The 72,089-nt window shown below is 37.3% G+C and overlaps 1 protein-coding gene across 1 annotated transcript; it reads left to right on the top strand.

Annotated features, from left to right (window-relative positions):
• The first annotated feature begins 39,928 nt into the window (after nt 1–39,928).
• LOC111897652 (thaumatin-like protein 1) lies at nt 39,929–41,316 on the top strand. The gene is made up of 3 exons (XM_023893612.3): nt 39,929–40,101; nt 40,192–40,864; nt 40,991–41,316. The coding sequence occupies exons 1-3, from the start codon at nt 40,050–40,052 to the stop codon at nt 41,184–41,186; spliced, it is 921 nt and encodes a 306-aa protein (XP_023749380.1). The 5' UTR covers nt 39,929–40,049; the 3' UTR covers nt 41,187–41,316.
• Nucleotides 41,317–72,089: the final 30,773 nt, after the last annotated feature.

Below are 72,089 nucleotides of genomic sequence, written 5' to 3'. Positions count from 1 at the left end.
GCTAGTGTGGTGTGTTGGTGTGTCAAAAATGATGTGCGGTCTACGTGCAACAAGAAAATATAGCAAAAGAGGACTCTACCCTAAGAGTAATCTGTAATGGTAAACATATGTTATGACTTAAATTTATTGCCCATCACTGAAACACCACAAAATTCAAGACATAATTTTCATTTTTAATTCTCAAAATATTAATCATAAAATTCAAGTCATCATATAGATTGTAAGTTATTATCAAAACAATATGAGAGTGTCCCAATATCCTCCAATCTCCATAAGCCGACAGATATGTACAATCATGCCTTTGCCTCTCTGGAATCTACAAAAGTACCTGAAACACATTTAACTTAACACGGTAAGCACGAAGCTTAGTGAGTTCCCCAAAATACCAAACACAAATGATTAGCCTCTCATGGTTGTAACTCGATAAGGACCCTCCAGTCATAGGTTTCAATGAAGACCCTCCGATCTCACAGCTCAGATTTGACCCTCCAGTCTTGTATCTCAGTGACGACCCTCCGGTCTCACAACTCAGTTTGGATCCTCTGGTCCTAACTCAATAAGGCACAAAATAATATACAACATAAATCACAGAGACAGAATGCATAATATATCACATAACACAGTATAAGCACATAAGATCCTCGGGTCAATAACTTAGGAAAGATCCTCTAGTCACACAGTATTACCACTTCGGTAAGTATAGTGAGAAGACTCACCTCACAAGGTAAAGAAGGTATATCCCGTACTCGAACTGCTGGTCAAGACTCCACCCCTCCATGGCCTCCAATGCCCACAACTAGACCAGAACCCTAAAGTCAACGAAAGTCAACAATCAACTCGTCGTGTGCAGCTCATAGACTCGTCGAGTTCCTTCGGAACTCAGTAAATCACGAAAAATTGAGTCAACTCGCCGAGTTGCTGGCCAACTCGTCGAGTCCATGCAATGTACAGAAGACCGGGGAAAAAACCTAACCACTCATCGAGTTGTCCCACCAACTTTTCGAGTTCACCTAAATCCCAAAAACGGTAAAACCCAACTCAATTTGTCGAGTTGGATGCCAAAATCGTCGAGTTCTTAAGCCATTACCCATTAAGCTCATTCTAGTCGATTCCAAAGCTCTAAACTTCATATCCAACCTCCTAGGATGAAGTTATCACGTAAAGTTGCCAACTTTACGTGCATACAAGGCCTCAAAAGGCTAAAACACTCAAAATTAAGCTCAAGAAGGGGTTTAGGGCATGGAGAAGGCCAGGGATTGATAAAGTTGATGACTTTATGACTATGGGGACCTAGAGGAGTCCGGATCAGAAACCGTGTCCTTGTGACAAGATCAAACACGAGTGTGACTCAATTATGCCCCAAAATTGTCATAAGCACTCCCAAAGGAAGATCTAAGTATTAAGAAATCAAGGTATTAACTTTATACCTTAGTTTGATCGCCAATACATAGGAGATGTCTAACATCCAGATTCCTAGGTATATTATTTTATTTATGCATTTTTGAGGTTCATTGGTCTACTCGACAAGTTGGTGTTATAACATGCCGAGTGGAAGCGGGTGTGGCCACGTGAGTTTAATGATCTACTCGATGAGTCCGAGAGTAGACTCGCCGAGTAGGCTTTGTGAGAGGAAACCCTAGATCCTCGGGTTTGGGGCCTATTTAAAGGCACTTATAGCCTCATTTGCGGCCACACCTCACTGAGAAGAAACCCTAATCGCTCCCATTGAGATTTTGAGAGAGTTTTGAGCCTTACTTGAGATTTGTGGGTGTATTTTGGTAGGGGAAAGGAGGATTCAAAGCAAGGATTGTGAAGAGGTTGTTAGATCTTTTGCTTGTTCATCCAAGAGCTTCTGTTAGAGGTATCAAGTTTGAAACTTTCTCTTTTGTTTGTGTAGGTCTCTCATTTTGGAATATTAGGGTTTCTTTCCTTTATATTTTGGGACTTTGAGGATTTGGGGTTCTCAAGGAGGCTTGAAGTTCAGATCTGGACCATGTGAGGTCCCTAGAGTCCAAAAGCCCCTGCTTTATCCGACCATAATAGTGATCTTGAGTGAAAAACCATTTTTGGGGTTTGTTTTGGTATTTTAAGCTCAAAATGCCATGCATGGACGTAAAGCCTGTGACTTTACGTGATTGATGAGCCTTAGGAGTGTAGATTCAGAGTTTGGGGAGGTCCTCTGCCTTAAAAACAATTGAATGAGAAATGAGTCTTAATGGAATCGTCGAGTCAATGAAAGACCCCAACTTTCGTATTTCTGAAAGACCCAAACTTTCATTCTATTCCAACATTATTCTTAAGTTACTTCCTCAAAACATGCTACATGCATATTTAAAAAACAATATTTTATATTGATAAAGTGATTACAAAAAATTGGATACAAATCGACTAAGCTTTATTACATTTTATATCTACCCAGGAAGACATATATTTTATATTGATAAAGTGATTACAAAAGAAGACATATAATTTCTGATTAACATTTTCGTAGATTTCAAGCTTATAGTCCTGTCTAACCTTCTACCAATACCATAGAATAGAGGTCATTCTCTTATGGAGTCATGCTCTACATGGTCAGAGGCTACATACCAGTCATATCTAACCTTTTGCCAATGCCATAGAATAGAAGTAATTTTCTTACGAGACATGTTCTACATGGCCAGAGGCTACATACCAGTGCCACCGTGAATCTAAGTCCTTTCACTGATCACTTGGTCAAAGGTATAACTTTGCTATTAAAAATAGCGAATAAATATAACACGGGAAAATAACTCAGAATAATAACACTGAAAAGCACATAGCACATATAGCACATAACATACAATTGTTCCTATATATTGAACTCACCTTAAAATAATCGGGGGTTAAAATAGTAATTTGAGCAGCATATCGGCTCTAAATATCGGTTTATTCGTTGAAAACCGAGAGAATTAGCTAAAAACCGGGCTCTAAAAAGGTAGAGCTTCAAAACCGAAAAGATAAATTTTTCGGGCTTCACGGCACTTCGGGGCGTGTTTTGTGTGTTCAAATTGACACCGAGGCTTCGGGAAATGTCAAAATAGTAAAAATATTGAAAATTGGGTGAAAAATAGCAATTTCTTAAAATTACCCGAGAAGGCTCGTAGAAGGAATACGCGGCATCAGGAGGCGAACACAGAGGGCGCAACAGCGAGGCTCGGACGCAGCAGCTGGCTCGGATGCGAGGATCGGACGCCAGACGTCCCGCATGCGAGGCGGCCAGGTGCGAGGCTTGGAAGGGTGACACGCGGCGAGGCGCGTCGGAAGGCCATTGGGCCGCGGCTTCGAACCAATCAGCGATGGACATGGGGGAGGACACGGGTTAGCTTCACATGCAAGATGACGTGGCTGACTGCTGACCATGCGAAAATTTCCGATATTATCCACCTATTTCTCGATTTTTTAGCAAAATCTTCTAAAATCCATAACTTTCGCATACGAGCTTCGTTTCCGACGTTCTTTATATGCATGCGTAGCTAACATTATGCTCTACAACTTTCGTTTGGACTTTATTGGCTAATTTTGAATTTAATTTTTATATTATTATTTTTAACAGACCGGGATAGGTAAATTCGTTAAAAATTCATAACTTCTTCATCCGACATCCGTTTTCGTCAGACTTTTTACCATTGTACTACTTTTGACGAGATCTTCAATTCTCATTTAGGTTGTGTCGGCTAAAAATCACTCGATCTAAAATTCGAGTTTTTAGCTGTCTACTGCTAAGCTGAAAATTGTAAAAATCATAACTTCCTCATACAAAGTCAGATTTTGGCGTTCTTTTTATCGAACTTCTCGGTTTAACGAATACTACGATAGTCATTTATATTGCTAATGCTAAAAAGTAGTTTATCAAAAATTCACTTTTTACGTCATTCGACGCAGTGCAGGTTTTGTCGCAGATCTTCGATTGGTCATAACTTCTTCGTTATAACTCGGATTTCGACGAGGTTTTCGCCTAAACACTTCTAACAAGATTCTATAAAATATAAAATAATAAAATTTTACTTATTTCAAATTTTATATTTTCGCTAAATTTTCATTATTTGGCTATTAATTGGAATCTCATAAGACTTCCAATATTTTATGAGTGATTCTAAACATAGTTTTACTTCATTTCTAGTAAAAACTATCTGTTAGAACTCAACTTTCAATTTTATTCACTTTTAATAATAACAATACACAATTTCAGAACATGTATGTTACAAATACCTCCTCCTTTTGAGGATTTCGTCCCAAAAATCATAACGATTAAAACAATTGGGGATACTTCATTCTTATTTTTGCCAAGTATAATTTGAGCCTCGATGGTGTTTCCACTTGAGAAGCACCAACTTTACTTCTTTATTACGTAGATTAGTTGTTCTTTCATTTAGGATCTCTTCTACTTAACTTATTATCCAGTTTCACCTCGGATAAATGGAACCGTCTCATCATAATTGCTCAAACATTTATGTAAATAACTCACATGAAACACATCATGTTTACTTGACAAATCTTCAGGCAATTCCAAGTAGTATGCGTTCTTACCAACCGTTCTTTCTTCGAAAGTAGCATAACGCCTTTTCATGAAATACCTTTAGTATTACTAAATCATCCACCCGAAATTCTACGGGTCGTCTCCTCTTTTCTGCATAGGACGTCTGTCGATCATGGGCCGCTTTCATTCTTTCTCGGAAAATTTGTATCTTGTCAAATGTCTTGAATCATTTCAGAGCCTCCAAAGATCTTCTGTCCTACGTTATGCCAACATATTTGAGTATGACATTTATGCTCATACAGTACTTTATATACCTTAAGTATATTTTCTACTATTTGGATTGCTCTTTTCTTCTGACCATTTGTCTGAGGATGATAAGTTGTACTAAGAGCAACTCGAGATCCTAATTCATGCTTCATTCTCGTCTAAAAGTGAGAAGTGAAACGAGTATCACAATCGGAAATAATCTTTAGTGGCGGACCATGTCTCGCCACAATTCTGTCCAAGTATACTTGCGCGTATTTCTCTATTGGAGTATCTTTTCATAGCACAAGAGTTCCGTGTGGTTCTTTGATAACCAATCTATGCCGAGAATAATATCAAAGTTGGGCAAGGAGATACGAATTAGGTTAGCAAGAAGATTATAACCTTCAATTCCTATGGTACTATCTCTATAGACTTTATCAGCAAGTAATGATATACTTCCGATGTCATCTATATGAAATGATTGGACAACTGCGTAACAAATAATTTGAAAAGAATGTGTGGATTTATAAGGCACGAAAGAATCTGAGGCATTGAAATCAAATAAGATGTGAGCAGATCTAGAGTTTATGAGAAAATTACTAGTCACAACATTTGAGTCTTAACTTACTTCCTTTGTGGTAATCTAAAATGTATGATATTTAAGTTTTGATTTGCCAAACGATTGTCAAATTCTTCAAACTTCTTAGTTACTAGTGGTGTTCAAACTTGCACCCGCTCTTCATTCTCTATTGAACATTCGATCATAATCTTTGAGTTAAAACTCAATTCTCATTGCAGACTCCTGCTCCTTCTTGGTTTATAGACTAAACCCAAGATAAGGTCTTTACTTTTGCTATAAAAACAACTCGAATGTTCATATTCTAATGACCTTTGATTTTATCTCGCACACACATAACGAACCAAACTCTTGTATTAGAATCAGATCGAATAAATCGAGCTGATAGAATAGAGAAAACAAAACGAGTTTGATCAACACGTGGATGCTTCAAAATAGAAAGAATAGCACCACTTATCTCTAATTCATGCTTTCGGATATACACATCTTTTAGCTTTTGGCACCTCCTCCTTTTTAGTTGGAGTACTCTTTGATTGTTGAACGGAAACTTGACTCCCCACCATTTGACTAGTAAGAGTAGGGCGGAAACATTTCTTGTGGCCAGTAACACCACATAGCAGGTCACATCTCTGGCTAATGATTGCTCAATTTTTTAATGAAGATTGTTATATTTCCATCGACTACCTAGACCATTTACTTCTTCAATATTCCTACTGAAGTTTCGTCACTATATAAGACATGGTTCTCTGAACCAATCAACTCCTTTGCGGATTTATACTAATCGGACTCGATTCTTTATGACATTAAAATTTGAACAATACTTATCTTCTTAGTCATTACCGAATCGAAGGTAACGACACACATGAATAAAACGGAATCATTTATTAGCTTCTTGGTAACCTTGTGACTTTTCCTAATCCAAGTGTGAGTCTTGTGCTGCCAGTAGTATAGGCCTCTACTACTATTCACACCTACTCATACTCGTCCCAAGTATTGTCTCGCAGTTCCCAGGTCACCATTCAAAAGTTTCCACAAAGCAACTTATCACACATGAATGTGTTTAAACAAATACATATAACAGTTTCTCCTAGACTCAACTAGGGTTTTCACGTTTCTATCAAACATATATTGGATTACCTATACTCGCCTTCTAGGATTCTTCTCATGCATATGCTCGATTTAATATATCCTAATACTTTTCCATAGGTCGATAGAAATTTTACTTCCATTTCTTCATATAAATTCTTTCTCGAATAGTGTCTACTCTACAAGACACACTATTTCAAAATTTACTCTAGCAGCATGGAGACAAACGGTCTTCTACTACCTGCATCATCTTCTAACTCATGCAAACCATCATGCACATTTGTTCATTTCATTATTCTTCTTGGAAATTGTTATTCTTGTATCTGAGTAAGTCTAAGTCTACTTCATAAGAGTCTATCCTAAGAATTCTGCATCATAGCTGCATCTCAGCAAGCTCTACTAGCTTCAACTTGGTTCTCTGTCATTCCTGACTACAACATCTCTTCTCATACGATACTATGGGTGTATTTCTTCTTCAATTAAGCATTCTACCCTACTTAGACAAGTAAGTTGCTTAACCATTTACCACTAAATGACTCAATTCACCATCCCAATCTTGTATGTTAAAGTTGGCTTAACACACAATGGAACTTCTATAAGGATGGGATAGAAGTCAATCATCACTTAGTATTATTAAATACTAAGTCTGAACATCTTGTATAGGGTTACTACTCGAACTGCATACTACATTACAATGTTTTTGACAAAGTCTTGGCCTATTGAGTCTGAAAACTTCATTAGTCCTTCCCTTAATTCTTATAAATCTTGTACAAAATCAATTGAGATACTATCAAAGTATTGATCGCCATCTTCGGTTCTCCTGACTCTCTAAACAATCACTGATTCAATCTGAACAGTGGTGGAAACAACTTCGTGGATTTGCACCAACACACTTGTCTCGCCCAAATGTGTTTCAAACGCTGTAACGACCGAAAAATTTCAACCAATTTAAACTTTTCAAAAACAATCCGATTTCATTAAATTATTACAAAAAGGTTTTCAATACAATTCATTTAGAGTATTCCCAGAATCACATCACAACATAAACATGAGGAGCGGTATGATCACGCCTTCGCCTTGCCACGTTGTCCTGAAGAACCTGAAAAACATTAAACCACAACTGTAAGCCCGAAAGCTTAGTGAGATATCCCCAAAATACCAACCACACATACGCCCTTCCAGGCTACGACCTTCCGGTCCAAATCATAATGTCTTCCGGACCATAACATAGTGCCTTCCGGCCCATAACATACATAGCATACATAACATAACAGAACACAGAACAGCCATGCACTTCGGGTCTACTGTGAGACTAGTCCGCCGCACCGGCCAACAGTCCACCTGGTCCACCCTCCGAGTCTAGCCATATACATCGAGTCTACAGTGTGATTGGTCCGCCCGCATCAGGCCTACAACCCACCTGGTCCACTCTCTGAGTCTACAGTATGACTGGTCCGCCCGCACCGGGCCTTCAGTCGGCTTGGTCCACTGTCCGAGCCTCGGCACATCTGGTCCGCCCTCTTGGGGCCTACAGCCTATCCGGACCACTCGTTGGGCCTTCGGGACAACCGGTCCGCCCTGGGTATCTTGGCCTACAGCACAAAGCAGGACCCGCCTCAACCCAACTCCAGTCCAAACAACCATGTGCACATAAACATACAATCATATAAGAATTCACAGTCAACAAGCCGATCAAACATATCACATAACATATCATCATCCTAACCAGGATACCGACCTAATCGGTCACTAGCATAGCATCACCCTACATATCGGGGAACCGACCTTAACCAGGTCTCTAACATATACCATCCAAGCTACCATGATGCAAACATATCAAAGCAATAACATAACAACAAATACCCGGATCTCAATCCGATAAAGGGCCGGCCTTGGTGCCTTAGACCCTGTCGATATAGTGAGGATAACTCACCTCGCACTGCCGAAACTCTGAACTGAAGAGCAGGTTCTCGAATCACCAACTCACCGCAAATCCCGAACTAGCCATCAACAAAATAAACATTAGGCCAAGCATACATCATCTTATCGGGCCAAGGCCAAAGTCCAAATCTTATACAAAGTCTAATATTGGCCCAATTTACCAAATTGGGCCCACCTCACCAAATGGGCCTAGATCCAAGGTCCATAATAATAATTGGGACCAAAACACTATATCCATAATTTCCAGACTTGGACCATAAACCAACTACCCACAAACGACCCAGACTCTAAGGCCCAATATTAAGGTCCAATCAGGGGGAGTACGTTGGGCGTACCCTCCTTGGTACGCGAGGCGTAACTTCGCTACTCATAAAGTCCTTATAACCTCTTAATGGCTTAAGCTCTTAAGCCTAAACTTCAGATCCCTAGGCTAAATACGCCTAAGATTCATAAAGTCTCAAACTTTTTCACTTGGGACGTCCAAAAGCTCTTAATCTAAGGTCTTAATCAATTAAGACCTATATATCTCACACATGGAACAACTACAGCCCTTGGGACCTCATTTTTCTCACTCAAGACCTCTCCAAAGGTCTGAAAGGACAGATAATCTCGGCCAACACAAAGCATGAATCAAGATGAGAACTTTGGGACAAGAAAGATGCTAAAACTTCACAACACTTAGATCTATGCAAAATAAATGGCAAGCAAGAAGCTTTATACCTCAAATAAGCTCCAAAGGATGATATCTCTTCAGATCTACAAGCTCCAATCGTTCCTTTCCTTCTTTGACAACTTCTCCTTTCTTCTTCTAGCTTTTCTTTTGCCAAAATGAGCTTTCTAAGGCCAAACACACCCAACAATGGAAGGAATACGGGTTTCTAGGGTTTCTGAGGTTAAGGGTGAGCTTAAGGAGGCTAGGGTATGAACCAACATGTTCCTTATATAGTGGCTTACCCTAATTTTAGGGTTTTAGAACTCTGAGAGTACGCTGGGCGTACCTCTAGTACGCTAGGCGTACTTAGCCTTGCACCCGCGTCCATATACGCCTTACATTGGGCATACTCGGCGAGTCCCCAAATTTCATACTTGCCCCTCATTTTCCACTTTTCCCACAAGATGACCAAAATATTATTTCTCTTAAATCCCGGGGACTCACAATTAGGTACTCTTAGGAACGGGGCGTTACAAACGCACATCTTTCTTCCAAAGATGTTATTATATCATTAAACATACTTTAAATATGTATTACCATTCTATTGGTATTAATACACTTATTACGATATCAATTCATATTTATTATTTTACGATATCTCGCGATAGTTTATTTATAAACTTATCGATGTCAACTATCATAAGTCTCTTTATCATTTCGAAAAATTCTATTACGAAAATTCTTAGAATTCTGAACATAAAATTTTCTAAACCAAGGTCAACAACAGACCTTAAACTTTCTCAAATAATAGCAATTATAGATAAGCACCCTAAGGCATGCTATATTCGTGTATCATTTAGCACATATTAGAATATAAGGCATATCTCCTCTTAATATTCTAGTGCTTGAATCTATTAGGTATTCAACCTAAAATATACTAGATACATATCGTATCATCTTTACTTAATAATTCTTGTTTAAGTTTAGAAATTCTCAAAATTTCTAGTTCACTTAAACTAATTTTCTTAAAATTCTGAAGTAACTTAATATCTTAGAATACTAGGGTTTATCACTACCCAATCCCCCACTTAAATATTTCCTATGGTTTGTATCCATATACTTATTATGAATCAGCTCATATATTGAGCTTCCAAAAGTTTAAGTCTAAATACCAATCCGTGATATTTAGTTCACTTAAACCATTGCTCTGATACCATGATTGAAAAACCCCAACTTTCGTTTAGACTTCGTCGGCTAATTTTGACTTTAATTTGTATATTATTATTTTTAACAGACCGGGACAGGTAAATCCGTTAAAAAATCATAACTTCTTCATCCGACATCCGTTTTCGTCAGACTTTTTACGGTTGTACTACTTTGGACGAGATCTTCAATTCTCGTTTAGGTTGTGTCAGCTAAAAATCACTCGATCTAAAATTCGAGTTTTTAGCTGTCTACTGCTAAGCTGAAACTTGTAAAAATCATAACTTCCTCATACGAAGTCAGATTTTGGCGTTCTTTTTATCGAACTTCTCGGTTTAATGAATACTACGATATTCATTTATATTTCTAAGGCTAAAAAGTAGTTTATCAAAAATTTACTTTTTACGTCATTCGACGTCGTGCCGGTTTTGTCGCGGATCTTCGATATAACTTCTTCGTTATAACTCGGGTTTTGATGAGGTTTTCGCGTAAACACTTCTAACGAGATTCTATACAATATCAAAAAATAAAATTTTACTTATTTCAAATTTTATATTTTCGCTAAATTTTCATTATTTGGCTATTAATTGGAATCTCATAAGACTTCCAATATTTTATGAGTGATTCTAAACATAGTTTTACTTCATTTCTAGTAAAAACTATCTGTTAGAACTCAACACTCAATTTTATTCACTTTTAATAATAACAATACACAATTTCAGAACGTGTATGTTACAGTCAAGGAGCCGAATCGACGAGTCAGATGAGGATGTCCCGAGGGTTTTGGTCGTACAGCAACTCGACGAGTTGACAGGTCAACTTGGCGAGTTTAGCCAGACTGTTAAGTGATTCTTGTAACGACGAAAAATTTCAAACAAAATTTTCATTTTTAAACACAATAAAAACTTGTTTCATAATTTTCAAATCACATATGTCTCAATGTCAACAAATAAAACACAATCCCAAAATCATAAAAATAAAAATCTCCCGTTTGTAACATGCATAAAAATTCAAGCCAATTTAAACTTTTCAAAAACAACCTAGTTTCGTTAAGTCATTACAAAAAGATTTTCAATACAATTATTATCAGAGTCTTCCCAGAACCATCTCATAAAACATAAACATGAGGAGCGGTACGATCACGCCTTTGCCTTGCTACGGTCTCCTTAAGTACCTGAAACATTTAAACCACAACTGTAAGCCCGAAAGCTTAGTGAGGTACCCCCAAAATACCAACCACATATACCATACACATAACATGCCATATCAAGACAGAACACAGAACAACCATGCACTTCGGGTCTACAGTGTGACTGGTCCGCCGCACCGAGCCTTCAGTCCACCTGGTGCACCCTCTGATTCTAGCCATATACATTGAGTTTGCAGTGTGGTTGGTCCACCCGCACCGGGCCTTCAACCCACCTGGTCCACTCTCTGAGTCTACAGTATGACTGGTCCACTCGCACCGGGCCTTCAGTCGGCCTGATCCACTCTCCGATCCTCGGCACGTCTGGTCCGCCCTCGTGGGGCCTACAGCCTATCCGGACCGCTCGCTGGGCCTTTGGAATATCTGGTCCGCCCTGGGTATGTTGGCCTACAGCACAAAGCAAGACCCGCCTCAACCTAACCCCAGTCAACCAACTATGTGCACATAAACATATAATCATATAACAATTTAATCACCAATCAACCGATCTAGCAGATCACATATCATAACATCATCCTACCCAGGATACCGACCTAACCGGTCACTTGCATATACCATCCTAACTACCAGGATGCAAACATCGCAAAGCAATAACATAACAACGATACCCGGATTACAATCCGATAAAAGGCCAGCCTTGGCGCCTTAGACCCTATTGATATAGTGAGGATAACTCACCCCACAACTCCTGATTAAAAAGATAAGATCACGCTGCTCCAACCTCCGACACGAACTCCACCACTGATAATACCATAAGACTGAACTCAATAAATACCAATAATGACCAAAATACCCCTGTAAGTCAACTGGTCAACTCTTATTCAAAGTCAAAGCCCTTACTCAAAGTCAACTTCTTGAGTGACTCTACTCGCCGAGTCAGCCCGCTGACTCGTCGAGTCCCCATGTTCTAAAAACTCCCATATCGCGACCCAACTCGCCGAGCCGCCCCAAGACTCACCGAGCCCTTTCCTGTTCAACACACCGAGTCGTCCCTCGACTCACCGATTCGCCACTTAACCAGAAAAGGTTGGGGTTTCATGACCAGACTCGCCGAGTCCAAGAACAAACTCGCTGAGTCCAAGGCAATCTTCAACAGACTCGTCGAGTTGTTCTTCCAACTCGCCGAGTTCCTGCCTGACTTCATGCAACTCGCCGAGTACACCCATGTGACTCGTTGAGTACCTCTAGTTCTTAATCCATATAGTGGCTTTTTAAGCCATGCAGGGGCTCCAATCCATAGATCTACTCTTCTGCAACCCACTCATCACGTAAAGTAGCAAAATTTACGTGAACCCAAAGAGATCTAATCATAAAACACTCTAGGGCTAGGGTTTGGGACAAAGGAACTTCACCAACAACTCTTGGGTATAGACTTTATGACTCCTTAGGTCATTATAAGCCTAGATCTAAGGTAGCAACCTCAGATCTTACACCAAACTCAAGATGGACCTCATTTATGCTCAAAAAACCCCACAATTGATAGATCTAGATGTACAAAAGCTCAAGAATAGATCTATTACCTCCAATGCAAGCTCCCACTGAATTAGACCTTGGATCTGTGTCCCTTCCTTGCTGCAACCCCTTTGCTCTTCAAGATTTCCTTCCTAATCCACTTATCCAAGCTCCAAAATGTGCTCCAATCTCTCACTCACGTCTATTAGGGCTTCTGGAACTCAAGGGAGGGTAAAGAGGCTGGGGAGAGGGTATTATGTTCTTTATATAGGGCTCAACCCCAGGATTAGGGTTTTCTCCATACAGCACCAACTCGCCGAGTCCACCCATGCGACTCGCCGAGTTGGTCACTTAACACGTGACCCTTAACGCGACCCGACTCGCCGAGTCGACCTTCTTATTTACACTTTTAGCCCTTCAACTTTACTTCTGAATTTCCGGGATGTTACACCGTCGTTGTGTACAATCATCCCGGTGCCTTGCCACAATCCCCAGAGTTACCTGAAACACATAACACATAACACGGTAAGCATAAAGCATTGTGAGTTCCCTAAAATACCACACACAACACATTAGCCACTCGAGGCTATAACTCAATAAGACCCTCTGGTCGATGTGTCTTAGTGGGACCCTCCGGTCCCACAACTCAGATGGACCCTCCGGTCCCTTTAACTCAGCATCTCAAATAATACACAAAAAGCATAAAACAAATAAATAGCAGGATAACTCATCACACAGCTCATACACATAAGACCCTACGGTCACACATAAAAATTACCACTCAAGGTAAGTATGGTGAGAAGACTCACCTCGTAATCTAATGAATGAAAATATCACACTCGGGATCTTGATCTCTACCCATCGGTCTAGCCTCCGCCTAACACATAATAACTATCCCTAATTAATATTGGCCCTCTAGAAGCTAGAATAACCCTTCTACAACTCACAGAAGGGTAAACGATCATTTTACCCCTCCAAAGCCTAATAGTCCTCAATCTTAACCAAACCCTAAAAGTCAACAAAAGTCAACAGCAGGGAGTACGCTGAGCGTTCCAACTCCCTATGTTGGGCGTACTCGGCTGCTATCTAGAATCGGGGTACTCGGCCCCTACACGGTGCGTATTGGGGGTTACGCCCAGCGTACGCCCCCGTTTTGCTCTTCTCATACTCATGGTCTTAATTAGTTAAGACATAAGCTCAAATTTCAGATCTGGACCTTCTAATGCCTCTTAATCCAGAAAGTCATCTACTTTAAGCCTTTGCATGGCTGAAAAGACTCCATTGTCCAAAAATACACTCTTTTGTCCCAAGAGTCTTATAACTCATGCATGGAGTTATTTCACCAACAAAGATTGGATTTTTATGACATAACACTAATCATACACTGAAAAGGGGTTGGTCCTACCTAGATTTGCTCAGCTCTAGAAGCTTCGACTCCAACTCTCCTTCATTAAGGCCTTCTCTTCTCTTCAAAACCACACAACACCCTCTCAAAGCTCAAACACACACACACACACACACAAGCTCTAGAACAGAGATAAGGGCACTCTTAGGGTTTTCTCTCTGGAAATGGTGGCCAGAAATGAGGCCATCATGTTCTTTATATAGGGGACTCACCCCAAATTAGGGTTGCATTTTGGGCCTGATACGCCCAGCGTACCTACAGGTACGCCTAGCGTACTAGGTGGTCTCCGTGATTCATGCACGCTGACGAGTACGCTAAGCATACCCTCAGGTACGCCCTACGTACTCATTTTCACTCTTTTATAACTTAAGGCCAGAAATGATAATAGCTCAAAAGATCAAGGTTCTCGAGGTATACCTGAATTCGGGATGTTACAATTCTCCCCCACTAGGATTAGACTTTATCCTCGAAATTATGCTCCTCAAATAGCTCCGGATGCTGCTCGGACTCTGGTTCCCAAGTCGTCTCGGACCCCTTCCGATGTTGCCACTGAACCTGAACCAGGGGCACCTCTTTGTTCCTTAACACTTTCACCTTTCGATCCATAATCGCGATAGGTCTCTCGATATAATTCAGGCTCGCATCCACCTAAATATCCTGTAGTTGTACCACTGTCGTCTCGTCGGCCACACACTTCCTCAGCTGGGACACGTGGAAGGTGTCATGGATCTGGCTCAACTCTGTAGGCAGCTCTAAACGATATGCTATCTTACCCACTATAGCGGTCACCCTGAAAGGGCCACAGAATCGGGGCCTCAGCTTGCCACTCTTCCTGAACCGTATTACCCCTTTCCACAGGGATACCCTCAGGAGAACGAAATCTTTAACCTAAAACTCAAGTTCGGACTGCCGCCTGTCCACATAACTCTTCTGGTGACTCTGAGTCGTCAGTAACCTCTGTCTGACCTGCTGAATCTGCCCAGTCGTCTTGAGCACTATCTCAGTGCCACCTATCACTCGCTATCCTACTTCTCCCCAACAGATGGGGGTCCGACACCTTCTCCCATAAAGGAGCTCAAAAGGAGGCATGTCGATACTGGAATGGTGGCTGTTGTTGTAAGAGAACTCAGCCAGGGGTAGGTATGTGTTCCAACTTCCACCGAAGTCCATAACACACGATCGAAGCATGTCCTCGAAGTCTGAATCGTCTGCTCACTCTGTCCGTCTGTTTGTGGGTGGTAGGTTGTGCTAAAATTCAATCGCGTTCCCAATTCCTCGTGGAACTTCTTCCAGAATCTGGAAGTAAAATGCACATCTCGATCGGACACTATAGATGTCGACACTCCATGCCAAGCCACCACCTCTCTCACATATATCATTGCCATCCTCTCAACAGAAGATATCTCACTGATAGCAAGCAAGTGAGCGCTCTACGTCAACCGGTCCACAATCACCCAAATTGCGTCCACCCCCGCGCGGTCCTCGTTAACTTGGTGATAAAATCCAAGGAAATCTATTCCCATTTCCACTGGGGAATCTCTAGTGGATGCAACTTGCCATGTGGACGATGGTGCTCGACCTTAACCCGACGACAGGTGAAGCACCTCTCAACTACCTAAGCCACATCCCTCTTCATACAGGGCCACCAATAGTCTCTTTTCAGGTCCAAATACATCTTAGTGGCCCCAGGGTGGATTGAAAATCTCGATTTGTGTGCCTCCTCCATCAGTACACATCGTGCTCCACCCGTAAAGGGCACCCAAAGCCTTCCTTGAAAGGTCATAAGCCCGCGGCTGTCAATCACAAACTCGGACACCTGCCCAATCACCTGCTCCCTTTTGTGGTTCTCTGGTCTCATGGCCTCTGCCTAGGCCTCTCGAATGATATCTAAGGCTGGAGTCATCACCGTCATTCTCATACACACGTCTCGGATCGGAGCACTCTCTCCTCTGCGGCTCAGGGCATCAGCTACCATATTAGCCTTGCCCGGATGGTACAGGATGTCGCAATCGTAATCTTTCACCACATCCAACCATCTCCTCTGTCACATGTTAAGGTTGGGCTGATCCATAAGATATTTCAAACTCATGTGGTCCGTGTATATGGTACACCGAACCCCATACAGATAGTGACACCAGATCTTGAGGGAAAACACTACTGCCCCCAGTAGGGATGAGTTATAAAACCGAAAAACCGAACCGAAACCGGAATCGTTCCGGAACCGGAACCAGTATAACCGGAAAATGTTTAAACGGTCCGGGTATTGGGTTACAAATCTAGTCTTATCCGGGTTCCAGGTATTTCGGGTCCGGGTCCAACGGGTCCGGGTATTTCGGGTAAAAAAACTGGAACCGGTTTTTGGAACGGGATATGTAAAAAAATCGAAACGGGGTTTAATGGACCAGAACTGATTTTGGTACGTTTTATATAGATTTTATGTGACAACCTAAAATTTATTCCGTCATTTTAACCCCATTTTCCGTTAATAAGCCTCGTTTTATTTAACTGTCCGTTAACTTTTGGACTGGCTAATTAATTTGGGACTTTTATAAATGACTTAGTAAGGGTTGAAACAAATTAGAAACACCCTCATTAATCCCTTGGAAAATTTTAGTTTCAACCAAGACAAAATACGACCACTAAATCGGGTGCAACCAAAAGCCCCGTTTAACGACAATATTGGGTAGATTTCCACTGAACCCCAACTCAAACCCCTATATAAGGGGGAGTGGACTTCATTTCCACCCTTTTCACTCTCTCTCTACACTCTCTCTACAACTTATTTTCAAGCCAAAAATGCCCGTTTCGAGCCCCAAACGAGTAAGCCATCTACCCTAACTTGTTGTATAGCTTAACTAACATGCAAATTCGTGTCTAAGGAATCAAATAGGGGCAAGAGTAGGTGTTTACGGCCCAAGAACACTCTTGGACCGTGAACACCCTTAAATGGGGTTTTTAAGCCCCAAAACCCCTCTAAACTATCCCTAAGGCTGAGATATGGCTAAATGACTTACAGAAATGGACATAGAACACATTGAACTTAACTTTTGGGGAGTAAACTTGAGTTTACTACCCAAGAACATGCTTGGGCCATAAACTCCCCTTCATGGGGAGTAAACTCAAAATCAAGTGTTAGAAATGCTCTCAAACACCTCCTATGGCCTTGGAAAAATGTCTAGAAGCAATCCCATAGATGCAAATGCTTTAAACATTAAAGAAACCAAGGAAATATGAGTTTACGGTCGTAAAACCCCCTAGGAAAGGTCCATGGGCCGTAAACTCCTAAAAGGTACCCAAATGATGCCCTAAACTCCCCATTTGACTTGGAAAAATGCATAGGATTTTATTCTCTATCATTTAAGTCCTTAAAACACCAAAAGTATATACACATAGGAGCTTACGGCCGTAAACTCCTTGTTTAGGGCCGTAAACTCCTCAATTAGTACATATAATACCAATTAAACACGTATACAAATAGTACATATAATACCAATTAAACACGTATACACACCCTTAAATGTTACCTGGGACACTCCAAGCACTTAACCAAAGTGTTTTCTGCACTTTAGGATGCGTATACGTGTTTAATTGGTATTATATGTACTAATTGTATGTAAACATATGTTATCATACGTTAATAGGTCACTAAGTGTGTTCAAGTCTTTACTTGACACCAAGCACCCAACCGGCACCTTCGTCGGATCCACTTACATCAGGTGAGTTCATACCCCTGAATGAACCTTTTAAATGTTTTTACATGTTTTAGTGGGGGAATACAAGTTAAACATGCCAGTTATCATATCAATCACACGTGATTGATAACCCGCATGCACAAGGATTTACTACACTGCCAACTGTTTTACCAAGTATGATACTGTAAATGGTTTTCTAAAACGTTTTTACTTGTTCAAAGCTTTTCTCAAATTGACTCTCGCGCTGTATGTTTTATTTCAGATTTAGTTACAGCAGTATTTTAAACAACGGATTTCTTTACCTATAATGTTTTATCAAAGTTTCATTTAAAACTTGTTTATGAAATTTTTCCAAAGGATTTCTTAAGGGTTTCAAACTTATTTTACAAAAGAACACTAAGTCGTGATTTTCTTAAGTATAAAGGTTTTCCAAAGTTTTCATCAAAGTTTTCTTCCATAATTTTATACTTCTACTTCGTTAGATACTACTACTTCGCTATGCCTCTACTTAGTTAATGCTCCTACCTAGTTAAATGCTATTACTTTGTTAATGCTTTTACTTCGTGATACGCTTCTACTTCGTGATACGCTTTTACTTCATGATACGCTTCTACTTGTTAACGCTTCTATTTAGTGAAACACTTCTACTTCGATAAACACTTCAACTTTGTTAAATGCTTCTACTTAGTTAAATGTATACATGTACTTGTATAGTTATATAAATACTGTTTAAAGGACTTAGGAAGGCTAATTTTCCCTATGTCCTTCTCCTCGTTAGGATGTGGTCTGGTGGGATCGGATATCCGTCCGAAGGTCGTTTAATCATTAATTATATATTATGTATACATGTATAGACATATAGGTTTACACCGATCAGTTCACTTCCCTTGGGTAGCAAGGGCATCCTCCCACTCGTCAATCATAGATCAGAGACACTAGTAACTATTACAGGAATAGTTAGGAGACTCTATCTCTCACTTTATCTCTCTCTCTCTCTATATCTCTCTTACTTTAGAATGTGACACACTATTTCCCACTACGGCGCTTCATTGCGCCAATGCCGTGTAACCAGAATCTCCGGGAAGGAGAGCAAACATCATGTGTATAGATCTATACGGGACTGACACTCCCACACCCTGAGTACTAGCTACAGTCTGTGTCGGTAAGGCCCATGGGTGACATAAGGCCACTACTACTACTGCCACTACCTCTATGCGTGACCTGGAGGGACATCGGATACTCTATAGTTGATCAGCATGGTTACATACGAGTTCACATTTACTCTTTGTTTTAGACGCTGCTAAACGTATCATTCATTTGATATTGTCTGGGGTCTGTATTCACTATTTTTAGACCTTGCTAGACGTATCATTCAGTTGATAGTGTCTAGGGTCTGTTTTCACTATTTTTAGACCTTGCTAGACGTATCTTTCATTTGATACCGTCTGAGGTCTGTGTCTCCCTTTTGTTAGACTGAGCCAGGTGTGTCGTTCATTCGACACTCTCCTGGAGTCTATGATTTCTTTGCCTTAGCCAGCAGTATCTTCTGCTGAGGCATATGATATTTTCCCTTAGTCCTTTTACTAGTAATATTCTCCTACTTTCCATAAAATCAAACACCGTATTTTGGTAATGATAGTGTTCAAGGGAAAATTACTTTTTACAACATAACTCTTTCGGGTCTTGGTAGAAGGCTACTTTTAGTTAAGAAAATATCGGATTTTCTGGAAAGGACTCTAATACACTATAGACTCTAAAACTACTACTTTTATAAAGTTATTTTGAACTTACACAAATGAAACTAAATACTTATGAACTCACCAACATTTGTAAAAATGCTGATACCCGCTTTCAAATAACTTGTATTCTCAGGTCAGCAATAGACAGGTACATCCCCGGAGCTTTTGATGAAGACGGTTTTGTACCAAGCTACATCTATACTAGTTTCTGTTATACTTTGATGTTTCTATGTAATGTAAACTATGTAAAACTATTACTATTAATGCAATGGTTGTTGTACTTTGATTACTATACTGCATATGTTGTGATATTTGACATGACGTCATCCACCCCAGAACGTTTCCGCCGTTCCGGTTTTAAGGTGTGACAGATTGGTATTAGAGCATTGTTTATAGTGAGCTGAGTATATCAATTCATAAAAGATATACAAGCTATAAATACATAGGGTTAAAACACTCTGACCAAGAATTATACTTTAAAATATAACCATATTTTACCAAAGTATAAGAAAATCCAGAATCTAAACACTCGAACACAAGTATCACAAGAAGAACAAGAATAAAAGTCTTCGGATGTTGAGCATTACCATTAAACCTAGGCAGTTATGTAATCGTAAGCTGGAATAAATGTAACCTGATCAACTACATTTATTCGAGATGCGATGAACGTGTGCTTGGGAGTGATAGTGGTGTTGCAACAGGTCTGAAACTTACCAACTAGGAATGCTAGAGACAAACATAAAGTTTAAATTACTATGGGAGTATTTTGGAATACTAAAAGACTCACACTAATCCTAGAATCATATTTAGAAGATAAGAATCAAACAAGAAATTAAAATACCATAGGGGTATTTTAGGATCCATAGACAACCTTGTGTGAAGAACTAAAAAGATCCTTATTGATATACCTACAATTACAGAGAGTATACTCCCAAGGTTATATATAATAAGGATCCCATAGGTTCAGAATGTGTGGTTTCGCTTTACTTCCTTTTTGCTCGTTGGGATGTGGATATAATGTAGTATCACATATTCGAAGGCCTATCGGATCTAAGCTATATATGATTTGTATACCCTATGTGATCGTAGCAGGACTCGATATGGATCACCTAGTGAAATGTTAATAATCTCTTAGGATTATTTAGACATTTCCATTCTCGCACGAACCCTGTAGAAAACCCCATTCACTTCAGTGCTCGCCAGAACAGTTGATTCAAACCCAAAAGAGGTTCATTGAGAAGATTTCCAGTTTGGAAATAAATGAACTAGGTCGAGACTATTGAAATCACCAAGTGCCTATATCTTTTAGGGACATCGGTGAGAAATTTGCCTAAACTTCCGAGATTTCCAGTCATCCATCATGAAGTGATGACACCCAGAGTTGGATTCGGAAGTAAGGCAGAGTAGAAATTCAATATGTCTTCATGAGAAAAGAACCCTAGGTAAATACCTGAAGGAAACCAACACCGGTCCCGGTCAGGGATACGAGGTAGACAGAGGGAACCAGTACATGGAACCCAAGAAGTGTCTACTCCTCATGATTCGTCGCACTAATACACCCATAAAATAATACAACTTAGTGAGTTAGTGGTTACACTACTCATGCTATGTGTTAGGTAAAATTGTCTTTTCCCGTTGCCAGTAACACGATTAGAGCGGATCCCCACACCTCTATTGAGAATGTTTATCCATAAGCCTTCATGAGCCTCTCTTCCCATGGTCTTCTTTCCGAACTGTTCTCTAATCATTCCAGGCCGGAGAGTGAAACCTTTTCCAGTATAAAGGTAACTTAGTAGGAACGACTCCCATTTTATGGCTTTTTCAGATACTCACACTCCTACCTTGAATACCAGGACTACATCATAGGGATGTAGGTCGACACTCAGGCAACCAATATCCGAGGCACGGGAAAACTTTATGCCTAATATAGTAAGGACAGATATGTCCAGGGTTAAGCATCGTCTCTCGTCAGCGTGCGTTCTTTTCCGTATAGGAAAACCATGCCTCCGAAGAAGTGTAACCCATCCACTAACAAGAAACCGGCTCTCCTACTCGATGAAGCTATGTTCCGAGCTGCAGTCTCGGCAGCCGTAGCAGCTGTCATGGCTCAACTGAATGCTAACAACGCCAATGTTAGCAAGAGCCCTGTCGGAAATTCCGATCTTAGTAGTTGATAGCAACAACCCACACTTGCATACCCAGCCACTCAAGAACCTCCACTAACTCCACTGGAGAGAAAGTTTAAGAACAAGGAAGGAAGTACCTCGGCTCAAGGACCTGCTGAAGGGCAGCGAGCCGAGACAGTCAGTGCCCCTGCCAGCTCTTCCATCCCGACTTCAAGAAAACCATACCTAGGAAGCCTTCCCCACTGCGGCAAGTGTAGCTACCATCATCATGGTATATGTCGGGAACTCTTTTGTGCTAGGTGCAAAATGAAGGGTATTGCTCGCGTCTACAGAACCCCAGTTGAGTTTATTGCATCAACCACCAATGTGGCGGCCAATACAGTTTGCCGCCTATGTGGTGAAATTGGGCACTTCAAGAGGGACTGCCCAACTGAAGGAAACGACAAGGACACAGGAGGATTCTGACTCTAATGCTTATGGAGAAGCATCAAGGAACTCGGTAGATTTTGGTACGTCTCTCAATCTCAAATAACTAAACAAAAACATTACAAGGCTAATTCTAAATGTAATTACTTCCCCGTTAAGGTGAAAGTCGCAGCACGGTTATAAAATTTAAAAATCTCATTAGGTAAAACTATAATGGCTAAGTATATACGTTACGACCATGTATAATTGAGATGGATAGACCTAGAGTGAGTGAATGCCGCCTCATTTCCTGTTCCTCGTTTGGTTGTGGATTTAAGGCGGAGTCGCTCAGTCAACAGTCCTCCCCACCTTAATTATACATGACTAGTATATGTTAGGCGATTATAGAAATGCCTCGTGAGAAGCCATTCATGAAAAGGTACTCTACTCAGAAACATTCAGGACCCTCTATACTTCCGCGTCGACTCTATCGGTCCAAGTATCTGCGTCAGTAATACACAGGACGAAACCCGAGACGCCTAGAACTTGTGTGCTCGTTTGGCACATGATTCTATCAACCCTCCTACTGTATCCTGTCGAAGTGTGCCAACTTCGACGACTCTATCAATCATGGTTCGACTTCGTGCAACCATGTGTAAATCCCGAGTGCTGTGTAAAAAGAACTTTCTCCATAGCCATTTCGGCAGATAAAGGTTCTTTCGAACCTAAACAAAATAAGAAATAAAACCTAATGCGATCCGTCGGTCGTCCCTCTTATCTCAAACCTTCCGAAGTACCCAGGAGAAGGGTACCGCGCGCTGTTAACCAACCCTTCTTAGACAAAAAGAAACCGAAGCGAAAGACACTACATGTATTCCAGAAGACGATAGCCGCCCGAAGCATACCCCGTAGAAACCTAGAAAGACCCTTCATCCTATCCAATGCAATGGGAGCTAGAGTCAAGAGAACCACGGCGGATTGAGCTACTATAATGACCACAAATCCGAAATTTGTATTCCTCACGGTTAGACCAACATAGTAGCTAACAACATCAGTTGATAAAGAAATCTGAGTCGTAAGAGTCAAGGACATTGACTATGACCATCCATTCACGCTTAATCCCCCAATTAAGCATTGTAGCGAATATCCCAGAAATCCGAGAGCTGCGATGAATTAAACACTGAGAAGAATGGATGAGGAGATTAAAGTTCTGAGTGATGGAACCCTATACTCACAAGATTTGACCTAGACCGGGAAAACTCAGAACCTTCGGAAGAGTAGTTGCCAAAGATGTTCGCACTACTCAGGCACTTCGTCCACCCCGTTGCAGACGAGTAGTGCCTAGGACCTTCCGCCCTCTCGCATGGAAGAAATCATCGTCGCCCTATAGGTGATAGACTGCATTCTCCAAAGTGAACACTAGAATATCGAGAACCCCATGATAACCTCCGCAGCTAAGAAGACTTGAATAAAGTGCGAAAGTAGGTTGTGTTAAGCCTCATAACCCAGATCCCGAAGAGATTATAGACTTGACACCAGTCTAGGTGTTAGTCGATGGGTTATACAAGAACACGCACTTTCTGCCACTAGAATAAACCAACACCTTAGAGAATAGGGCATTTCTTAGAGATTCACTAGACTGATAGGTGTTCTGAGAATACTATCTCGTGCAGAGATAGTAGAACCACCTCCCCGGAATAGTCCAACACTCGTCTGGTGAAACCCTATCTCCCCGACCATGAGGGTTTCCGTTAGGAATATCTCAAGATTCATTAGTGCAGGTTCATTTTGCACAAGATTGAGATAGCCACTCTACAACAAAAAGATACCGTAGACACACAACCCAACCGATGATCTAGAAAGTCTCTAAAAGCCAATTGACAGGAAGCGCAAAACCAAGGACAACCCGAGATTCCTAAGAACCAACCTGAAGGACTACACTTCCAGTATGAGAGAGAACGTTAGCAACTTCGGAATGGCGATCATGCCAGTGATGATCTTGTCATAGAAGTACACTATGTTCTAAGTACTGAAAAACTCTACCCTTCCGAGAGCTTTGGACCATCCGAGATCCTTTACGGAGATTGGTCCAACCCTCATCAGACCACTACTACTTTCGGAAACTCCACAAGTTTCTAGACTTGATCAGTACGTGCCCGACGCCACTCTTCGTATCCCACTCATCTTGAGAGAAACCATTGAGAACCCTAACTTCGTAGACATACCTGTAAGGAAATCGCTAACTGCACGAGACGGAATCTGCATCCCGTAGGTGAAGGTTTGTTGGAATGACAAACACAGGCCAGAGTTCACTTGGGAGTGCAAAGACAAACCGAATAGGAAGTACCCTCCTGCCTCTACTAGGTCATTCATACCTACATCCTTGCCTAAACCTAAATTTTGGGACGAAATTCCCTCTAACGGGGGGATGATGTGACAACCCGAAATTTATTCCGTCATTTTAACCCCTTTTTCCGTTAATAAGCCTCGTTTTATTTAACTGTTCGTTAACTTTTGGACTGGCTAATTAATTTGGGACTTTTATAAATGACTTAGTAAGGGTTGAAACAAATTAGAAACTCCCTCATTAATCCCTTGGAAAATTTTAGTTTCAACCAAGACAAAATACGACCACTAAATCGGGTGCGACCAAAAGCCCCGTTTAACGGCAGTATCGGGTAGATTTTCACTGACCCCCAACTCAAACCCCTATATAAGGGGGAGTGGACTTCATTTCCACCCTTTTCACTCTCTCTCTCTCTCTACGGCAGTATCGGGTAGATTTTCACTGAGCCAAAAACGCCCGTTTCGAGCCCCAAACGAGTAAGCCATCTACCCTAACTTGTTGTATAGCTTAACTAACATGCGAATTTGTGTTTAAGGAATCAAATAGGGGCAAGAGTAGGTGTTTACAGCCCAAGAACACTCTTGGACTGTGAACACCCTTAAATGGGGTTTTTAAGCCCCAAAACCCCTCTAAACTACCCCTAAGGCTTAGATATGGCTAAATGACTTATGGAAATGGACTTAGAACACACTGAACTTAACTTTTGGGGAGTAAACTTGAGTTTACTGCCCAAGAACATGCTTGGGCCGTAAACTCCCCTTCATGGGGAGTAAACTCAAAATCAAGTGTTAGAAATGCCCTCAAACACCTCATATGGCCTTGGAAAAATGTCTAGAAGCAATCCCATAGATGTAAATGCTTTAAACATTAAAGAAACCAAGTAAATAGGAGTTTACGGCCGTAAAACCCCCTAGGAAAGGTCCATGGGCCGTAAACTCCTAAAAGGTACCCAAATGATGCCCTAAACTCCCCATTTGACTTGGAAAAATGCATAGGATTTTATTCTCTATCATTTAAGTCCTTAAAACACCAAAAGTATATACACATAGGAGCTTATGGCCGTAAACTCCTCAAATGGTCCCTTTGTTGCCCTAAATCCACACAAGTGCCTTATATTTGGACTTAGCATAATTCTACAAGGGATATAAGACACTTTGGCGTCCTAGAACATCCTCACCATGAGTTTACGGCCGTAAACTCATGGGAGTTAATCCCAGGGCCGTGAAATCTATAAAGAGTTTACTCTTGGAGAGTAAACTCCTTATTTAAGCCATACACACCCTTAAACATTACCCGGGACACTCCAAGCACTTAACCAAAGTGTTTTCCGCACTTTAGGATGCGTATACGTGTTTAATTGGTATTATATGTACTAATTGTATGTAAACATATGTTATCATATGTTAATAGGTCACTAAGTGTGTTCAAGTCTTTACTTGACACCGAGCACCCAACCGGCACCTTCGTCGGATCCACTTACATCAGGTGAGTTCATACCCCTGAATGAACCTTTTAAATGTTTTTACATGTTTTATTTAGTGGGGGGAATACAAATTAAACATGCCAGTTATCATATCAATCACACGTGATTGATAAGCCGCATGCACAAGGATTTACTACACAGCCAACTGTTTTACCAAGTATGATACTATAAATGGTTTTCTAAAACGTTTTTACTTGTTCAAAGCTTTTCTCAAATTGACTCTCGCGCTGTATGTTTTATTTCAGATTTAGTTACAGCAATATTTTAAACAACGGATTTCTTTACCTATAATGTTTTATCAAAGTTTCATTTAAAACTTGTTTATGAAATTTTTCCAAAGGATTTCTTAAGGTTTTCAAACTTATTTTACAAAAGAACACTAAGTCGTGATTTTCTTAAGTATAAAGGTTTTCCAAAGTTTTCATCAAAGTTTTCTTCCATGATTTTATACTTCTACTTCGTTAGATACTACTACTTCGCTATGCCTCTACTTAGTTAATGCTCCTACCTAGTTAAATGCTATTACTTTGTTAACGCTTTTACTTCGTGATACGCTTCTACTTGTTAACGCTTCTACTTAGTGAAACACTTCTACTTCGATAAACACTTCAACTTCGTTAAACGCTTCTACTTAGTTAAATGTATGCATGTACTTGTATAGTTATATAAATAATGTTTAAAGGACCTAGGAAGGCTAATTCTCCATATTTCCTTTTCCTCGTTGGGATGTGGTCTGGTGGGATCGGCTATCCATCCGAAGGTCGTTTAATCATTAATTATATATTATGTATACATGTATAGACATATAGGTTTACACCGATCAGTTCACTTCCCTTGGGTAGCAAGGGTATCCTCCCACTCGTCACTCACAGATCAGAGACACTAGTAACTATTATAGGAATAGTTAGGAGACTCTATCTCTCATTCTATCTCTCTCTCTCTTACATTAGAATGTGACACACTATTTCCCACTACGGCGCTTCATTGCGCCAACACCGTGTAACCAGAGTCTCCGGGAAGGAGAGCGAACATCATGGTATAGATCTATACGGGACTGACACTCCCACACCTTGACTACTAGCTACAGTCTACGCCGGTAAGGCCCATGGGTGACATGAAGCCACTACTACTACTGCCACTACCTCTACGCGTGACCTGGAGGGTCATCGGATACTCTATAGTCGATCAGCATGGTTACATACGAGTTCACATTTACTCTTTGTTTTAGACCCTGCTAGACATATCATTCATTTGATACTGTCTGGGGTCTGTATTCACTGTTTTTAGACCTTGCTAGATGTACCATTCAGTTGATACTGTCTGGGGTCTGTTTTCACTGTTTTTAGACCTTTCTAGACGTATCTTTCATTTGATACCGTCTGAGGTCTGTGTCTCCCTTTTGTTAGACTGAGCCAGGCGTGTCGTTCATTCGACACTCTCCTGGAGTTTATGATTTCTTTGCCTTAGCTAGCAGTATCTTCTGCTGAGGCATATGATATTTTCCCTTAGTCCTTTTACTAGTAATATTCTCCTACTTTCCATAAAACAAAAACCGTATTTTGGTAATGATAGTGTTCAAGGGAAAATTACTTTCTACAACATAACTATGTCGGGTCTTGGTAGAAGACTACTTTTAATTAAGAAAATATAGGATTTTCTGGAAAGGACTCTAACACACTATAGACTCTAAAACTACTACTTTTATAAAGTTATTTTGAACTTACACAAATGACACTAAATACTTATGAACTCACCAGCATTTGTAAAAATGTTGATACTCGTTTTCAAATAACTTGTATTCTCAAGTCAGCAATAGACAGGTACATCCCCGGAGCTTTTGATGAAGACGGTTTTGTACCAAGCTGCATATATACTAGTTTCTGTTATACTTTGATGTTTCTATGTAATGTAAACTATGTAAAACTATTACTATTAATGCAATGGTTGTTGTACTTTGATTACTATACTGCATATGTTATGATACTTGACATGACGTCATCCACCCCTAAACGTTTTCGCCGTTCCGGTTTTGGGGTGTGACATTTTATATAGGAAATATAAACAAATATGTGAAACAGTTATAAGTTGATGGGTATTTTATCATAGTGTATATAAGTTTTAAAAAATAAATATACTAGGAATATATTTTTGGTATAGAAATTTGTATAAAAAATAGTGTCGGTTAAAGATGAAATATTATTTATACATTTTTTATCTAAAGAAAATGGATGTAGGATTGGAGATGGTTGTTTATCATAATCTCAATTTGCATATGAGCTCTCATAATCATAATAAAAAAAAACATTGAAGTAACGGAAAACTCACAGATATGAAGCATGACATTCATCTAACAAAATCCCAGCCTATCTCCCATTCCCCTCTCTGGAACTTTATTTGTAAGAACCATAATTTATATGTAATATTAATATTAGATAAATGGTTATAACTTTGGTTTTATATGTTAAAGAATGGTTTAATTAAAAAGGATGATTTCATCATTTGTAGAAAATTTTGAAAAATTGGCTTATGCAATCGTTTAAATACATTATACTCTAATAACTTTTGTAATAAGTTATGGTGTTTGATTTGAGTGAATTTAACTATATAATAGTGTATTTGATCAAAAAGAGTGAAATCGAAAGTTTTATTATTTTTAGTATCAATTTGTTTTGTTGGCTTAATGGGTTAAAGTTCTATAAGTTTTTAGCCTATTTATAGTGGATCTTTTACAAAAGGTTACATATTCATTTTCTTGTTTAATTATTCTAACTATTTTTTTTTAATTAGAACCTCTAATCATGTTACAATTAACTCATCCCTATGAACGTATAGTATATACTACAATCACATAACTAAAAGTTATATTTCACAATAATATTAAACCAACTTTGTTATATCACGTTACTTTTTAAAAAAAAAAAATCAATGTCCTCAATAACCTAAATGTAATTTTTTGTTTATTAATTTTTTTATAACGGTTTAAAGATTATGCGATTGAGGTAATTACAAACAAAAAATAAAAATAAAAAATAAAAAAGTCCGGGTTTTCCGGTTCTAAACGCATTTTACCCCGTTCCACCTTACCCACTTTCCTATTTCCGGGTTTTTCGGTTCTAGACCCACTTTACCCGGAACCAAACCGGAACCGGTTCCTATATACCGGTCCGGTTTCGGTTCTAAAAAATCGTGGTAAACGATTCCCGGTTTTCTGGGTCCGGGTCCATCCGGTCCGGGTTTGGACCCACTTTCATCCCTAGCCCCCAGCTCCAAATCATGGGTGGGATATCTCGTCTCATGAGGCTTCAACTGCCTCGATGCGTATGCTATCACGTGCCCTCTTTTCATCAAAACCGCACCCATACCCGTAATAGATGCGTCGTAGAAAACCACAAAATCCTCCATCCCCTCCGGGAGGGCCATCACGGGAGCCTCACACAATCTCTGGCGAAGGGTCTCGAATGAGGTCTGCTACTCAGGACCCCAAATAAACGCGACACCCTTTCGGGTCAAACTGGTGAGTGAGATGGCCAATCCCAGAAAAATCCTGATTTCGGTGGGGGATCTCGGCACCTCCCACCTCATGACTGCCTCAATCTTGGCCGAATCAACCAAAATACCATTCTGGTTAACAAGGTGTCCATGGAACTAGACCTCTTGCAACCAGAAATCACATTTGGAGAACTTGGCATAGAGCCTCTCCGACCTCAGTATACCCAAAATCTCTCTTAGATGCTCCTCATGCTGCTCCCTGGTCCTCGAATATACCAAAATATCGTCGATGAACACAATCACCGAACGATCCAACATGGGCCTGCACACCCGGTTCATGAGGTCCATGAATACCGCCGGTGTGTTGGTGAGCCCGAAAGACATCACCACAAACTCATAGTGCCCATAACACGTCCTGAAGGACGTCTTCTGGACATCCTCCTCGCGGACTCTCATCTGATGATACCCAAACCTCATATCGATCTTGGAAAACCAAGATGCCCCTACAACTGATCGAACAAATTATCGATCCTAGGAAGTGGGTAACGGTTCTTGACCGTCGACTTGTTCAACTCCCGGTAATCAATGTACATCTGGTGTGAACCATCCTTTTTCTTGACAAAAAGGATCGGGGCTCACTACGGCGAAGTAATCGTCCTAATAAACCCCTTCCCCAGCAGCTCCTGGAGCTGAGAGGATAACTCCTGCATCTCTGGTGGTGCAAGGCGATAGGGTGCCTTGGCAATAGGGACCGCACCTGACACCAAATCAATATGAAACTCTACTTGCCTCTCGGGAGGCACACCCAGAAACTCCTCGGGAAAAACATCTAGAAACTCGCACACTATCGTAACCTCGGAGAGAGAACTTTATCTCTCCGCAAAAGCCCGACCATCTAACACATACGCCAAAAACCCCATACATCCCTGTTGCAAACGCTGCCTCGCCCTGGCAGTAGAGCAGAACGCTGATCCGGATCTAGTTCCCTCAACGTATACCATAAGTACCCCCCCCCCCACTAGGATCTCGTATAGTCACCAGCCGGCGCTCACAGTCGATCACAGCTCCAAACCAATCAATGCCCACGATGACACAGACATCCCTCATCGCGATCGGCACCACATCTATCGAAAACTCAACTCCGAAAATATCAAGCACACATCCTCGAATCACATCAGTCACAAACACCGAATGCTCATCAACTATGGAAACTCTCAGAGGTCGACTCAACGCCTCTCTACGGATACTGAGGTGATGACTAAAAGCTAAAGATACGAATGACCGACTCACGCCCGAGTCAAATAACACCAAGGCAGGCACAGAACACACAAGAAAAGTACCTATACATAATCTCAATATAAGTACCAAATAGCTCAAAAGAATACAATAAGAATACGTACCGACCACAATGTCAGGTGCTACGCGGACCTCCTCCGCTGTCAGCTGAAAGGCTCTCCCACGAACCTTTGGTGTCTCGGCCTTCATTGGCCGGCTCTCAGTAGCACGCATGGAAGTAGGTGCAGATCCCTACGCTGATCCCTACACTAGCTGGGGGCACTCGGCCTTCCAGTGGCCGGTCTGGTTGCAATGAAAGCAAACTGAGAATCCCTTGGGGCAATCCTTCGCCATGTGGCCCTCCTTGCCACATTTGTAATAGATCCCCGTATGACAAGAACCCTCGTGACTCTTGCTGCACTTTCCACAAGTGCGGCCCTTTTGTCCCCCAACTCTGGAATCAGCGGGCTTCGCCCGCTTCGTCGCCAGCTGCAACTGCACTGGTCTCCGGTCCATCCCCCGGGACTCCTCCTCATCCTCCTTGGTCTGCAACTCAAGCTCCATCTCCCTCCTCCTGGAATTGTCCTGAAGCTCAGCCAATGTACGGTATGATGAGTTTGCTATGAACTCTCGTATATCCCTCCTCAGTATGCTTAGATATCGGCTCACACGTGCCTGCATAGTGGATACGTGTTCAGGACAAAACATCGCCCTCTCATGGAACATCCTCGAGATCTCCGTCACTATGTCTTCTGCCTGAGAGATATAAACTCCTGCGCTAAGTGTTCCCTCTCCCACCGGGGGAACATACTCGTCTCAAAACATCTGAACAAACCTCTCCCATGTCACTACAGCATGATCTGCAGTGGTATAGCCAGCTGTCGCAAACTTCCACCAGTCATTCGCTCCCAAGCGAAGTTGGTTCAATGCAAACAGAATTCTCAAATGGTCGGGACAGGAACACGTGTAAAAACATCCCTCGGTATAAGAGATCCACCTTATCGCAACAATCGGATCCTGCGTCCCATCAAACTCCAGTGGCTTCGTGTTGCTGAACTCTCAACAGCAACGAGTCACCTCCCTATGGCCTAGCAGCAGCGATAGTTGCAGTGGCCGCGGCAGCAGCAGCCTTAGTGATAGCAACATACCGCTCGTGAAACGTCTGAATCAAGGTGGTCTTGATAGACCCAAACATCACCGAAATCTCTGCTCGGATAGCTGCAACCACCTCCTCGTGGATCATCCTCTGTATCTCCTCATCGCTACTCCCACTACTCCCAGGGTTGTGGGGTGTCCCCACCATGACGTCTCTAAAACACAACACAATATAATCAGAGACTTGCTCGAGCATACTTACACTCGATCACCCGCCCCTACTTGTTCCATAGCATCCCTAGGATTCTTACTTGGGCCGCTCACTGATCCGGTGCTTCCAGTAGTACGATCCCAATACTACCTCCCACACCGCATCAGTGTTCACCCCAAGTCCTCCTCCTCGGATCCCAATTTACAAGTACTCTATGTCTCACAAGCTACTCTCACAGTAGTTCTCTCATTGGCTTGCTCCTGCTAGGTACTCATACTCAAGCTAAACACTAATAGCAGAAATCCCTAGGCTAAGACATCACCAATCAGGCCACCCTAGTCCTAATATATGAATCACCTAGCCTACTCTCTAGCATGCATTATATCACATAAAATATCTCATAACACAAAATGAGGGTATTTTGGGAAATCACCGCTCGAATATGGCTGATTGTACACACTTCTGCGGCTCGACTTCTCTTAAACTCTTGCTCCTTTTTAGAAAAAATTATCTCTTTTTGAAAATCCTTCTCAAATCCTTAGTTTGAGTCTAAACACACCCGAGGGTGCATCTGTATCCCTCAAACCAAGGCTCTAATACCACCTTGTAACGACGAAAATTTTCAAACAAAATTTTCATTTTTAAACACAATAAAAACTTGTTTCATAATTCTCAAATCACATATGTATCAATGTCAGCAAATAAAACACAATCCCAGAATCATAAAAATAACAATCTCCCGCCGATGTGTACAATCATGTCGGTGCCTTGTCGCGATCCTCGGAGCTACCTGAAACACATAACACATAACACATAACACGGTAAGCATAAAGCTTAGTGAGTTCCCCAAAATACCACACATAACACATTAGCCACTCGAGGCAATAACTCAATACGACCCTCTGGTCGATGTGCCACAGTGGGACCCTCCAGTCCCACAACTCAAATGGACCCTCCGATCCCTTTAACTCAGCATCTCAAGTAATACACAAAAAGCATAACACAAATAAATAGCATGATAACTCATTACACAGCTCACGCACATAAGACCCTCCGATCACACATAAAAATTACCATTCAAGGTAAGTATATTGAGAAGACTCACCTCGTAAGCTAATGAATGAAAATATCGCACTCGGGATCTTGATCTCTACCCACCGGTCTAGCCTCAGCCTAACACATAATAATTATCCCTAATTAATATTGGCCCTCAAGAAGCTAGAATAACCCTTCTACAACTCACAGAAGGGTAAAAGACCATTTTACCCCTCCAAAGCTTAATAGTCCTCAATCTTAACAAACCCTAAAAGTCAATAGAAGGGAGTACGTTGAGCGTTCCAACTCCCTGTGTTGGGTGTACTCGACTGCTATCTTGAATCGGGGTGATCGGCCCCTACACGGTGCGTATTGGGGGTTATGCCCAGCGTACGCCCCAATTTTGTTCTTCTCATACTCATGGTCTTAATCAGTTAAGACATAAGCTCAAATTTCAGATCTGGACCTTCTAATGCCTCTTAATCCATAAAGTCATCGACTTTACGCCTTTGCATGGCTGAAAAGTCTCCATCCTCCAAAAATACACACTCTTTTGTCCCAAGAGTCTCATAACTCATGCATGGAGTGATTTCACCAACCAAGATTGGATTTTTATGACATAACACTACTCATACACTCAAAAGGGGTTGGTCCTAGACTCTGGAGTTCAAGATCTCATCAAGACTCCACCTTTTTGGGACAGAACCCTAAAATGCTCATCACAACATACTCAAGAAAGGAAAATCAAAGTCTGAAACTTTATACCTCAAAGAGAAGCTTCCCACCCAGATTTTCTCAGATCTAGAAGCTTGGACTCCAACCCTCCTTTTTCAAAGCCTTCTTTTCTCTTCAAAACCACACAAACACCCTCTCAAAGCTCAAACACACACACACACAAAAGCTCTAGAATGGAGATAAGGGCACTCTTAGGGTTTTCTCTCTGGAAATGGTGGCCAGAAATGAGGCCATCATGTTCCTTATATAGAGGAATCACCCCAAATTAGGGTTGCATTCTGGGCCTAGTACGCCCAACGTACTAGGTGGTCTCCGCGTTCCATGCATGCTGACGGGTACGCTAAGCGTACCCTCAGGTACGCCCCGCATACTTGTTTTCACTCTTTTATAACTTAAGGCCAAAATGAAAATAGCTCAAAAGATCAAGGTTCTCGAGGTATACCTAAACTCGGGATGTTACAATTCCATAGGTGATGAGCAGACTCGTCGAGTCCCATAAGTGCACTCTACGAGTAGGGTCCACATGGACTGTTGACTCGGGCTCAACATCTGTTGACTTAGGGTTTGGTCAACTTTGTCTTTGGGGAAACCCTGGAAGGGGTAAATTGGTCTTTTCCTATTTCAAGAGAGAGGGAGAGAGATAACTTAGTAAATCTGTGATTTAAAGAGTTAATTAGATATAATTATTTTATGTGATTAGGAAGAGGCTAGATTGGTGATTCGTGTTCGCGAGTATTCATCCACTTACTTATTTACAAGGTGAGACTTCTCACTATAGTTTACCATGTGTGGTAGTTTGTGTAACTAAGATATGTTATGTGCATTGAGATATCCTGCCTTATTTCTTGTGATTTATGCCAAGTATTTTTATGTTGTGCTTATCAAACTGGGACTGGAGGGTCCCACTGAGACACATTGACTGGAGGGTCTTATTAAGTTATAGCCTCGAGTGGCTAGCGAGTTGTGTACGATACTTTGGAGAACTCACTAAGCTTTGTGCTTACCATGTTACATGTTATGTGTTTCAGGTACATCCGATGATCGCGGGAAGGCACCGACGTAATTGTACACTCCCACCGGAGATTGTTTTATGATTTAGAGGATCATGGAGTTTCATATACTGTTTTCTTTGGAACATGTGTTTTAGTAAATTGACATTGTGGCATTTGATGGTTTATTTATTAAAATCAATGTGTTTTGAAAATTAAAAATTTGGTTGAATTTTACGTTGTTACCATATGATGGATCTACAACCTTCTTCTTGATCCAAGCTTCTCAATCTTCAAGCCTCCTTTCAAAACTCATCAAAAGTCACCTTTTAAGGTCTTAAACAGACTCAACAGGGTACTAAGCTCGATCTAGGGTTTTCTCTAGTTGAAATGACGATGATGGAGGCTACCATGGGTTATAAGTTCTGTAAATAGAGTGCAAAAACCCGAAAATTAGAGTTTTCACTAGACAGCTTCAACTCGTCGATTTAACCCCTCCAACTCGTCGAGTTTCTTAAAAAATCCACGCGCGCTGATCTCTTCCTACACGACGAGTTGGAGCAGCCAACTCGTCGAGTAGGTCCTATAATATGCATGAAAGCCTCGAAGTTCACACCTAAGAAATCGGGATGTTACAATCACTATTCTATTAATTCTGGCATTTAATTAAATTATATCTTCAATGGTTAACCTCTCTCTCTCTCTCTCTCTCTCTCTCTTTCTATATATATATATATATATATATATATATAGGGTTAGGGTATATTGTTTCCAGTAACTATTGTGTGCTAGAATGCACAGATCTGGACCATCGGATGAATAGAATCAACAATCATGATCTGAGGGTCTATGATATTACAATAGGGTAGCATGTATCATATAATCACACAATTTTTATCAAAAGGGTATTTTGGACAATTAACTACATTTATAAAAGGAAATTTTTGGATTTTTAGGGATGATTAATTCTCCTAATTTAAAAAAATTTGAATTTTTTAATTAATTTAATTTTAATTTTTACCGATTTTATTCTATCAGAATATTTTTTTGTTAGAATGATACTCTTTCAGAATTTTATTCTAATAGAATATTACTGAAGAAAAACAAAATTCATGAATAAGATGTTCAAATAACAAACATTCTAATATATTCTTATACATCCGAACTTAAATACAAATTCATACATATTTTTACAGACTAAAAGTCTTATACAATTTAATATAGTTATAAAAATTATAAAAGAATATAAACAAAAATGAATAACATTCTTAAAAAATAATAACAACATTCCGCTAGAATACTATCGTGTGCCATGTTTTCTTCTTGAATTCTTGAATTCTGAAAGAATATTGCTGTTTTTGGATGTTGAATCTTGAAATTCTAAAAGAATATTGTTGTTTTTCTTCATTCTTTGAGAATGAAGTATGATATATCTTTTTTTCATAAGTTTCCTCATCATTCCTGCATCATCCTAACAACTGCACCTTAAGCATACAAATAATTAATTGCAATTCTTTCAGAATACAACAAAAATATTCTTACAGAATAAACTATTCTTGCAGAATGGTTTTAAATATTCTTAAAGAATTTGTAGCCTTCCTCAAACTAAAGTCTTCTTTATCAGATCAAGAATAGACTTGAAGTGGCACATCAACCACACAAGAGCCCACTTTTGAGTTTTGAGTGAGGTAGATCGAATCAATCAAGACTTGATTTTAGATAGAAACATGTATTTTTAGGTCTTGATAAAACCTTAATAAATTTTTTCCATCCTTTGAAAAAGATCAAGTACTCGACTGAATTTGTAGTTAAACACTGGGAAAACCTAAACTTGATAAAGGAAATTACAGATGATTGATTAAAACATAATAGTAGCATTACACTCTTTGTGCAAATATTGAATCTGAGAAATTCCAAAACTGTAAGTGACTTAATTTCTTCCATATATACTAGGTTAAGTTTTTGCAATCAAAATTGGGTTTTGAAATCTGGAAAACATAATTCACAATCAAAAGTTAAGTACTTTTGAGATTATGTGCACCAATATCAGATGTCAATTTCAATTACTAGCCTAAAAAAAATTAAAAGTACCTGGCATTGAAATTATTTGGTGGCGACGCCCTTTTCATCTTCAGTTACAAGGTTTAGTCGTGTGAAGAAGCGGAGCCGTAGAAGAAGTCAACCGTGAGACAAGATAACTTATAAGAGGGAGAGATTGAGGACTTGGAGGACATAAGGGGAAGTTGTGTTGGCCATGACTGCCTGAAACATAATCGAACCATTTTATAAGTAGCGGAGGAGACGAGGAAGAGGCTACACGCGTTTTCCATCAATTCTTGTGACAAGTTCCCTCCACCACCATCATCACCGATGATGATTGATCGATTAAAGAAAAAAAATGAGTTTATTAAAAGAAAGAAAATCTTAATAATTGATTGGAGAAGGATAATTACCTGGTAATGAGTTTTGAATCTTGATGATTTATTGTAGAAGAAGAAGCAGATGTCGTGGATTAGAAACGATGATGAGTTAGATTTAGGGCTAGAGTTAAGTAGTTGGTCAAAGAGATTTTTATAGTAATTCCCATTAATTAAGTGATTTTATTTTATTTATCATTCTAAAGTTACATAATTACCCTTATTCAATTTTTTAATTATTTAATTATTCCTCAATTCATATTGGTGCATTCATGCACACAATAGTTTCTAGAAACATTTGAACATATATATATATATATATATATATATATATATATATATATATATATATATATATATGTAGGTGGTTTCAATTAAGAAAATAAAAAAGGTTGAGAATGGAGGAATCATTCTCAGCCACTCATTTTATTCAAGCATAAAAAGACACGGTGGCAAACTTGTAAATATGAGAACAACCTTCAATCTCAAATATGTATCTGTAGTTCAAATCCATTCATCGTTCATCATCCAAATTTCTTCTCCAACTTTCAACAATCATTCAGATTTCTTCAATTAAACCATCATCAACATCATCCATTGCTAATCAATCATCGATCTTCGTCAATAATCAACACGATTCAACAGTTAACAACAAAAATCGTTTTTGGTTCTTTTAATTCAACCTTCAATTGTGCTTGAATACGATCAGATCTTCAACATCTATGATTAATTATACTCGCAGCGTTATTAGATCAACATCATCGATAATCAACAAAAATTCATTTCATATCATTCATTCAACATCGATTATCAAATAAAATTTGACAATTGAGGTTAGAAAAATATCAAATCGTTTTTTTTTGAAAAATTTAATATAATTCTCTATCAATCTACTCTTTTGTAAGATTTAAATGGTCAAAATATCATGTTTTTAACATTTTTAAAAAAAGTTAAATTGTATGCACTCCAACTGTTTGATAAAATGCATGAACTAAATTACCACGTTATATTCATATATGAATATGTTTTCTCAGTATATTATTATTAAAACAAAAAAACAAATATGCAAGTATGTATGTTATTCATATGTGAATAACATATAATATATATATATATATATATATATATATATATATATATATATATATATATATGTGTGTGTGTGTGTGTGTGTGTGTGAAAATACCTTGTAATATTCATATGTGAATATCCTGTGTAATATTCATAAGTGAATATATCATCTAATATTCACAAATGAATATACTATGTAATATTCACATGTGATATACCATGTAATACTATGTAATATTCAGATATGAAAATATTATCTAATATTCATAAGTGAATATACCATCTAATATTCACAAGTGAATATATTATGTAATATTCATATATGAATGATACTTAAATTGTAAAAAAAAAAAAATTAATCATAGTTTTATTCATAACTGAATAACGAATGTACTGTAGTAAAAACCCGATTCATTTTTATTCACTTATGAATAACGATAGCTGAAAATATAATTTTTTTTTTATTTTATCTTAAAACTATATCAATATGGATGTCTATTTGTAGAGAATAAAAAATCATGAATTTTGGTATATTTAAAATCATTTTTTGATAAAAATAGCTTATAAAAATTAAAAAAAAAACGAAAAAAAACTATGTTTTGTATATATTAAGGTAATGATTAGCATAGTTTAAAGAAATATGTTATGTTGGAAAACACATGTGTATTCGTTTCTCATTTCCGCCGGTACAATGGAGGATTTTGCGGCAAAAATAAATGATTGGCTGAGAATGATTCTCCCATTCTCAATTTTTTTTTTCTCAATTGAACTCTCCCCTATATATATATATATATATATATATATATATATATATATATATATATATATATATATATATATATATATATATATATATATATATATATATATATATATATATATATATATATATATATATATATATATATATATATATATATATATATAATAACTTTACCTTATTGAATTCTATCTATCTAAAATGTTTTAAGAAACCACTTTTTTTAATTAGTTGTTTTTAAGCACATCATATTTTAATAAATATCGTTTGTGTTAAACTTTACTATGGTTTGTAATATAAATGTTTGTCACATTTAATACACATAAATATATATTAAAGAAATAAAATTTATTTATATTAAAATAAAATTAAAGGAGTAAAATGAAATATTATTAAAGAAAAAAAAGTTAGATGAACAAACAATATACTCACCACTCAATGTATTTGAAAGACCAACAAACAAAAAATACCGTATGCCCTCCTTTGGTATTAAGTTATGTTAAATGCTAAATCAAATAGTAATCAATTATAAAAACTTACATGCTCTCACATATAAAACAATTTCCACGTAATTTCCTGTATCGACCATTTTTTAAAGTTGTTATAACAATTGATTATTAGTTAAAGCACTCGTATAAAAGTACTTATTAAATTAAATGATACAGTCTCAAAAGATTAATATTTTACGTGATGGATAAGTTAATATATATCATTTCGATCGACTTTAGTGGGGAAAAAAAGGCAGTGGTCGGCAGGTGGTATTGAATTTGCATATATAGCAACGCATCTCCCTACTTCGAAATTCCCTCGATCTGCCTCTTCTTCCTTCATCCTTATAATTTCCATAACATTCGACTCTATATATTCCACCAAAAACCTCTTCTGTTTCAATACGAACTACCCAATAATCCACATGACTCGCTCTATTTTGGTTCTTACATCTCTTCTCTTCTTTATCCTTAAAGGTAAACCATCCCTTAATTAACTTCATTCAAGTGTTTGTCTTTCTACCATATATAGAATGTGATTCCAACTGCTTGTTCTTCTTATTTCAGGAGTTTCATGTGCTACTTTTACATTTGTCAACAAGTGCAGCTACACAGTCTGGCCGGGAATTCTAGGCAATCCAGTTCTTGATACCACCGGATTTGAACTCGCAAACGGTAATTCACGTTCCTTTCAAGCTCCGGCAGGATGGTCCGGTCGCTTCTGGGGAAGAACAGGTTGTAACTTTGATTCCACCGGCCACGGATCATGTGCCACGGCTGACTGTGGTTCCGGAGAAATGCAATGTAATGGTGCCGGAGCAACCCCACCGGCCACCCTGGCGGAGTTCACCCTTGGATCGATATCAGGTTCGGCTACACAGGACTTCTACGACGTCAGCCTTGTCGATGGGTATAATTTACAGATGATCGTGGAGGTGAGCGGTGGGTCGGGTGATTGCAGGACGACGGGGTGTGTAGATGACTTAAACCGGCGGTGTCCGAGCGAGCTGAGGGTGGAGGGTGGCGGAGGTTGTAGAAGCGCATGTGAGGCGTTTGGGACGCCGGAGTATTGCTGTAAGGGAGAGTTCGATTCGCCGAGCACTTGTCAGCCGACGGCGTACTCGCAGGTGTTTAAGACGGCGTGTCCGAGGTCGTACAGCTACGCGTACGATGATGCAACTAGTACTTTCACGTGTACGGGTGCTAATTATGTGATCACATTTTGTCCTTCATTCCCAAGGTAACCTTTTTCATCGTAATGGTCAATGGGTCAACTATTCATCTCATTATCTTGAAAACATATTTGTTTTACGAAATGCTTTTATTATTAAGTATAGAATTAATTTTTATTTTTTAATATTTGCAGTGGAAAAGTTACGAAAGGGTTAATGAGGCCTACAAATGGGACTGGGTCGGATCCCTTGAAAGAATTCTTTTCGAATAGTTCATTGTATGCCGATCTTGCTGCTGGAAATTCAATTGGCATCGACCATTTTTCTTTAAAACTTATATTTATTTTGTTTATTATTTATTTCACACATATTAGTTTTTTTGGTATGTAATTTCATTTTGATCCAAGCGTTAGCCTTGGTGTAAGTTAGGAATTGATCAACATACATAGTTACATACGTATAGAAATATTTAATAGAAATTAATAGAAACAATCTTTATATATATGTTCAATTTTATCAAGTTTTGTGTATAAATTTTTCATTGGTTAGTTGACTAATTTACATATGTGCTTGATTATATCATAGTAAGAATAAATAGTTGTAATTTATTGTTTTTAATATTAGTAAAAAGCTTGCATGTTCCGGATAAGATCAAAATAAATCAACACATTGGCTCGCTTTAGATTATTTGTTATTTTTACTTTGTTTGTAGTAGAATCGTTTTTACCTATTTTTTAGAAAATAAATAGGAAAGAAAAGACTCACCTATATTTGTATAATACTTTTCGCAATGCCTTTTCAATATATGGTTCTTTTCAAGACAAAAAGATGCATTTACATTTAGGAAGTTGAAAGGCATAAACGTTGTAGTCATGATCATCTATCATAATCAAAATCGTGACCTAACTCCTATAAGACCAAGCCACAAAACCAATTATATAATTTGGTTTGGTTAAAAATGGGTCTCTTCAGGTTCACCTCGTTAATGCTCAACATCTTTGCTTTATGGACAAAAGTAGTAAAAATAGGCTGTTCATTCTGTGTCAATTTCATGCCATCAGCAGTCCATAAGAAAAACAAAGAACGTCATTGTTACTCAAAAAGGAAATAAAGGTGAAAAAAAGATAGAAAAGAGCATGTTCTAAGCATGTTTTCATGCAACAGTTTGTCCTTAAAGCTTTGTGGGGTTACACATCAATAATGCAAAATTAATAAAACCAAATAATTTTACTTTCTCTTCAAGATAAAAAGTCATCAAAATTAGCATGACCATATTCGACGGTAGCCAATGATCCCTAAAGTGTTGCAACAGAGAAACAATGCAACTTGACCCGCAAGTGTAACTGTTGCAAGAAAGCTAAAAGATTGGTAGCATCATGCACTTTGCAATATATTATTGTTCGTAGATATAACCATATACAAATGATAATCAGATAATAGTTGCACATTTTGATTGAATAAGTAACCTTAAGGAAATGATCAATTAATTGTTAGATGTCTAAAACAAGCATCACATAAAAAGTTAAAAACCTAGCGTACATGTTACACATCACGCTTGTAGAAGCATACATGTTTTATGTTATAACCCCACATCAGAAAACTCACAAATCTAGTATTCTTTGTATGTTTTATAAAATTAAATAAGTGTTGTCAAAACTGAAGATAAGACATCTAGTTGGATGCTAAAAGTTACTGACCACTAATCTATGTTGGGATATTATAAAGAATGTAAGCTCTAAGGTGATCTTTTGGTCATAAACAACTCCTTCATGGGTCTTTTCCAATTGACTAACTAGAAACACGAAACGCACAAAATAAATAATAAACCAACGTCTTGTGGCATGCGCCTGTCTTTTGCAAGTAGAATAATTAATGTGTATTGTGATATTGTCAGCGGTTCTTGTGATTAATTGTTAGGCCAGGAATGATGGAAGGTCGATAAAGCCCTGATGGTGTCTCCAAACATGCATGTGTGTCATCGATCTCATCTACAATGAGCTAAAAACCACGTCTTTTACCTCCACTACTAATTCATCCAATCATTGACCTGATTAAGGACTGAAAGATATGGCTTCCAGGCTCTCTTTTCTCTCTCACAACAATATAAAAGTGTGAACATCGCCTTTCTGGAATCAATTAAAGAAAGGTCTGCAAAATGACAAACAAAGTCAAGATTAATTAAGAAAAAAGAAGAGCATTATAGATAAAAAGTTGAAAAAAGCATGTTGATGACCGTATTTTCTGACTATGGGTGAGTGTTGGAGCAACCGGTAAGAATGCTTCTTCGTGACCAAAAGGAAAACTTTGCACGGAAGGAGACTTGTTTAACTCTTGCAAAGGTGTAAAAGTTTCTTATTGTTTGAAAGTATTAGCTTTGGATAAATTTCGCATGTGAAAATTATTTACCACTAGAAAGAGTGTAAAAAAAAAATACAACAGAATTCTAGGAACTAGACAAGGTAAATTGGGTAATCAAATAAAACTAACTAATAAAAGATTTCACTACGAGAAAAAAGTAATTAGCAGCGACAAAAGTTGCCGGTAAAGAGTAAAAAAGTTGCCGGTAAAGGTAATAGCAGTGACACGTCGTTGGTAAAAAGTCTCCGCTACCGCTCTGTCATTATTGATCAAAATGTCGCCGGTAAAAACAATTGTCGCCGCTAGTGCTCCTGTCGCCAGTAATACTTTTTGTCGCCGCTAATGCTGATGTCGTTGGTAATAATATTTTTCATTTTTTAATTTTTTTAATTAATGATTTTGGGTAAAAAAAAACCCGATACATAACGACATTAAATACAGAAAAAAAATTACATAACAACATCCAATTAGATACCAAATACTGTTATAATTAATTTCATATCAAAATAAACAACCAGAGTATTAAAATTCTAACAAGTAGTAAAGTGTGACGACAAGTGTAACATACAAAACACATATCTGACGAACCATCATTATGTTCCCATCGTTTCCTTCTTGATTATTCCCCGATTGAAAAGACACATAAAGTTCCTCCCTACATGCCGTGTCGTTGAGCATTGGCCGAAGATTTTCCATCTACATAATAAATAACAACATATATAAATTTATAAGTTAAATTATCAAACATAAACAAAAACTACCAAAATACATTACTATTTATGCACTTAAATACAAGATATATCAAAAGAACATTGCTATTTTTGCACTTGGGACAAAAAGACAATTACCAAATCAACATGCATTTATCGATGCCAAAGTACATTGCTATTTTAAACTAAGACAAAAAACCAAAGTACGTTGCTATTTCTTGCACTTAGGACAAAAACCCAATTACCAAAGCTTTTAGCAAATAATTACCACAAACCAAAATTACCAAATCAACATGCATTTTATGATGCCAAAGTACATTGCTATTTTTAAACTAGAGACAAAATACCAAAGTACATTTCTATTTGTTGCACTTAAAATATAAACACTTGAAATTAAATAATTTTACTCTATTTTTGCTAAAGAACCTTAAATACAAGAAATACCAAAATACATTGTTATTTTTTGCACATAAAATACAAGAAATACCAAAAATACATTATTATATCTTGCACTTGGGACAAAAGCACAATTACCAAATCAACAGGCATTTATTGATTCTGACGTATATTGCTATTTTTAATCTAAGACAAAAAAAACCAAAGTACATTGCTATTTGTTGCACTTGGGACAATAAACCAATTAACAAAGCGTTTAGAAAATAATCACCACAAATAAAAATGACCAAATCAACATGCATTTATTGAAATTAAATAATCTTATTTTACCTGTGATGACTGTGATGAATGTGGTGGTGGTTGCGAGGCTGTGAAATCGACGAGATAGCAGAAGGTTTACGGTCGACGCCTTTGATATGGACACGTCGTTCTCCTAATACTCTCCGAAAGCATCTCTTTCTTGAACGCGTATTAACTCTCTTTCACATTCTAGCCCTTGCGTTTGTTCTAAGAGCCCTTCCTCTAACCGATTTTATATTTCCCAATATTGATTAACAATTAAATATAAATAAACACATATTATATGATAAAAATATAATTAAATACTTACGTATTGTTGTTCCTCCTCGACAATAACAAATACACCATCCCTGTCGGTATGAGTCTTGCGAAACGTTTCCAGTCTCTTAAGGTTCTGTTTAACATTAAAAATAAGAATATATTTTAACTAAATAATTACATGTATCGTAGGTTACTTTCTTATAGGATGTACCGCTATACGAGCTCGACCCCCCACGATTCACGGTTGTTTGCATTGACGAACTTTTTTGTTCCTTTTTGAAGCAGCTTTGTGTTCGTCCGTTTAGAAATACTCAACTATTTTCTTCCAATTATCAATATTCATATCATCTGGGGGGTGGCTAATGCTCTCGGGATATCCACATGCCCGCCGACTTCCAAAAATTATTACTTTGCATCAGCTTTACTGTTGAGGCATTTAAATGCTTCATAAATAATGAGTGATAGTTAGGTTATATTTTCCCTTTATTTTATTTATGGTGTAAATACTCTCCCTCCTATATAAAGGGAGAGTTGGTCATTTAATAAAAAAGCTAGCTCATTTCTCATTTTCTTAGAAGAGTTACAATTCTCAAAATGTAATTCTAGAGAGAGAAAGTTGGTGGCTTCTCCCACCCAGGGAGAGTTTCTCTCCCACCATGTTCTTCATGCTTCATCAATATTATTCTCTCTTATTCTTAGTTTATTTTTATGAACTCATATTATGTTCTTCGTGTTCATACTTCCAAAAACACGACTAATCTCGAGATATCTTTCTTCCGCATTCACCGTTCGTTACAAAAATGGGTTTCTACAATTGGTATCAGAGTCGTACCTTGAAGATCTCACGATTAGTTCAAGGGAACGACTCCCGTTCGGTGATTATCTTGTGATTTTTCCGTGTTTCTACAAGAAAACAAAATTTCGGGTTGCAAACCGGAATTTTTTTTGTGAAGTTCTTTCTTAGTTCTATCTTTTGGGTGATTCTATCTTAACAAAAATAAAAGTTGTTGCTGCTGATCGTTCTATTATTGCTAGAAAAAAATGATGTTCTTCATGTTCTTATTTTTTTTTTTCTGTTGAAGAAATGAAGCAAATGGGAAGATAAATTATTTTTGTGGTCTCCAATTTGTTGAAGAATTTGCTCCAGGCATTTTATTTATGCCTTGGAAATGAGAAGACACAATTATGGGCTTATTTTCATTGAAGTGGTGCTCTTTTTTTTTACCCAGCAGCTTGAAATCTTCTTGAGGTATGAAGACTTTTACTCTTGCTGTAGATCTTTAATAGAAGAAATTTGGACGTAAATTGTGTTTGTGAAAAGCATATTGTCCTTTTTGCTCTTTTGGGTAAAGAGTAATTCACTTATATTTGTCTTCCCAAGCAAAAACCATGTGGCTATGACAAATCCCATCACCTTTTGTCCCTTAAAAACCCCCTTTACACTCCTCTTTTTTCCTTCCCAATACCCACTTGTTGACTTAAATGCTTTATAAAAAGATTCCCTTATTAAAATATGAATAAATGGACTTTGCGGTACCATTTTTCATGAAAAAATAACATTTTTCGTCACCTATTCAGCCCCTTCCAGACCGCCGAACTGCAGCCAAAAACTGCATACCGGAGTCCCCTTAGAAGCCTCTCCTCGCATCCCCTCTTATGCCTTGATCCGAGGTCCTCTCAGGCCTCTATCCGCAGCAGAGGTCAGCAGCCAAAATAAAAAGAAAACCGTAGCCCACCCCTACATTTTCCCTGCTGACTGAAGTCACCCAAGACCGTAATCTCGGATCCTGATCCTTCTTCGGACCGTAGCGGCAATCAGCGTCTCGGACCGCAACTTGCGCTATGCATCAGTTGCAGCCTTGTCCATCTGATCCGCAGCCGCCTCGCCTTCTTCGCATATCGCAGCCTAGCTTCCATCCGTGACCAGCTTCCTCTATCCGTTGTCTCCACCCAACCGCACCCAGCCTAGACCTGCAACCAGACCACTCTTACTGCAATTACCCTCCATAAGCAGACCTCGGATTCCCCTTCTCCACCTCTCTCTACCCCCCCCCCCCTTTCCTCCTTCAGCCCTCTCCTTCTTCCTCCTCCTCCCCCCTCCTTTTTTCCTTCTTCCTTCTTCCTCCTCCCCCACCTTTTTCCTCCCCTACCTTTTTTTAAAACCCTTTTTTTCTAAACTTTTTTTAATTCAGATTTTTTTTCTACATTATTTTTTTTTAATTAATTTATTTTTTTTTGCAGCCAATTTTTTTATTCAACCAATTTTTTTTATAACACCAATTTTTTTTATTTAGCCATTTTTTTATATAACCAATTTTTTTTATTAAAACCAATTTTTGCCACAACCTACCCATGGATTGTCACATCGGTTACTTCATGCCGGTTATTATTATTGGAAGAATATTCCTACCACAGTCGGACTTCATATTATCTTTTTGTGATACTTGCACCGCAACGGCGATTAATCAACAAAGTTGTTTCACATTCTTCACTATATGAGATATTATGACTTGGCGCTCTTGATTTTTGGTTGACGAATCATGTATCTTGAGCATGTGGAGTTTATTCTCTATTGAAGACCACTTCAAGTGTTCCGGCACCGCAGTTTGGATATTTGCATATATTTTTGGCACAACATATTTTCTCAGCACAGTTTCAGCAACTATGTCACCCGCTTTCTCATGACCACAAGAGTATTTATTTTACTCTTTCTCGTTTCTTATCAAGACCCTTCATACATCTAGCGAGAGCTTATCTTAGCTCTTGGTATCCGACACTCTCCATCCGATTATTTGTTGATTTTTGATATCCGATCATTGGTTATCAAAAATAGGGAGAGAATATCATTCGGATTTGGTTATTATTGTTTGAGTTTGGATTCTTGAAGACTTATGAAGACGATTCTTTATTTAGTGATGCGATGTGACACTTATTTTTGGTTTTTACGGATCAAATTTTTGGCATTACTCGATGTCTTCTGATTCAGATTATTTATTATTCGGACTCTACCACGGGATGATTTTGTGTTCGCATCTAGTTTAGTTCTTATGGTTTCACGAGTTTGGATTTGTGATATGTTGAAGACGAAGATTATTTTAGCGATGTGACGTGGCACTTATTTTTGATCCTTGGATCAAATTTTGGCATCGCTAGACCATGTTTTTGGACTCACATTGATTTTATCCAGACTACATTTTATGGATGCTTTCACATTTTTAGCAGGTTATTCTTTGAAGAATTTCAGTGTATTATGATTTGAAAACTCGAGATGTTTTTCAGACTTTTGAAGACGAAGTGTTTCTTTTATTGGATCTTCTACTTGCTCATGGTGACCTCCTTCTTCGGGTGATTATGACTGGTTTGAAGATTTGGATCTTATTTTTTCTGCTTCATTGGTTGTGCTTTGAAGCCGAAGACCTTCATTTTAGAGATTCATGGACAGTTTCAGACTTCACAGACACTTCAGAGTTTCAGAGATATTTTAGCACTTGATTTCATTTTATTACCACACTTGCTAGTTGGATTATGTATTATAGCCTTATATCACTTATTATATCTCTCATCATTTGTAAGCATTTGGGGAGAGAATGTTGGGGCATGTAAATGCTCCACAAATAATGAGTGATAGTTAGGTTATATTTTCCCTTTATTGTATTTATAGTGTAAATACTCTCCCTCCTATATAAAGGGAGAGTTGGTCACTTAAAAAAAAGCTAGCTCATTTCTCATTTTCTTAGAAGAGTTACAATTCTCAAAATGTAATTCTAGAGAGAGAAAGTTGGTGGGTTCTCCCACCCAGGGAGAGTTTCTCTCCCACCATGTTCTTCATGCTTCATCAATATTATTCTCTCTTATTCTTAGTTTATTTTTATGAACTCATATTATGTTCTTCGTGTTCATACTTCCAAAAACACGACTAATCTCGAGATATCTTTCTTCCGCATTCAGCGTTCGTTATAAAAATGGGTCTCTACATTTACGCTCTTGATAAGCTTTTAACAAAGTTGCTTCAAAAATCCCTGACAACATAGTTGAGTCTAGATCCCAGTACATCCAATCCAAATCAAACTTTGTCTACAAAAACAAAAAACAAAAAGTTAACCTAGTAAAAACCAGTCATACTTAACCATATAAAATATATTTATATAAATAATTAACCCCTAAATGTTGTTTTACTGTATCCTTTATTGCAGGGAAACTTTTTTCTAATTATAGCATAGTACTTTAAACAATTATATTATGTTGTTTTTTTTTCAATTATAGCATTATATTTTAAACATACATATACCACATATAACACCCATACATTCACAAACATACGTAATAGCATCCTACTTATACCATAACCACATACTTTCACATCATACATAAGAGCATAAAATACACATACTTTCATATATATATATATATATACCACATATACACCAAATACACATACATTCACATACACACATAATAACATCCTACTTATACCAAATACATATACTTTCACATATATAGAGAATAACATCCTACTTATACGTGACATCCCCAAATTCACGGTCAATTTAAAAAAAAATTATGCTTATTTAAAAACCAGAGTACCCATTTTAAAGAATAATATTGCGAAATTTGTTCCCAGAAAACATGAGAAAGATATCAATTGTCGGTACAACTTCAAGGTCTCCAATGAATATCCTCAACCATATAGCCTCTTTCGATGCTACGCTCGCGGCAATGTACTCTGATTCAAAGGTTGAATCTACCACCGTCTCCTACTAGAAACTTTTTCAAGTCACTGTTCCTATATTAAGGGTAAACACCCAGCCTGACTGAGAATGGACGTTGTCTCTGTCGATTTGAAAGTTGACATCATTATACCACGTAACTCATAAGTCATCACTGCCACCAAGCACAAGTACCTAGTCCTTAGTCCTTCGCATATACTTAAGGATGTTCTTTACCACTATCAAATGAGCCTTACCCGGATTTCCCGGATATCGACTAACAATGCTAAAAGAAAAAGCCACATCAGGGCGAGTACATGTCATAGCATACATGATCGATCCAACGGAGGAAGCATATAGGACTCGACTCATTTCCGCTATCTCTGCATCGGTATTCAGACTCTGAGTCTTACTCAGCTTGGTATTGCTCTGAATATGTAACTCCCTTTTCTTTGTATTATCCATGCTAAATCGCTTTAGAACCTTATCCAAATATGTACTTTAACTAAGTAAAATTAGTCTTTTACTCCTATTTCTCAAAATCCTTATTCCCATTATATAAGCAACCTCTCCCAGATCCTTCATAGCGAAACACTTTCCAAGCTAGGACTTAACTGTTGGGTTTTATGTACTCTAACATCCCTATGGTGCCATACAACCTACTTTGGATCTTAGTTTTCTCTAGTTATACATGCAATATTATTTTCCAAAGCATGAAGCCTAACTAGATAACAAAATTGATACATGAATCATAAAAAATAGTTAGAAAGCTACCTATTTGTTGTAGCTTATAGAACTTGGCCGTTCAAGATCTTTGCACCTCAAGTGTGATGACTCAAACAAGTCACAAACACCAAGAGAAATTGGAGGATAATGAGAGGGAGAGAGGCTATGAGCACCAATAACTCATTAGCCTTTTGGACTAACTCTTCATGGACTCTCACAAAGATTTAGTCCAATCCTAATCAACATGGATCATTAGCCCAAACTATAAATATCACTTATTTACCTAATCAGTCCCTGCAAATTTAATTAGTCTCTTTTGTTCACTAAATTAATTCTTGACCAATACTAATTAAATAATATGATTTCTCAATTAATATATTATTCTTATAATATATTAATAAATCACAAATAACCTATTTCTCAAAAATCCATCCTGTCAAATTGCTTTGATGAAGGCAGCCCGAAATGGATCATGCTACTCTCGGGTCAAGTACATACCAATTATAGTTATGGGCTTAGACACCTAATCCAACATTAACTTCCTGCAAGGTTGGAACGTCGTTTCCTATAAGTAGTATGTCATCAACATACAATACCAGGAAGGTGACAATACTCCCATTAGCTTTGACACATACACAAGATCCATCCTCACTTATAGAGAAACCAAACTTTTTGAATTTCTCATCAAAGCAAAGATTACATCTGCGAGAAGCTTGTTTCAATTCATAGATTCCTTTCACAAGCTTACACACTTTATTGGGGTATTTAGCATCCACAAAACCCTCTGGTTGACTCATGTAAACATCCTCAGCCAACTTTCCATTAAGGAAAGCGGTTTTAACATCCATCTGCCAAATTTCATAGTCATGAAATGCAGAAATGGCTAAGATAACCCTAATAGATTTAATCTTGGCCACTGATGAGAAGTTCTCATCATAGTCAACCCCTGGGGTTTGAGTAAAGCCCTTCATAACCAGTCGAGCCTTGAAGGTGTCCACCTTTCCATCCATGTCGGTCTTCTTCTTGAAGATCCCTTTGCACCCAACTGTCTTACAACCTAGTACATTGTCAACCAAGTTCCAAACTTGATTGTCATACATGCACTTGATCTCGCTGCATATTTCCTATTTCCATTTGGCAGACTCAGGGCCCGCCATGGCTTCCTTGTAGTTAGAAGGCTCGTCTAAATTTACTAGTGTACTATCACTGATAAATGCATAACCATTTGTAGTTATATGGAAACCATAAAACTCTGGTGTCATTCTAACTCGATTGGAAAGTCTAAGAGGTAATGAATCGTCAATAGGTTCAACATGAATTTCTTCCTCGGGCTGAGTGCTAGTGTTAGAGGTTCCCTCATCACTTGGCTCTTGAATTTCTTAAAGATCAGTTGCACTCCCACTGTCCTCTGTATTGGATTTGATGTGTATACCCATAACTATAATTGGTATGTACTTGACCCGATAGTAGCATGGTCCTTTTGGGTTGACTTCACCAGTGCAATTTGATATGATGGTTTTATGAGAATAAGGTTATTTACGACTTATTAATATATTATAAGTATAATATATTAATATGGTTATTTAATTAGTATTGTCCAAGAATTAATTTGGAATTAATTTTGTGGTCAAAAGAAACTAATTAAATAACGGAGGGATTGATTATGTAAATCAATCATTTTTATAGTATGGGCTAAGTGATCCATGATTATGTAAGTGGGCTAAACCAATAATATAACACATGGATAGTCCATGGAGGTTAAACCCATGGATCATAGGAATGTGGAAAGTCATGCATCCTTAGGGTTTACAAAGTGCAACCCTACCACTTTCTGCAACTATAAAAAGCACCCTCCATTCACCAAAATCGGTTGCACCTTCAATAGAGACAAGTAACTTATTCTCTTAGAACCTCCTTTTGCATATTGGTATTTGTGAACCATTAGAAGCATCACACTTTAGGTGCTCAAGCTTTCAAAGGTCAAGAACTATACCCTACTTAAGAGGTAATCATCCAAACCAAAGTTTTGTTATATAGCTTCAATTATATGCTAGTTAGGGTGAATGCTTTGGAAAAAGAAAATTCATGTATAATTAGAGAAAATATAGATCCAAAGCATTTAGGGTTGCATGTGCACTTAGGAAGTGTTATAGTGCACAAAACCCAACAGTGGTATCAGAGCCTGGGATTGTTTTCTATTTATATGATGCTTGCTTGTTTTCAAAGTTGAAAAAAACCAAGTTTTCTGCATTCTAACTGGGGAACTAGATGAGTCCATGCATAAATGAAGCTGCTCAACGAGTCCAGTTCGTGAACTTGCCAAGTTGGCTGATCAGAGTGTAGAAATTCATATTTTTGGCCAAAATTGGATATGATCATTACCCCAAACTGTTTTGAATCATAAAAATATGTTTTTTAAGATATGGTAGTGATCATACTCATCTAATTGAAAGATAATTATCAAAGTTTTAAAATAATTGTTGTTTTATATGATAAACCAAATTGTTTTTAAAATTGTTGATATGGAATTGTCTTGTTTATGAGTTTAGTTAGATCATGAATTATGTGATAATTTAGTTGTTAGTAAAATGATCTAATTGATTTTTAATGACCTCCATAACTTATCCTCAAGTTATGAAAAATGAAAGGTCTCATCATAAAAATCAAATTAAACTCATAGGTTATAAATGTGAAGAGTTTTGACAAGTTTCAAAACGTACCCTCAAGTTTTGGAATTTGCAAAATCTCATTAAATGAAACTATAATTGCAAACCCTAGAGTTTTAAAAGTTAAAATTCAACACTTATACTTTATAATATTATATATATATATATATATATATATATATATATATATATATATATATATATATATATATATATATATGTATAAGAGCAAGTCAGTCTTACCGTTAGTAGGCCTTATTCACGAAGCTGAACTATAAGGGGGTATAAGGTTATTGCCTATAAAATTGTGGTTTAATGGGTGTCCACTCTCACACACCACTTCCTTAACTGGTGGAGGGTTGTAAGCGGAACGGGTATGATAGGACACTAATTCTCCATCATTAAAAGTATAATGATGAATATAAAGTAACTAAACTTTTAATTAATTCCCAATTTTAGTTACTTTAGGAAAAATGTGAAAATGGTGCTAATCCATGAAATAACACTTTGCACCTTGTTAAGTCGTTAATGGAGCGTGTGTGGTTAACCGGCAAACTAATCAGGGACTGATAATGTGTGGCAAAGGGTAGCTTGATGTTAATCATAGATCAATGGAGCGCATGTGGTTAAACAACACATTGATTAGGTGATTTGTAACATTGGGTGTACCATGTTACTTTGCATGGTTATTCACACATTGTTTGTGATCCTCGGCATCCCAATCACAAACTTGAAGGGCACAATCGAGATTTAAACATGCCTTTGAAAAGTTTAATGAATCTCAAAGATCTTGGAATTTCAAACCAATTAAAACCTAATAATCTATTTCGTTTTTCATGGTGGAAATTGGTAAATCGTCATTTACCTACCTTCAAATATTTTACAATTGGATTGCGACATCCCTCTTCGTAATTGTAGAATATTGTCTTGGATCCTAGCCTTAATATTTCATATTGGTTGTAATATTAAGGATTCTCATCTAATCAAAACTTTGTTCTTCTTCTTTTTCAGATGTCTATCCCAAACAATGCTTTAGGCTCTTTCTCCCTAATGAACCAATGTGGGAGGGTCATTTTTGATGGATCGAATTTCAATGACTGGATTTGAAACATCAGAATGGCTATTCGTTATGAGGACAAAGAATACGTCCTTAATAAAGAGCTAAAGGAGATTGATGTCACCACTGCTACTCCTGAACAAATCGTTGAACACACTACTCATGAGAGGGATGCGACAAAGGTGTCGTGTCTTTTGATTGCAACCATGACTGTTGAGCTGCAGAAGTCCTATGAGGACTAATATCCCTATGAAATGTATCATGATTTGATGGAAAGATACCATCAAAGTCCTTGGCATGAAAGGTATGAGATCATTACCTCCATGATCACAACCAAAATGAAGGATGGTGAATCCATCATGGCCCGCTTGCAGAAGATGCAGAGATATGTGGACCGCTTAATAAAACTGAATGTCAATATTGATGAAGACTTGGCCATAGATATATATTACACTCTTTAACTTCTTGTTATGATCAGTTTCGTATGACTTATCATATAAACAAGGAGCATGTCACTCTTAGCATGCTTCAAGGGCTTTTAAGGACTGCAGAAAGCAACCTTAAAGTCAAGTCGGTTGTGTCTACTCCTACTACTACTTCTGCCCCTGTTTTGGCAATAGGACATGGAAAGGGAAAGAAGAGAAAGGCTCCCTCCAAGAGCCGTAAGGGAAAGTCCCTTGATGGATCCTCTTCTAGGGGGACCAAAGTTGGTCCCGTTAATCCCTCTTCCAATCTGAAGGATGCTGACTGCCTCCATTCTCATGAAAAAGGGGCACTGGAAACGAAGCTGCCCCAAGTACTTGCAGGACATAAAGGATGGGAAGATCAAACCCTCCCTTGTAGGTATTTACACTATTCAATCTAATAACTCATAACATGATAATTCTTGGGTCCTTGATACAAGTTGTGGATTTCACATTTGTTCTAATTTGTAGGGACTAAAAAGAAGTAGGGATGTGGAGCACGAGAAGATAAACTTAATCATGTGAAATAGGAAAATGTCGCATGTGACCAAGATGGGAGTTTATTCTTTATTGCTTAGAAGTGGTTTAAATTTAGATTTGAATAATTGTTGTTACTCGGCCTATATGGTGAGAAATATTATTTCCTTTCATAGTTTGTACAAGCAAGGTTTTACCTTTTCGTTTAATAATGAAGTTGGTGTTGTTTATGCTTATTATAATGGTGTATTTTATTTTGAAGCATTACCTTGCAATGGTGTATATGAAACTGTGAATGTTATAGATAACTTACGAAATAATGTGTTGAATATTGATTGGTCCAATGCTTTGGACAATGCATGCTTGTGGCATTGTCGTCTTGGACAGGTCAACAAGAAACGCATAGCCAAACTCCAAAATGATGGAGTTTTGGAGCCATTCGAATTAAAGTCGGTTGACACTTGCGAATCGTGTTTACTTGGAAAGATGATCAACTCACCCTTCACTGGTACTTGTGAAAGGGGTGAAGGTTTGTTGGACCTCATACACACTGATGTGTGTGGACCATTCAGAACCGCCACAAGGGATGCTAACCGCTTCTATTTGACTTTTACTCATGATTACAGTAGGTATGGATATATCTACTTAATCAAGCATAAGCCAGAGACTTTTGAAAGGTTCAAAGAGTTTAAGAAAAAATTGGAGAATCAATTGGGCATGAAAATAAAGATCCTATGATCTGATCGTGGAGGAGAGTATCTTAGTATCAAGTTCCTTGACTATCTTAAGGAGTGTGGAAATGTTTCACAATTGATGCCACCTAGGACACCATAGCTTAATGGTGTGGCTGAGAGACGCAACAGGACCTTGCTAGACATGGTTCATTCCATGATGAGTCGAGTTTTGTTACTAATCTCATTCTAGGGGTATGCCTTAGAGACTGCCGCCAATATCCTTAATATAGTCCCTACCAAAAAGGTTTCCAAGACACCTCACGAGATGTAGACTGGGAAGGTTCCCACATTCGATCACATCAAAGTTTGGGGTTGAGAGGATTTTATGAAAAAATAAACTCACGACAAGCTCTAACCTTGGAGTGAGCGATGTATTTTCATCTGCTACCCACAGAAGTCCTTTGGATATCTCATCTATAGACCGAGTGACAATGTTGTCTTCGTTGCGAGGAGATAAGTCTTTAGAGAGAGAGAGAGAGAGAACTCATATGCCAAAGAGGATAGTGGGAGGCAAATTGACCTTGAAGAGCTTCAAGAGTTAAGCAATGAAGGAACCTCAAACACTAGCACTCAACCCAAGGAGGAAACTCCGGTTGAACCAATTGACAAGTCCGTAGCTCCGAGGCGTTTTAGTAGAGTTACTGTTCCACCTGTGTTATATGTTTTTCATATAACAGATGAAGGTGATACATTTATCAGTGATGGCTCACTAATAAATTTGGATGAACCTAACAACTACATGGAAGCCATGGCAGGCCCCGAGTCTGCTAAGTGGAAACAGGCTATGGACAGCGAGATTTAGTCCATGTATGATAATAAAGTTTGGAACTTGGTTGATAATGTACCGAGCCGTAATATAGTCGGGTACAAATGGATCTTCAAGAAGAACGACATGGATGGGAATGTACATACATATAAGGTGCGACTGGTTGTGAAGGGCTTTACTCAAACTCCGGGAGTTGAGTATGAAGAGTCCTTCTCACTAGTAGCGAAGATTAAATCTATAAGGGTTATGCTAGCCATAGCTGCATTTCATGACTATGAAATATGGCAAATGGATGTCAAAACCGCTTTCCTTAATGGAAAGTTAGCCGAGGATGCTTACATGAGTCAGCCAAAGGATTTTTTCAGTGTAGAGTACCCTAATAGAGTGTGAAAGCTTGAGAAATCCATGTATGGATTGAAACAAGCATCTCACAGATGGAATCTTTGTTTTTATGAGATAGTCAAAGAGTTTGAATTTTCAATAAGCGAGGATGAGTATTGTGTATATGTCAAATCTAGTGGGAGTATAGTTAGCTTTCTGGTGTTTTATGTGGATGACATACTACTCATAGGAAATGCCATCCCAACCTTGCAGGAGGTCAAGTCTTGGCTTGGAAACTATTTCCCTATGAAGGACCTCGGAGAAGCTGCCTATATCTTGGGGATAAGGATATTGAGAAACAGAAGTAAAAGAATAATAGGACTTAATCAAACTACCTACTTGGACAAGGTGCTGAAACGTTTCAGCATGGAGAACTCCAAGAAAGGTGACTTGTCCTAATGTGGCCTTTACTTTAAGCATGGTCAACAGATATCAAGGGAACCCTGGCAAATCTCATTGGACTGCAGTTAAGAACATTCTTAAGTATCTGCGGAGGACTAAGGACTGGCTCCTTACCCTTGGTGGGAATGATGACTTGAGAGTAACATGGTATAGCGCTGCGAGCTTTCAGACCGACAGAGATAATTTCCGCTCTCATTCAGGCTGGATATTTACCCTGGATAGAGGAGTAGTGACATGGAAAAGTTCCAAGCAGGAGATTGTAGCTGATTCAACGTGTGAATCAGAGTACATATCAGCAAGCGAAGCAGGCGATATGGTTGAAAAACTTCATCGGAGACCTTGGAGTTATTCCATCCATAAAGGAGCCTATGGAAATTTTCCGCGATAATGAAGGGGCGGTTGCCATAACCAAATAATTGAGAGATCATGGAAGATCCATACATATCAACAAAAAGTACCACTTCATAAGATATAAAGTAGAAGAATGGCACCTCGTGGTAAAGAGGATATCGTCAGAAGACAACCCAACAGATCCCATCACAAAGGGACTGACTAGAGTTAAGCATTTGCAGCATATGAGGGGCATTGGGCTAAAGAACGATATTAGTTTTAGTGATTAGATAAACCGAAACTTGTAATAGCTAAATTTTAATTGACATTTGATGATGAATAAAAGGATTCTTATTTATAAGTAAAGTTACTATCTTGTGTCAGTTATTTATTATTGTTTCACATTGCATGTTTTGACTTCCCGAATAAATAAGATTTATTCAAACTATCCACAGTCATTCATACTTTGGAAGTAGGTATGAAAGAAGATTGTCATGAGTTGGCTTGTAGGATTGTCTAAGGAGTTAGGCATTGCAACAGGTTTGCTACACCATTCATGAGTACTTCTGAAATAAGATTTGATTATTGGATCAACCCGCGCTCACTTGAATCACTTCATGGAATTTCTCACGAGTGATCGTGAGACGATAATATCATATATATATATATATATATATATATATATATATATATATATATATATATATATATATATATATATATATATATATATGTCTTCAAACCTAGATGTATGAGTTGTTGACTATGAGTTAGTCATGCATTGATGGAACAAAAACGCATCAGTAACTTGATGTTATAAAACGTGTCATTGTGCATGATTTAATGAGTCGTTAGTACAAGCACATAATGTCAAAGTTTATTTGTTCCCTTTATCCTAAGAGGATTAAAAGCGATATATTGGGCCCCTCGATGATTCTGTTTTGACTCATGTGGCGGGACCGGTCAGAACAAAATTGGCGTGTTCGGTTATGTTCTATGTCAAATAAATTGGAAATCGGGAAACAAACTGTTGGACAATAAGTATGAAATTGTTCCATGTATTTGTCCAGCTGATATCTTGAGAACAGAGGAGTATATGATCCCTTATCTAAAGGATGTGTCACTGACTGGTTCAGAGTTGACATCGACTTTTGGAAGTTTACGATTGCTAAGTCGGATCCTGAAGTCACATAGGCAGCTATAGTTATTAGACTTAACCAATTGGGAGACTGGTGGATTTGGTGTCTAAGCCCATAACTAAAACTGGTGTGTACTTGACCCGATAGTAGCATGGTGCTTTTGGGTTGCCTTCACCAGTGCAATTTGATAGGATGGTTTTATGAGAATAAGGTTATTTACGACTTATTAATATATTATAAGTATAATATATTAATATGGTTATTTAATTAGTATTGTCCTAGAATTAATTTTGTGGTCAAAAGAGACTAACTAAATAATGGAGGGATTAATTATGTAAATCAATCATTCTTATAGTATGGGCTAAGTGATCCATGATTATGTAAGTGGGCTAAACCAATAATATAACACATGGGTAGTCCATGGAGGTTAAACCCATGGATCATAGGAACGTGGAAAGTCATGGATCCTTAGGGTTTACAAAGTGCAACCCTAGCACTTACCACAACTATAAAAAGCCCCCTCCATGCACCAAAATCGGTTGCACCTTCAATAGAGACAAGTAACTTATTCTCTTAGAAACTCCTCTTGCATATTGGTGTTTGTAAACCATTAGAGGCATCACACTTAAGGTTCTCAAGCTTTCAAAGGTCAAGAACTGTACACTACTCAAGAGGTAAGCATCCAAACCAAAGTTTTGTTATACAGCTTCAATTGTATGCTAGTTAGGGTGAATGCTTTGGAAAAAGAAAATACATGTATAATTAGAGAAAACATAGATCCAAAACATTTTGGGTTGCATGTGCACTTAGGAAGTGTTATAGTGCTGAAAACCCAACACTCTTTGCATATGAGCTCTCTCTCTCATAAAAGACTCCTCTTTGTACTACGAAGACCATGTTCTCACTAGGTCTGTAGAACAAGTATCCAAAGGACTTTGTGGGTAACCGATGAAAATAAATCGCTCACTTCGAGGTTAAAGCTTGTTGTGAGTCTCTCGTCTAACGAAAGCTTCACAGCCCCAAACCTTGATATGTGCTTATGAGGGAACCTTCCCTATCCACATCTCGTGAGGTGTTTTGGCAACCTTCTTTGTTGAGACGAGATTTAGAATGTGGGTGGCAGTCTCTAAGGTATACCCCCAAAATGAGATTGGAAGTGAGGCTCGACTCATCATGGAACGAACCATGTCCAACAAGGTTCAATTACGCCTCTCAGCGACACCATTAAGTTGTGGTGTCCTAGGAGGTATTGTGAAACAATTCCACATTCCTTCAGGTAGTCATGGAACTCAATACTAAGATACTCACCACCACTATCAGATCTGAGCATCTTGATCTTCCCGCCCAATTAATTATCGACTTCATGTTTGAACTCTTTGATCTTTTCAAAGGTTTCTGACTTATGCTTGATTAAGTACATATATCTATATCTGCTATAATCATCGGTAAAAGTAACATAAAATCGATTTGCATCCCTTGTGGTGGATTTGAAAGGCCCACACACATCCGTGTGTATGAGATCCAACAATCCTTCACCTCTTTCAGAAGAACCAATGAAAGGTGATTTAGTCATCTTTCCAAGTAAACAAGATTCATGTATCATCTGACTTTAAGTCAAATGATTCCAACACTCCATCCTTTTGGAGTTGGGCAATGTGTTTCTTGTTGACATGTCCAAGACGAAAATGTCATAAGCATGCTTTGTCTAAACCATTAAACGAATCAATTTGCAACACAATATTTCCTAAATTGTCTACAACCATCACACGTTCATACACGCCATCACAAGGTAATGCTTCAAAATAAAATACACCATTATAATAAGCATGAATAGAACCATTCTCATTATCAAAAGAATATCTAAAACCTTGTCTATATAAACCATGAAATGAAATAACATTTCTTGTCATGTATGACGAGTAACAACTATTACTTAATTCAAAACAAAACTCACTACTAAGCACTAAAGAATAAACACCAATCTTGGTAACAGGCGACGATCTCCTATTGCCCATAATTAGGTTCATCTTTCCATGCTCTACATCTTTACTTCTTTTTAGTCCCTGAAAGTCAGAGCAAATGTGAAAACCACACGCTGTATCAAGAACCCAAGAATTCGAACGTGATGAGTTTGTAGAAAGAATAGTGTAAATACCTACCGAGGTTACCTTAATCTTGCCATCCTCTATGTCTTGCTAGTACTTGGGGTAGCTTCTCTTCCAATTCCCTTTGTCATGGAAGTAAAAGCAAGTAGCCTCCTTTGGATCAAAGGCGGGGGGAGCTTCAGAACTAGATTTTCCTTTAGGGCTATTACTTGACGACCCGACTTGAGACTTTCCCTTCCAGTTCTGTTTTGAGGGAAATTTCCTCTTATTCCCTTTCCCTTACCCTATGGACAAGACGGGAGCAGAAGTAGCAGGAGTGGAGGCAATACTCTTTCCCTTCATTCCACTCTTGACGGTTCTCAGCAAGATTTGGAGTTGACTCAATGTGATTTCCTCCTTGTTCAGATGATAAGTCATAACAAACTGATCATAATAGCTACGAAATGAGTGCAAGACTATGTCAATATCCAATTACTCATCAAACTTAACATTGAGCTTCAACAGACGATCCACATATCATTGCATGCATTGCAAGTGGGTCGTGACGAACTCTTCATCCTTCATCTTGCTGGTAATGAGGAACTTCACTATTTCGTACCTCTCTTGACAAGCTCATTGATGGTACTCTTCCATCAAGTCCTTGTTCATCTCATATGGCCAGAAGTCCTCATAGAACCTTTGTAGCTCACGAGTCATAGTAGCCACCATGATGCAAGACACTTTGTTCGCATCATTACAATGTGTCCTATACTCAACTATTTCTTCAGGAGTAGCTTTTGTTTCATCACTCTCGTTCGACTCCTTTTCGAGAACATATTCCTTGTCCTCGAAGCGCAAATCCATATTGATTTTGCAATTCCAATCATTATACTTGCATCCATCAAAGGTGACTTTAGAGCAGATGCTCGAGAGTGAGAAATGGTTGGAGTTGTTGTTGGAAGAACCGAAAGCATTGTTTGAAGTTGACATTTAGAAAAAGAAAAAGGATAAGTTTTGATTAGATAAAAAAATCTTAATTTTGCACCCCAAATGAAATATTAAGGCTGAGATCCAACTAAATAATTCACAATTCAGAAGAGGGATGTTGTAATCTAATTGCAAATTATTTAAAGGTAGGTAAATGACGATCTAAGAATTTCACCACCATGAAAAGAGAAATTTAAACGAATTAAGTTTAAAATGAAATTCCTAGATCTTTTGAGATTCATTGCACTATTCATTGGCAAGTTTAATCTCGATTATGCCCTTTCCATTTGTGACTGGGATATCGAGGATCACAAACAAGGTGTGAATAACCTTGCAAATCAGTTTGGTACTCTCGATGTCATTTATCACCTAATTAATGTGACGGTTAACCACACACATTTCATTAATCAATGATAATTTATGAGTTACCCATTGCCACCCTTTATTAGTCCATATTAATGTGTCGGTTAACCACACACGCTCCACTAACGACTTTTATAAAGTGCAATGTGCAATTTCATGGATTAGCATCAAATTCACATTTTCCTAAAGTAACTAAGATTGAAAATTGAGCTTGATAATTCTGTTTTCTAAGGTTTTGAATTTTACAATAGCACATATTAGCAAGCATAAATATAGAATTCATATTAAAAAATACATTTCAAATAATATAATAATTAGAATACCATGTAATAACATTTCGGAATATGCAGAATATTCTACTAAAACATACATTATAATAATTAGAATAGTTATAATGTAGCATAATAACAATCAAGAATATATATATATATATATATATATATATATATATATATATAATAAATATCAATCTAAAATATACAAAGTATTCAACAAAAAAAACATTCTAGAATGTGTAGATTTAAATGAAATTGCCAACTTTATGATGATGTTAAGAGTCGTTATTATAAAGCAACACCAAAATTTTGTAGGGTGCTAAATTCTTAAATTATCAAGCCATAACAATTTTCTGAAAAATTATGATGATGATTAGGGTATGTATTATTAAGAAACATTATTTTGTTGGAATTATAACATCAAGACGCTATATTCTGGAGTTTTTTAGAAAAACAATTATGGTTGAAAAGAAATTAGGATTTAGGAGATATTACATGATAATAGATTAAAGGGGAAGAAAAAACTTGTCGATTTCTTTGATGCGATGAAGAATGGAACAAAATCAGAATTAGAGCACAAATCTGAAAGAGATTTCGATGAAAAACGCTTGTATATGAGAGATATCGATGTAATCAAGACTTTATCTTGATGAATTTAGAAAGAGATGATTCAGAATCAGTGTGATGAAATCGGAATCAGTTTTCTCAGGTTCTAAATGTGTGAAATCTCAATATAATTGCAATGAAATCTTGAATGAGCTCGATTCTGATTTAGGGTTTCACTATGAAGAAAGTTTTGCGAAGTAAGAAAATGGAAGAGTCGGTCAAATTGGGAACTTGAATGGTGTTAGACTAGTTTCACGGATAGAACGTAAATTGTCACAAGTACCCCTCTATGTCCTTCTGCTAATCCTGAAGATTGAAACAATTGCAAAACTGCCACCGTATGTATTGTTTTAATTTCTTTTAATCACAACCATAAAAATTATAGATAAATGGTTGAGATCTTGTCCCCATGTCTCACAAAATATCTTTGTCTCAAATGAACTTAACCATATATATATATATATATATATATATATATATATATATATATATATATATATATATATATATATATATATAAGGCTAGGTTATAATGTGGATGTACAACTATTGTGCGGACGTGTGGAATAACTAAGAGAATAGTTTGTTTGCTAATGTGAATACGTTCAACCTTACACAACTATCGTTATTTTCATGCATTCTTACTAATTCTTATTCATTTTTGTTCTCACGCATCGTTTTTACTCATTTTAATTTTTACAGAATACGACTCAATAAACTTTCTGACAGAATGAGAATAATAATAAAAAGTCTATAATAACCTTATAGACGATTTAATTAGTGAGAATGTGTGATAATGACAATAGTTATGTAAGATTGAACGTATTCACATCTTCAAACAACATATTTTCTTTGTCATTCTCACATAATAACATTGTCCACACGTCCGCACAATAGATGTCAATCCACATTTGAACCTAGCGCTCTCTCTCTCTCTCTCTCTCTCTCTCTATATATATATATATATATATATATATATATATATATATATATATATATATATATATATATGTTTACTAATAGGTGGAGTTTAATTAACAAAAGTAGTGTTGAAGCACATAGAGGGCATTGGCATCAGAACTCCATCTGTATGAACTCAATCGACATGAAATTTATAACTGTTTTCTATTTTCCGTGGAAATAAACTTTCTAGGAGATCCTCGAAAGTAAACTTCCTATGAAAACCCTATGTACTACCGACAAAAGTATTCCCTAGGAAATGTGTTGGAAAGTTCCTCGAAAATCCCATACAAAACATTTCGTAGGAGGGTTTTACCAACGCACAAGATTTTCTTGGCATTTCTTTGGAAATGCCGTTTTCCTAGGAATTTCTGAGGAAAATGTCCTACAAAAAAAAGCGCTTTTTTTTAGTAGTGATAATGACGGGTTTTAAAGAATTCTTTTCGAATCGTTCACTGTATGCGGATCTTTCTGCTATAAATTCAAATGACATTAACCATGCACTTTTCTTTAAAACTTATATTTATTTCATTTATACCGGCTTAGGTAAGGAACTGATCATTAAAATATATACAAAGATAAAATATTTAAGATTTTTCGTTATTATATAGAAATAACCTTTATATATGTACAGTTTTGTAAATTTGATGTATAATAACTTCATTTGCCAGTTTATATCACTTATATGTGTTTGATTTTCGATTTATATATAGACAAATTAATTATATTATATTGCGTATAATATTGGAGAAATGCTTGCATGTTACGGATAAGACCAAAATAGATCTAACACACATTTGAGAAGTTGATTGCTTCTTTAGCTTACTGCTTACTTTTAAGTTTACTTTCGTGTGTAATTGTATAATACACTTTTTTTTATTACCTATTCTCTTTAGAAAATAAAATAAAGAGGAAAGGGTGCTCTTCATTTCAATAATAATTCTTTTTGCGTTGTGCTTTTATGGCTCTTTTCAATTTATGTAAAGGACATAAACAAGTAGTCCTGATCATCTATCAAAATCAAAATCGTCACCTTGACCAAGCCACAATAAAATATTTATTGGTTTGATTCAAATTTGCCTAAAGTGGTAAGAATTGTATTTTGATTCTTTGTCAACTTCATGCCATCAACGGTCTATAGCAAAAAACAGAACGTCATTGTTACTTTAAAAGGAAATATACTTGAAAAATGATCGAAAAGGCATATTCTCATGCAACAATATGTTCTTGAAGTAGTTAGGAGTTAAAGATCAATCGATTATTTGTCAAATGACCAAAATAATCATCTATACTTCATATTTAACAGTTGTATCTATATACGTATTCATATATTACATGTGTATACATTTTGAAAATTAAAGTCTAAAAAGTGTTGTCAAAATCAAAGATAAGGCATCTAGTTGCATGCTAAAAGTTTGAGCACTCAGCTTTGTTGGGCTATAAAAAATTTAATCTTCAAGCTCTTTTGGTCATTAACAACTATGCCTTCATGGATCTTTTCCAATTGACTAACTATAAACCGAAAGGGTGCAAGGCATATATACTGTAGAAACATTAAAAGATCTCCAGACCCCGCCAAAATAATAAACCAACATAGTATAAGACTGAAAGTTCCCGAGTGGAATACTTACAGAAATTATCAAGAGTTAAAGTTTTAACAACAATAATATAAGAGTTTTAATTTGAATGTGTGTTGGACTGTCCATCTAGTGGTCATTTTCTTTTATTATCATTATTTTTTAGAAACGGAGAATAAGATATACAAATAAAAAGCCAAAGACGATTAGCATGTAGCTAAAATGCCAAGGCTAAAAGTTACAAATGAAATATGAAAACATAAATTAACAGAGATGTTTAAAAGGGGAAATACTCCGATCAACCCAGCTACCGTAACCTGTAGAACTTTTGTATTTAAACCAAGCGAGTGTTTGTGAGATAACATTATCCGCGATACTGGTTGGAGGGGTTCCGAGATTTTTGAAGACCTTGTTGTTCCTTGCCAGCCAAATATACCAAAATAGACAGATGATAAGGGTATTGAGAATTAATCTCCCTTTCTCGAAAACAATTACCCCACGAGTTTGCGAAGTCGATAATCTTGGTTATAGATGAAATTGTTTGGATAGGACTTCACACCATTTAAGTATCCAATTTAGAGCCTCCTTTACCACTTTACATCTGATGAGCAAGTGATATTCCATTTCTGAAATGATTTATGTATCACATAATTGGCCAATAAAGGAGCTCAATGATCCATCTTGAAATGACGGTGTCTACAAACTTATGTGTCATCGATCTAATCTAGAATGAACTAAAATCCACACTTTTAACTCCACCATGAATTTTCATCCAATAGACATGATTCGGTATGAAAAATTATGGCTTCATTGCATTCTTCTCTTTTTAACAACTATATAAAATTGTGAGAAATGCCTTGTGGAATCAATTAAAGAAAGTTATGCAAAATGACAAACAAATTCATGATTGTATAAGAGAAAAAGTTACGGAAATTTAATGCATGTTGGTGACCATTGGAATGTGAACGTTATGTATAACCGGTAATAATGCTTCTTTGTAATGAAAGACTTGTTTAAACTTTGCAAAAGGTCGTCTATTTTTATTATATTTTTTCCTTTTATGACAACTAGCAAATGTTTTGATGTCTATACATCACGAGCTCATTAAAGTTTCAAATATATCAGAAACTTTACTTTGTAAAAACATCTCATCAAATCAATGATAAGAACAATTAAAGTAGAATAGGCATCCATCACATCGATTATTTTATCAAATCAAAATTAATGTTTTCACATACTTTGAAATAAGACAATAAGAACGCATCTTCAACAGTAAACATATACTATGACTCAAAACTATTGACACTAAGGATGTGACCAGGTCCGAAACTAGTCCGAACCAAAACGAACCAAGAATCTGCAACTCGGAAGTCACATATTAGCAGACCAGAAAACCTGACCAGTTGCAGTTATGGGACCGGGTAAATCGGATTTAGAACCGGTTGAAACCGGAATTTGTTGTTTGGAACTTAATCCAGGTTTTTGAATCGGAAATGACAAAAAATCCCGCTTTTTGTTGTTTGGAATTGTTTTAAGAAGCTGGTTGTTACTTTTAAATGAATATGGTATAGTATCACGTCTTTGCAAGATTAAAAACAAAAATGTTGGAGTCAAATTCGAATTTATACCACTAAGGTTCCGTTTGATAGTGAACTGGGTCCAGATCAGCAATTTTGGCTGACTCAGCCGAGCCAACTCCTTTGGTAAAGCCTGAAAAGTTCTGATTCGGTGAGTATGGCTGACCTAGCTTCTTACTCAGTCCAACTCCAAATTATGGTTGACTGGAAAATAAGACTTCGGTGCCATCTATAATTTTGTGTAACCTAAAATAAAAACCTGCAACAACAAATATTGTGTTTCCTTCAATCCAGCTCCCGCCAGTGATTTCAGACCTCCTCCAGCAAGATCGACACCTCTTGTTCAATATTTGCCTCTAGCCATATCGACGCCGTCTTTCCTGCACTCTAACCTTCGCCTTCATCGGCCAAAGCTGCGTCAATACAGGTAAAAGCAGCGTCTTCGTGTTTTTTTTGTTTTAAATCAGTTGATCGATTGGTTGTCCTTCCCTTTGTGTGTATAATGTATGAAATCATAATTTATTTCTTGTATGAGCTATGAAAATCTAAAATCAGAGTTCTTTCTTGTATGACTTTAATTTCATTGTATGAAATAAGGATTTGGATTGTATTATCTATGTATGAAATCAGAATTATGTTGGTATGTTTTATGAACAAAAATTATAGAAAAAGCCCCTTATTATGTATGATGTATGAAATCATAACTTGTTCTAATGTTATAAAATCGAAAACAGTTGAAAGCTTGTATGATCTTGGTATGACATCAAAACTTGTTCAAATGTTGGTATAAAATCAGAATTTGTTGAAATGTTGTATGATCTTGGTATGAAAACTTGTATTATATTAGTATGGAATCAAATTTATGCTTGATTTATGTTGTACATGTGTGTTAAGTTGGTTGATTTATCTTTTATTTTACCATAGACATGACACATAACAAACCTAGAGTTAGTTGGAAGTTGGAGTGTGTGGACAACTTTTTTGGAAGCATGTATACACGAACTAACAACTAATGGTTAGGAGGGTAGTGGCTTAAAAGCTAGCTCGTGGGTTGTAGTAGGGGAGAAATTGAAAAGCACATACTTTTGTTGTTGAAGATGTTGGTAATAGGAAAATTTGGTTGCACCTCAGGTCGTCGACTTGTGAGTCATGGGTGACAAGTGAGAGAAAAAAGTTTGGATTAATTTTTTGACTTTAGTATGCCTTTAGGATCTTTTTGGATTTAATTTGTTATTGATTTATGTTATGGTACATGTTATGGGTTTTTATGTTTGGGATTGTTATGTGTTATGGATTTATATGTTAGGACTGTTATGTGTTATGGATTTATATGTTATTGATTTTTATGTTATACATTTATGTTACGGTTCATGTTATGGATTTTAATGTAATTTATATTTAACATTTAACATGTCACATATGGATACACAAGGTGAATTTTTAGCTTTCCTTATATTCTCACGGTATTGGTTGATGTTGGTCCGAAAAAGGTAGATAAGAATAGAAAGAATAAGCGCTAGTGTACAAGTAGTAAGTGGGCATGTGTATACAAAAGATTTTATACACGAATGTCATATACAATCTTACGATATTATGCGTCTTTCACTAGATGAATTTGTACTATTATGCAATCATTTTACATAAAGAATTTGGTTGCAACATAGTAGGAAAATAAACATTGAAGAGAAGATGACTATGTTTTTACATATTATAGGACATAATGAACGTTTTCAAGCGATTAAAGGAATATTTTAACTCTCAACATAAACGATTCATCAATATTTTCAAGAGGCCCTAGGTGCAATGATGTGTTTTGCAAGAGAAAGTATAGTACCAACATCTTCTAATCCAACAAGAAATACCTCAGAACGTCATAGTCTGCTAAAACACATATTTTGAAAGTCCCAAACCCTAATACTTGTTTATGAAAATAAGAAGAACACAGAAGTATCACAAAGATATCTTTCACGAAGAAAGAGGATTCTCACAAAGAGAATGAGGTGCACAAAGCTAATGACATAAATCGACCTAATTAAGAAATGGATTGTATCTAATCTACATATATAATAATATGGTATATAAGGAATGAATCAAATCAAATCTTCTCTAGATTTAGATATCAGTATCAGCGCATCATATGCTGATCAGCGGCATCAGCATCAGCGTCAAGGAGATCAGGTTCAGTTTCAGCTTAGCTTCAACTTCGGCAGATAGTACCATCAGCGTATCACCTAATCCGTGTGTCATCAGTGTATAACCATCAGCGTCTGGACACACTGATCAGTCTTCAATTGATGGTGTCTTCGTTCCTTTGGTGCTGATAATGTCTTCAGGGTCTTTCAATCATCAGGGGATGTTCTTCGGCCTTCGACATATATACTTTCATCAGCATATCTTCGGATTAACTAACTAACTATAATGTATATGTTTTGCATCATCAAATCTATACAAATATGTGACCCAACAATCTCCCCGTATTTAATGATGTCAAAACTAAATAATGATTGAAATAATAAATGAACTAACTACATCTGAAGTAGAATGTTGATATTTGCTCCCCCTTAGATTTTGCCCCCCCCCCTCTCGGATAAACAACATCTGAGTTTTTCTCCCCTTAGATTTATAGCCTTCTTCTTTCAAGAGTGTTTTCTATTCAAGGAATGATTAAGTAACAATGTAGTAGAACTAGACATTTCTCCCCCTTTTTAACAACATCAATAACCACTGTCTTCTTTTTAATTTTTTTAAGAAGACAATAAGCAACATGAAATGAAAGAAAACATCAAATAAACATAAAGAATAGGAAATTATTTGGTGTATCATAGTATTGTGTTGTTGCAATAGTAGATCACTTACATAGATCAAATATTCTCCATATTCAGATATCAGTACCTAAGGCTATTAATCGGGTCAACCCGATCGGGTTTCGGGTTAAAAGGGTCGGGTTAGTCGGGTTTTCACAAAAAATAATTTAACCCGACACCCGACCCTATTAAGGTATGGGTTGGTGGGGTTCGGGTTAATAGGGTCAGGTTAGCCGGGTTAATCGGGTTAATACACTAAACACTTAATTTAAACATAATATATATGATTTTTTCAAGAGTGCAATCTGATATAAATCCAAACCATTTTTTTTACTCTTTTCTTAACATCAAGAATGCATACAAATTGAAACAAATTAAAAAGTAAAGATCATAGACCTCATGGTTATTACAACATACGAGAAAACATGCATACCACAATAGCTAAAAGAGTTCTTCCATTATAAATATTAAATAGATGAACTTTCAATCTCTTGTTAATGATCAACACCATGTAGTTTATTCATGTTTATAGTTAGTTTAAAGTAGAAATAACTATCAAAATAAAATCTTTACTTTCTCAGCCGCTCCAGTAATTTTGAGATGTGGAGGTTTTATATCTTTTTGGACTTCAACTTTACAAATGGGAGTTACTTGACCCTCGTATGCTTCTAGAGTCACAAAAATTTACATTTTCAAAGGATTTGTAGTTTTTTTTGTATAGTTCAAGTAGAGAGCAGTGGAATGTGTAAAAGTTGTGAATTCCTAATCGGGTTATTCGGGTTGACCCGACAAGCCTGATTTGTTTAGGGTGTACAAATCGGGCTTGTCGGGTCAACCCAAATAACCCGATTTGGAATTCTAACCCTATTGCACCCGAACCTAATTACCTTATTCGGGTTAGGGTCGGGTCGGGTTAATCGGGTTCGGGTTTTTTTTACACCCCTATCAGTACCAGCGTATCATATGTTTATTAGGGGCATCAGCATTAACGTTAGGGAGATCATCTTCAACTTCAGCTTCAATAGATAGTATCGTCAGCGTATCAATGTTCAGGGTATCACCTGATCAGTGTGTAACCATCAGCGTCTGGACACACTGATTAATCTTCAGTAGATGGTGTCTTCATGCGTTTGGTGTTGATAACGTCTTCAAGGTCTTTCAATCATTTGGGGATGTTCTTTAGTCTTTGACATATGAACTTCCATCGGCATATCTTCAGATTTTCAAACAAACAAAACTTTAACTAAGGAAGAAAGGCTCAATCATGGTCATGCACAAAACAATGTGGTTACTCCTGATATGCAAGGTGGAGGAAGTGAGTGCCAAAAAAATACAACGAATAAAATGGGGTTCAGAAGTCGTTGACCATATGATTACTTTGCATGACCTAATTGTTAATCAATTACTTTCAAATTTTTAACGTTAAATTTTTATGAAAATTATTATGTACTTTTTGATATTGTATGACAATTTGTATTTGGATATTGTATGATAATTTGTATTTGGATTTTAAGACATGTATGTTTTAATTTGGATATTGTATGACAATTCGTACTTGGATTTTAAATGATGTATGTTTAATATAGATTTTATACGACAAATTGTATTGTTCTTCATTCAACACAGTTAGCCAGGAAAATAATCAAACAACATAAACTCAGTCATATGTGGATTCAATAATCTTCTAACCTAGTCAGCTTCTAATCTGGTTAGCTCTAACTCAGTCACTTTTACAACTGAGCCAATAGCCTTGATTTCTCTTTGCCCCTTTCCCTTTTATATAAACAAAACATAAAAACATATTTTATGAATCACTATATTTTACCAAAAAAAACTTTAGAAATACATACAAAAAGGTATTTATGTAAAATAAAAAAAACATATTTTTACATCATAAAATAAAATTAAAAAATTACTCTTACATACAATAACATATTATACAAAATTGTTTTTATACTAAAAAAAAAACTTTTTAAATACATACAAAAAAATTATTTTATAAAGCATATTTTACTTAAAATAAATAAACACATTTTTAAGTAAATAATATATTATAGGAAAACATATTTTATAATATATATATATATATATATATATATATATATATATATATATATATATATATATATATATTACACATATTTTTTTATGTACTTATAACATATAATAACATATTAAACAAAAACA

This window comes from Lactuca sativa, chromosome 3, assembly GCF_002870075.4.
Source record: "Lactuca sativa cultivar Salinas chromosome 3, Lsat_Salinas_v11, whole genome shotgun sequence".
In the NCBI taxonomy this organism is placed as follows: domain Eukaryota; kingdom Viridiplantae; phylum Streptophyta; class Magnoliopsida; order Asterales; family Asteraceae; genus Lactuca; species Lactuca sativa.
The sequence above is the reverse complement of the archived record's forward strand: the minus strand, read 5'-3'. Positions and strand labels throughout refer to the sequence as shown.

What these genes read in the sequence shown, in the direction of transcription:
- LOC111897652 (XM_023893612.3), top strand. Translation starts at nt 40,050, where the DNA reads ATGACTCGCTCTATTTTGGTTCTTACATCTCTTCTCTTCTTTATCCTT. An exon ending in TCTCTTCTTTATCCTTAAAG is followed by an intron (nt 40,102 to 40,191) that starts GTAAACCATCCC and finishes TTCTTATTTCAG; the next exon opens with GAGTTTCATGTGCTACTTTT. An exon ending in TTTTGTCCTTCATTCCCAAG is followed by an intron (nt 40,865 to 40,990) that starts GTAACCTTTTTC and finishes TAATATTTGCAG; the next exon opens with TGGAAAAGTTACGAAAGGGT.